Source organism: Eleutherodactylus coqui, chromosome 4 (genome assembly GCF_035609145.1).
Source record: "Eleutherodactylus coqui strain aEleCoq1 chromosome 4, aEleCoq1.hap1, whole genome shotgun sequence".
Lineage (NCBI taxonomy): Eukaryota > Metazoa > Chordata > Amphibia > Anura > Eleutherodactylidae > Eleutherodactylus > Eleutherodactylus coqui.
In genome coordinates, this window is record NC_089840.1 from 247,350,277 (window position 1) to 247,422,365 (window position 72,089).

Sequence of the window (72,089 nt, forward strand, 5' to 3'; positions counted from 1 at the left end):
GGCTCTAGCTGTCACTGTGGGGGTTTCTCCCCCCCCTCACCCCCACCCCCATTCGTATCAAAGGGGTTGATGGTAATGCCCTAGCGAAGTACCCTGTTTCACTGCCTTTAGCTTGGATACAAGATGTGATACGGGGGGGGGCATGGATGCTCTAGTGTTAAGTAGGGCCACCTTTGGCTTGGATACAAGATGTGATACCGCCTGGCATGGAATCTCTAGTGCCCTGTTGGTCCAGCTTTCATATAAGATGTGATACGGTTTGGCATGAAGGCTCCAGCTCACCGTTGTACCACCTCTGATAGATGAGCTGTCATCAGCTCCCTTCCGACAATGCTTTCAGTTTTCAGGCCCCGTAAGTTATTGCACCTCTGGGGTTCAGCTGCAGCACCACCGGCCGCACTGTGTTCTAATGCCAATTTGGAGCCATTACCCTAGGCCCGGGCCTATGGCTGGCTGCTTTGAGATGCCCATAATGAATCTCCTTGTGGGTGGTGCTACACTAACAATAAAGCTACAGTGTCAGCCAATCACAGTGCTTGCTCAGTGACATATGCAAATGAGCAGGTGGAATAAGCAGATAGGCAGGTGACAAAGCAACAGCTTTCTCAATGGAAATCTCCTAATTAGTAATGTCAGTTGGCTCTTTTGGTGTTTTCAGCAGGCGGAGATAATATTTTGGCAGGAATTTTCCGTTCTGTTGTGATAAGTAAAATGCGTGCGTCTCCCTAAGGACAAAGACTCTGCGGTTGGCGGCATATAAATAGTGCTCAGGTTTACAGTCATGATTGGGTGGTACTATGGGTCGACCGTCACAACGACAAGTGGATGTGGTGGAGTTTGTGAGGCCCGGTGAGCCAAGGCAGGTGAGGGTCAGCGTCACTCATTGCCACCTACATTTTTGGTGGCTAACGTCTCGGTGGGCAGTGCAGCATTCGGGTGACGGCTACAAATCGCGCCTTGGCAACATCTGCACAATGTAAGAGACCTGTAATGATTTTCTCTGGTCTTCTATATAGAAACTGTTAGGTTAAATGGATGTCCATGGCACTGTGGGTAGAGTGTATGTGTGGTGGGAAAATGCAGTGTCTAAATAAACTTTGTTGTGTCGTCATGATTTCACTTTTGTTGGTTTTCAATTATTCTCTAATTAGAGTAAAAGGATGTTAAATGAGTCCTTAATTTAATACAGAGCCCAGAAGGTTGTGTTTCGTACAAACCCTAGGCCCCTACGGTAAAAGTAAAGTCTACTGGTGCAAGCACCGAGTCGTGAGTGACATCACATCACTGCTGATACCCCCCCCCCCCCCCCGAATGAGAATGGGACTCCGTTTTTTTGCTCTACCTGTCACCGTGGGGGTTTCTACCCCCCACCCCATTCGTATCAAAGGAGTTGTTGGTAATGTCCTAGCATAGTACCCTGTTTCACTGCCTTTAGCTTGGATACAAGATGTGATACAGGGGGGCATGGATGCTCTAATGTTAAGTAGGGCCACCATTTGCTTGGATACAAGATGTGATACCGCCTGGCATGGAATCTCTAGTGCCCTGTTGGTCCAGCTTTCATATAAGATGTTATACGGTTGGGCGTGGAGGCTCCAGTTTACTGTTGTACCACCTCTAACAGCTGAGCTGTCATCAGCTCCCTTCCGACAATGCTTTCAGTTTTCAGGCCCCATAAGTTATTGCACCTCTGGGGTTCAGCTGCAGCACAACCAGCCGCACTGTGTTCTAATGCCAATTTGGAGCCATTACCCTAGGCCCTAGCCTATGGCTGCTTTGAGATGCCCATAATGAATCTCCTTGTGGGTGGTGCTACACTAACCATAAAGCTACAGTGTCAGCCAATCACAGCGCTTGCTCAGTGACATATGCAAATGAGCTGGTGGAATAAGCAGATAGGCAGGTTACAAAGCGACAGTTTTCTCAATGGAAATCTCCTAATGGGTAATGTCAGTTGGCTCTTTCAGGGTTTTCAGCAGGCAGAGATAATATTTTGGCAGGAATGTTCCGTTCTGTTATGATAAGTAAAATGCGTGCGTCTCCCTAAGGACAAAGACTCTGCGGTTGGCGGCATATAAATAGTGCTCAGGTTTACAGTCATGATTGGGTGGTACTATGGGTCGACCGTCACAACGGCAAGTGGGTGAGGTGGAGTTGTGAGGCCCAGTGAGCCAAGGCAGGTGAGGGTCAGCGTCACTCATTTCCACCTACATTTTTGGTGGCTAACGTCTCGGTGGGCAATGCAGCGTTCGGGTGACGGCTACAAATCGCGCCTTGGCAACATCTGCACAATGTAAGAGACCTGTAATGATTTTCTCTGGTCTTCTATATAGAAACTGTTAGGTTAAATGGATGTCCATGGAGGGGGTGGAGCTTGCCGATGGCGTGATAAGTCGAGAGTGAGAAGAGCTCCGACGGCAGCGGCTACTTACAGGCTCCGTCTCTCTCTCTGTCTCTCTCTCTGTCTCTCTCTGTCTCTCTCGCTCTCTCATCTTTCTATAAAAAAGCCAATAAACAGAAAGACTCCCGTTTGCTTCCATTCCTTCTGGTTTCCGTTTTTTTGGACAGTAAAATAGCGCAGTCTGCAGCAAATCATGGAGATGACCGGACTTAGATTGTGCCAGCAATATTTTGATCGAAAACCAGCCTGCTTTAGTAAATCCTTGCAGCCCTGTAAAGTAACAATTCTATTTTGCTCTTAGAACTCTACAGGCTACAAAATGTAACATTGTAGCAATAATCAGCTGCATTCACAACACAGAGCTGCTATGGAGCTGAGAACTGCAAGCCTGAGGATCGCAGAGCTCCTTCACCTGTATTGGGGCTCTCTCACACCAGCGCTTTCCGTGTACGTATCTGCTGCGCATGAGCCTGCAGCAAGTACACAAGGAATCACATTTGCTGTGTGCCGACAACCCCCATACACTACCTATGGGTTTTAATAGTTGCGGTTCCTTCGCCCAATTTTCTGCGCACAAAATTGCCTATATGAGGGCGCCCTTAATGTCAGATTGGTGATGCGTATTAGGCTAGGCTCAGACAGATGAGTGGAATTGCGCGGGCATTTAAAGGCATGTACTGTAGCTTTTTTTCCGTTCACACATTTAAATATGAATTGCGTATTATGCGAGAGGAAAATAATTGTAACATACTTTATTTTGCCACGGACGGCCTTCATTGAAGTCAGTGGAGGCCATCCAACCTCGAGCCCATACGCAATTGACTTTACGTATGGGCTGCAGATACTCAAGTCATCACTTACCGACAAAATAAAAACATTGTAGAAAACAAACTGTACTGTGCATGGCTGATGGGTAGCCACATCTATCTATCTATCTATCTATCTATCTATCTATCTATCTATCTATCTATCTATCTATCTATCTAATCGTCTGCTATGGTCTACAGCCACCCCGCTCTGACATGGAGGTATTAGCAGCTAAAAATGTAACCCTAACACAGAAACAACCCCTAACCCTAAGCCTCCATCCCAGCATTAAGTAAATCCCCACACTGCTAGGACCTTTGAGGAGGTTGCTGCACGCAGCCAATCAGCAGCATGTGGGCGTGCACTTGGTGTCAAGAACTGGGGTCCGTGCTCTGGAATTCCCTAGGAAAACTGCCCGCAGCCCCTGTCCCTACCTACTTGCCCCCCTGGGCTAACCCCCAGGGTGACAACTGGGTGATGGTCCCTATACTTCTCTAGGGATGTGGGGCAGTAGTCAGGTTACAACCAAACATTGAGACAAACAACACAAAGGCAGGTCAAGAAATCCGGATCTGCAACAGGAGGGTACACAGTACAAGGGGTCAGGCAAAGGCAAGGTCAGGGTACACGCAGGAGTAAATCAGAAAGTCAGTCAAAAAACAAGGAACGTGAGTGCTGTAGAAGAACAAACAAACACTGGCAAAGACAGGAGGTAACAGAGGAGTTTAAGGCCTCATGTCCACGGGGAAAACCAGGCCTGCCGCGGATTCTCCATGCAGAATCCCGCAGCGAGTGCCTCCTTTCCCGGGGACAAGAGGCTAAAAATAAGAATAAACTCACCTGTCCGGATGATGCAGATTTTCCCTCCGTTGCGGCCGGATCTTCTTTCTTCGGCCCGGCGGATGTGCTCGGCACGCCGGCAGCATGCCGCGCGCATGCAACGGGCACATCCGCTGGGCCGAGGAAAGAAGATCCGGCCGCATCGACCGGACAGGGAAGTTTTAATTCTGGTACAGGTGTTCCGTGGATCCGGACAGCTTCCATAGGCTTCAATAGAAGCCTGCGGGAGCCGTCCCCGCGGGAGACCCGCACTAAAATGGAGCATGTCGCGGTTTTTTGCCCGCACGCAGATGCGCACCTGAAGGGAAAAATGACATCCGCAGGTATTTAACTACCTGCAGGTGTCCAATGCATCCCTATGGGGCACGGATCCGCGTGCAGGAAAAAAGCTGCAGATTTTAAAGGCCTAAATGCTGCCAGAACTCCCGACCCAGCAGCTGGTTGGGGCAGAGAGTCCTGACAGCCACAGGAACCAATCACAAGGCGCTGGGAGAAACAGCCCCCCGGCCGCAGCATAACCAGCCGAGCCAAGCCGCCTAAGTGTCATGGCAATGGGATGTGGCGTGGGGCAGCACGTCCGCGCCCCTAGCAACCCAGCGGCGTCCAGGATACCTGCAACCAGGGGAGGTCACAAAGACCGGAGTCCCCCTGCCTCGCACCCCTGCAGCCCGGGTGCCAGGACTGGCAGTGAGGACACAGAGACCTCGAGAGCCGCTGGTCCTGACACTGGGCGGATACAGGCCATCACTAACTCTCCACCCATTCTGCTAGTGGTGACAAGATACAATAATACCGATAATTTTTTAGGCCACATGAAAGATGTAATCACCTGACAAACAAGCATTCACTTATTCATCGCATTATTGGCGGCACCTACACACAGCCTGATGATCAGGCAAACAAAGTCTAAATAGCTCCCAGGTTCCGAATGGGGCTGCCCTTGTCAGGGTGCTTGACCCACTTTAGGCAGGTTCCGTCATGCCAGTTTGGTTAGTGTTAGCACTCCCCTTCTCATTTGTGTTATCGCTATTAACCTGTTTTATATGTCTGCCTTCTTGTTAAAATATGTGTTTAAGGACAGAGGACATTCAGGACAGAGAACTGACCACTCCAAGGAAACCGCACCAAGTAAATATGTAAAGGGGATTCAAGAAGAATGCTGCAAAAGGAACGCTGATTTATTCATCTGTGTAAGGAACATCCAACAGCCGGAAGGACAGGAAAAGACAGAAGAACTCTTCAAATTTTTAATGCATCTTACAGATGTTTGATGGGGGGGTCGTTGGTGACACAACAAATGTCAAGTCGGTAGTCCAGTTGTGGCCACAAGCGTCGCGGCATATTCTCTGTTAGAGATTCCAGCGCAGCAGACATGCAATGTTTTAGGTCATCTATCACCAGCAAAGGAGCCGACATCGCGTGTCTGTAAGGTGTAAGAAAGCAGGTTTCATCACCAACACAGAAGGGGGTTCTTTACTGTAAGAGCAGTGAGACTGTGGAACTCTCTGCCTGCGGATGTGGTGATGGCAAAATCCATAGAGGAGTTTAAGAGAGGACTAGATGTCTTTCTAGAGCCGAAGGATATTACAGTATATAGACATTAGGTGACCAGCAGGTTGTTGATCCGGGTCTACAGACAGGTAGGAACTATGAGTGGTTGATCCAGGGATTATTCTGATTGCCATTATGGAGTCGGGAAGGAATTTTTCCCTCAAAGGGTCTAATTGGCTTCTGCCTCTTGGGGTTTTTGCCTTCCTCTGGATCAACAAGGAGAGAGAAACAGGCTGAACTAGATGGACATTGTCTTCATTCAGCCTAACATACTATGTTACTATGTATTAGCACATGCGCCCATGTGGTTTTGCCCTGTTTTCCCCAGTTTAAAAAAATGCATACCCTGCAATATACTTTTAAAGGGGTTGTACCACAATTAGGGCCTATTCACACAAACACATTTGCACTGTGAATTACACATTTGAAATTTGCACGTACAACACGCAGTGTATATAACCAGCTGATTTCAATGGGCTCACTCACATGTACATTCTTTCCATGCGATTTCAGTCGTGGAAGAGAATCCCACTTCATGACCTATTTTGGTGCTTATTACACATTAATCTTAATTGACCTTTGAAATTAAAGGGAGCATGCTTGCTTGCTTATCGCGCATATAATTACGCAGGGCATGCGCGCATGAAGAATACAGTAAAATACACACAGCCGTGCGCGAAAATGCTACATGCAACATTCAAATAGACAGAGTAAATACGCCCATGTGAGGCTGGTCTTACATGTGATCCCCTAGCAACAGGATAGGGGATAACTTGCTGATAAGTGAGTATCTCACTGCTGATACCCCCCCCCCCCCCCCCCAAGTATAAGACTGGGACTCCAGTTTCCTGCTCTAGCTGTCACTGTGGGGGTTTCCCCCCCCCCCCTCACCCCCACCCCCATTCGTATCAAAGGGGTTGATGGTAATGCCCTAGTGAAGTACCCTGTTTCACTGCCTTTAGCTTGGATACAAGATGTGATACGGGGGGCATGGATGCTCTAGTGTTAAGTAGGGCCACCTTTTGCTTGGATACAAGATGTGATACCGCCTGGCATGGAATCTCTAGTGCCCTGTTGGTCCAGCTTTCATATAAGATGTGATACGGTTGGGCATGAAGGCTCCAGCTCACCATTGTACCACCTCTGATAGATGAGCTGTCATCAGCTTCCTTCCGACAATGCTTTCAGTTTTCAGGCCCGTAAGTTATTGCACCTCTGGGGTTCAGCTGCAGCACCACCGGCCGCACTGTGTTCTAATGCCAATTTGGAGCCATTACCCTAGGCCCTAGCCTATGGCTGCTTTGAGATGCCCATAATGAATCTCCTTGTGGGTGGTGCTACACTAACCATAAAGCTACAGTGTCATCCAATCACAGCGCTTGCTCAGTGACATATGCAAATGAGCTGGTGGAATAAGCAGATAGGCAGGTGACAAAGCAACAGTTTTCTCAATGGAAATCTCCTAATGGGTAATGTCAGTTGACTCTTTTGGCGTTTTCAGCACGCGGAGATAATATTTTGGCAGGAATTTTCCGTTCTGTTGTGATTAGAGATGAGCGAACACCAAAATGTTCGGGTGTTCGTTATTCGGAACGAACTTCCCGCGATGTTCGAGGGTTCGTTTCGAACAACGAACCCCATTGAAGTCAATGGGCGACCAGAGCATTTTTGTATTTCGCCGATGCTCGCTAAGGTTTTCATGTGTGAAAATCTGGGCAATTCAAGAAAGTGATGGGAACGACACAGCAACGGATAGGGCAGGCGAGGGGCTACATGTTGGGCTGCATCTCAAGTTCACAGGTCCCACTATTAAGCCACAATACCGGCAAGAGTGCCCCCCCCCCCCTCCCAACAACTTTTACTTCTGAAAAGCCCTCATTAGCATGGCATACCTTTGCTAAGCACCACACTACCTCCAACAAAGCACAATCACTGCCTGCATGACACTCCACTGACACTTCTCCTGGGTTACATGCTGCTCAACCGCCCCCCCTCCCCCCCACAGCGCACACCAAAGTGTCCCTGGGCAGCCTTCAGCTGCCCTCATGCCACACCACGCTCATGTCTATTTAGAATTGCGTCTGCCATGACGAGGGATCGCAGGCACACACTGCAGAGGTTGGCACGGCTAGGCAGCGACCCTCTTTAAAAGTGGCGGAGCGATAGCCCACAATGCTGTACAGAAGCAATGAGAAATAGAATCCTGTGCCACCGCCATCAGGAGCTGCACACGTGGGCATAGCAATGGGGAACCTATGTGCCACACACTATTCATTCTGTCAAGGTGTCTGCATGCCCCAGTCAGACCGGGCTTTTTAATTCATAGACACAGGCAGGTACAACTCCCTATTGTGAAGTCCCTGTCGACCCACAGCATGGGTGGCTCCCTGGAACCCACCGGCGGTACACAGAAATATCCCATTGCATTGCCCAACACAGCTGAGGTAGTAATGTCGTGCTTAATGCAGGTGGGCTTCGGCCCACACTGCATGCCCCAGTCTGACTGGGGTTCTTTATAAGTGTACAGATGTAGTAAAAACTCCGTGTGCACCTACAGCATGGGTGGGTGCCAGGAAGCCACCGGCGGTACATAGAAATATCCCATTGCATTGCCCAACACAGCTGAGGTAGTAATGTTGTGCTTAACCCTTTCCAATCCAATTTGTATATGGTTTTCCTAGGGGGCTTACTCTTTTTCTGCCGTTATACAACGGCGCTATATGCTGGCTAAAGCCAGTACTGCATGAGCTGACACGTAGGATAGGCTCCGACAGCAGAGAGGCTGGCAATATACAGTAAGAGAACCCCGACGGACGTCTACCAACAACGGAGCTGTACAGCCTTAAACCCTAATGTCTTCACAGGTCACACGGTGGACTGGAAAGGGTTAATGCAGGTGGGTTTCGGCCCACACTGCATGCCCCAGTCAGACTGGGTTTCTTTATAAGTGGAAACAGATGCATTTATAATTCCCTGTGGACCCACAGCATGGGTGGGTGCCAGGAAGCCACCGGCGGTGCATAGAAATATCCCATTGCCTTGCCCAACACAGCTGAGGTAACGTCAGCTGTAATGCAGGTGGGCTAAAAATTAATTTGATTACACTGTAGGCGAGGGCCCACAAAAATTGCTGTATCAACAGTACTAATGTACATCCCAAAAATTGGCCATGGCCAGCCAAGAGGGCAGGTGAAACCCATTAATCGCTTTGGTTAATGTGGCTTAAGTGGTAACTAGGCCTGGAGGCAGCCCAGTGTAACGAAAAATTGGTTCAAGTTAAAGTTCCAACGCTTTTAAGCGCATTGAAACTTATAAAAATTGTTCAGAAAAATTATTTGAGTGAGCCTTGTGGCCCTAAGAAAAATTGCCCGTTCAGCGTGATTACGTGAGGTTTCAGGAGGAGGAGCAGGAGGAGGAGGAGGAATATTAGACACAGATTGATGAAGCAGAAATGTCCCCGTTTTGGATGGTGAGAGAGAACGTAGCTTCCATCCGCGGGTGCAGCCTACGTATTGCTTACGTATCGCTGCTGTCCGCTGGTGGAGAACAGAAGTCTGGCGAAATCCAGCCTTTGTTCATCTTGATGAGTGTTAGCCTGTCGGCACTGTCGGTTGACAAGTGGGTACGCTTATCTGTGATGATTCCCCCAGCCGCACTAAACACCCTCTCCGACAAGACGCTAGCCGCAGGACAAGCAAGCACCTCCAGGGCATACAGCGCTAGTTCAGGCAACGTGTCCAGCTTCGACACCCAGTAGTTGTAGGGGGCAGAGGCGTCACCAAGGATGGTCGTGCGATCCGCTACGTACTCCCTCACCATCCTTTTACAGTGCTCCCGCCGACTCAGCCGTGACTGGGGAGCGGTGACACAGTCTTGGTGGGGAGCCATAAAGCTGGCCAGGCCCTTAAAGACTGTTGCACTGCCTGGGATGTACATGCTGCTCGATCTACGCACATCCCCTGCTACCTTGCCCTCGGTACTGTGCCTTCTGCCACTAGCGCTGTCGGCTGGGAATTTTACCATCAGCTTGTCCGCAAGGGTCCTGTGGTATAGCAACACTCTCGAACCCCTTTCCTCTTCAGGAATCAGAGTGGGCAGGTTCTCCTTATACCGTGGATCGAGCAGTGTGTACACCCAGTAATCCGTCGTGGCCAGAATGCGTGCAACGCGAGGGTCACGAGAAAGGCATCCTAACATGAAGTCAGCCATTTGTGCCAGGGTACCTGTACGCAACACATGGCTGTCTTCACTAGGAAGATCACTTGCAGGATCCTCCTCCTCCTCCTCCTCCTCCTCAGGCCATACACGCTGAAAGGATGACAGGCAATCAGCCGGTGTACCGTCAGCAGCGGCCCAAGCTGTCTCTTCCCCCTCCTCCTCATCCTCCTCATGCTCCTCCTCCTCCTCCTGTATGCGCTGAGAAATAGACAGGAGGGTGCCCTGACTATCCAGCGGCATACTGTCTTCCCCCGCCCCCGTTTCCGAGCGCAAAGCAGCTGCCTTTATGGTTTGCAGGGAATTTCTCAAGATGCATAGCAGAGGAATGGTGACGCTAATGATTGTAGCATCGCCGCTCACCACCTGGGTAGACTCCTCAAAATTACCAAGGACATGGCAGATGTCTGCCAACCAGGCCCACTCTTCTGAAAGGAATTGAGGAGGCTGACTCCCACTGCGCCGCCCATGTTGGAGTTGGTATTCGACTATAGCTCTACGTTGTTCATAGAGCCTGGCCAACATGTGGAGCGTAGAGTTCCACCGTGTGGGCACGTCGCACAGCAGTCGGTGCACTGGCAGCTTAAAGTGATGTTGCAGGGTGCGCAGGGTGGCAGCGTCCGTGTGGGACTTGCGGAAATGTGCGCAGAGCCGGCGCGCCTTTACAAGCAGGTCTGACAAGCGTGGGTAGCTTTTCAGAAAGCGCTGAACCACCAAATTAAAGACGTGGGCCAGGCATGGCACGTGCGTGAGGCTGCCGAGCTGCAGAGCCGCCACCAGGTTACGGCCGTTGTCACACACGACCATGCCCGGTTGGAGGCTCAGCGGCGCAAGCCAGCGGTCGGTCTGTTGTGTCAGACCCTGCAGCAGTTCGTGGGCCGTGTGCCTCTTATCGCCTAAGCTGAGTAGTTTCAGCACGGCCTGCTGACGCTTGCCCACCGCTGTGCTGCCACACCGCGCGACACCGACTACTGGCGACATGCTGCTGCTAACACATCTTCATTGCGAGACAGAGGAGGAGGAGGAGGAGGAGGGTGCTTTAGTGGAGGAAGCATACACCGCCGCAGATACCAGCACCGAGCTGGGGCCCGCAATTCTGGGGGTGGGTAGGACGTGAGCGGTCCCAGGCTCTGACTCTGTCCCAGCCTCCACTAAATTCACCCAATGTGCCGTCAGGGAGATGTAGTGGCCCTGCCCGCCTGTGCTTGTCCACGTGTCCGTTGTTAAGTGGGCCTTGGCAGTAACCGCGTTGGTGAGGGCGCGTACAATGTTGCGGGAGACGTGGTCGTGCGGGGCTGGGACGGCACATCGGGAAAAGTAGTGGCGACTGGGAACTGAGTAGCGCGGGGCCGCCGCCGCCATCATACTTTTGAAGGACTCCGTTTCCACAACCCTATACGGCAGCATCTCAAGGCTGATAAATTTGGCTATGTGGACGGTTAACGCTTGAGCGTGCGGGTGCGTGGCGGCGTACTTGCGCTCAAACACTTGCGCTAGCGACGGCTGGACGGTGCGGTGCGAGACATTGCTGGATTGGGCCGAGGACAGCGGAGGTGAGGGTGTGGGTGCAGGCCAGGAGACGGTAGTGCCTGTGTCCTCAGAGCGGGGTTGGATCTCAGTGGCAGGTTGGGGCACAGGGGGAGAGTCAGCGGTGCAAACCGGAGGCGGTGAACGGCCTTCGTCCCACCTTGTGGGGTGCTTGGCCATCATATGTCTGCGCATGCTGGTGGTGGTGAGGCTGTTGCTAGTTGCTCCCCGGCTGATCTTGGCACGACAAAGGTTGCACACCACTGTTCGTCGGTCGTCAGGCGTCTCTGTGAAAAACTGCCAGACCTTAGAGCACCTTGGCCTCTGCAGGGTGGCATGGCACGAGGGGGCGCTTTGGGAAACAGTTGGTGGATTATTCGGTCTGGCCCTGCCTCTACCCCTGGCCACCGCACTGCCTCTTGCAACCTGCCCTGCTGCTGCCCTTGCCTCCCCCTCTGAAGACCTGTCCTGAGTAGGCGTTGCAAACCAGGTGGGGTCAGTCACCTCATCGTCCTGCTGCTCTTCCTCTGAATCCTCTGTGCGCTCCTCCCTCGGACTTACTGCCCTTACTACTACCTCACTGATAGACAACTGTGTCTCATCGTCATCATCCTCCTCACCCACTGAAAGGTCTTGAGACAGTTGCCGGAAGTCCCCAGCCTCATCCCCCGGACCCCGGGAACTTTCGAATGGTTGGGCATCAGTGACGATAAACTCCTCTGGTGGGAGAGGAACCGCTGCTGCCCAATCTAAGCAGGGGCCCGAGAACAGTTCCTGGGAGTGTTCCCGCTCCTGAGCAGGTGTTATTGTAGTGGAGTGAGGAGGCTGGGAGGAAGGAGGAGCAGCAGACAGAGGATTCGGATTGGCAGCAGTGGACGGCGCAGAACTGTGGGTGGACGATAGGTTGCTCGAAGCACTTTCTGCCATCCAGGACAGGACCTGCTCACACTGCTCATTTTCTAATAACCGTCTCCCGCGTGGACCCATTAATTGGGCGATGAATGTGGGGACACCAGAAACGTGCCTCTCTCCTAATCGCGCAGCAGTCGGCTGCAACACACCTGGATCAGGAGCTTGGCCTGTGCCCACACCCTCACTTGGCCCTCCGCGTCCTCGGCCGCGTCCACGTCCTCTAGGCCTACCCCTCAGCATGCTGTATTACCAGTGGTTTGATTTCCCAGGCAGGAAATAAATTGGCGCAAGCCTGCTGTTAAACGTAGCTGGCTGCGTATGATTTCTTTACGTTCTGCACCCACCACACATGTACCCAGAACGCTGAGGACTGTCAGAGGCAGGCCAAATAGAATGTTTCCCTTTTTTTTTTTAAAGAAAAGGCCCACTGACTATATTCAATCAATAATAAATATGTCTTCTGGCCCTGCAAATGTGTCACAGAGCTGCAGGGTTGCAGAGTTATTAACTACAGCAGAGCGGTGATTTTTCCCAGGCAGGAAAGAAATTGGCGCAAGCCTGCTGTTAAACGTAGCTGGCTGCGTATGATTTCTTTACGTTCTCCACCCACCACACACGTACCCAGAACGCTGAGGACTGTCAGAGGCAGGCCAAATAGAATGTTTCCCTTTTTTTTTTAAAGAAAAGGCCCACTGACTATATTCAATCAATAATATATGTCTTCTGGCCCTGCAAATGTGTCACAGAACTGCAGGGTTGCAGAGTTATTAACTACAGCAGAGCGGTGATTTTTCCCAGGCAGGAAAGAAATTGGCGCAAGCCTGCTGTTAAACGTAGCTGGCTGCGTATGATTTCTTTACGTTCTCCACCCACCACACACGTACCCAGAACGCTGAGGACTGTCAGAGGCAGGCCAAATAGAATGTTTCCCTTTTTTTTTTTTTTTAAGAAAAGGCCCACTGACTATATTCAATCAATAATAAATATGTCTTCTGGCCCTGCAAATGTGTCACAGAACTGCAGGGTTGCAGAGTTATTAACTACAGCAGAGCGGTGATTTTTCCCAAGCAGGAAAGAAATTGGCGCAAGCCTGCTGTTAAACGTAGCTTGCTGCGTATGATTTCTTTACGTTCTCCACCCACCACACACGTACCCAGAACGCTGAGGACTGTCAGAGGCAGGCCAAATAGAATGTTTCCCTTTTTTTTTTAAAGAAAAGGCCCACTGCGTATATTCAATCAATAATATATGTCTTCTGGCCCTGCCTACACAATTCTGTCCCTGTAGTATTACTGCAGGGTGCAATGCTCTGCACAGCCGATTAAAAAAAAAAAAAAAAATGCAACACTGCTAACAGCAGCCTGCACAGTTCTGCACACGGTTAAATGTGGCCCTAAGAAGGACCGTTGGGGTTCTTGAAGCCTACACTCACTCCTAACACTCTCCCTGCCTAACCACCACTTCTGTCCCTGTAGTATTACTGCAGGGCGCAATGCTCTGCACAGCCGATTTTGAAAAAAAAAAAAAAAGGGCAACACTGCTAACAGCAGCCTCCACACGGATAGATGTGGCCCTAAGAAGGACCGTTGGGGTTCTTGAAGCCTACACTCACTACTAACACTCTCCCTACAGCAGCTCCAACACAACAGGACTTTCCCTTAGCTAACTCACAAGGCATCTGAGGCGAGCCGCGGGAGGGGCCGACTTTTATACTCGGGTGACATCTGATCTCCCCAGCCACTCACAGCAGGGGGGTGGTATAGGGCTTGAACGTCACAGGGGGAAGTTGTAATGCCTTCCCTGTCTTTCAATTGGCCAGAAAAGCGCGCTAACGTCTCAGAGAGGAAACTGAAAGTAACCCGAACATCGCGTGGTACTCGTTAAGAGTAACGAGCATCCCGAACACGCTAATATTCGCCCGAGCATCAAGCTCGGACGAGTACGTTCGCTCATCTCTACTCTCCACCCATTCTGCTAGTGGTGACAAGATACAATAATACCGATAATTTTTTAGGCCACATGAAAGATGTAATCACCTGACAAACAAGCATTCACTTATTCATCGCATTATTGGCGGCACCTACACACAGCCTGATGATCAGGCAAACAATGTCTAAATAGCTCCCAGGTTCCGAATGGGGCTGCCCTTGTCAGGGTGCTTGACCCACTTTAGGCAGGTTCCGTCATGACAGTTTAGTTAGTGTTAGCACTCCCCTTCTCATTTGTGTTATCGCTATTAACCTGTTTTATATGTCTGCCTTCTTGTTAAAATATGTGTTTAAGGAGAGAGGACATTCAGGACAGAGAACTGACCACTCCGAGGAAACCGCACCAAGTAAATATGTAAAGGGGATTCAAGAAGAATGCTGCAAAAGGAACGCTGATTTATTCATCTGTGTAAGGAACATCCAACAGCCGGAAGGACAGGAAAAGACAGAAGAACTCCTCAAGTTTTTAATGCATCTTACAGATGTTTGATGGGGGGTCGTTGGTGACACAACAAATGTCAAGTCGGTAGTCCAGTTGTGGCCACAAGCGTCCCGGCATATCCTCTGTTAGAGATTCCACCGCAGCAGACATGCAATGTTTTAGGTCATCTATCACCAGCAAAGGAGCCGACATCGAGTGTCTGTAAGGTGTAAGAAAGCAGGTTTCATCACCAACACAGAAGGGGGTTCTTTACTGTAAGAGCAGTGAGACTGTGGAACTCTCTGCCTGCGGATGTGGTGATGGCAAAATCCATAGAGGAGTTTAAGAGAGGACTAGATGTCTTTCTAGAGCGCTACGATATTACAGGATATTGACATTAGGTGACCAGCAGGTTTTTGATCCGGGTCTACAGACAGGTAGGAACTATGAGAGGTTGATCCAGGGATTATTCTGATTGCCATTATGGAGTCGGGAAGGAATTTTTCCCTCAAAGGGTCTAATTGGCTTCTGCCTCTTGGGGTTTTTGCCTTCCTCTGGATCAACAAGGAGAGAGAAACAGGCTGAACTAGATGGACATTGTCTTCATTCAGCCTAATATACTATGTTACTATGTATTAGCACATGCGCCCATGTGGTTTTGCCCTGTGTTCCCCAGTTTAAAAAAATGCATACCCTGCAATATACTTTTAAAGGGGTTGTACCACAATTAGGGCCTATTCACACAAACACATTTGCACTGTGAATTACACATTTGAAATTTGCCCGTACAACACGCAGTGTATATAACCAGCTGATTTCAATGGGCTCACTCACATGTACATTCTTTGCATGCGATTTCAGTCGTGGAAGAGAATCCCACTTCATGACCTATTTTGGTGCTTATTACACATTTATCTTAATTGACCTTTGAAATTAAAGGGAGCATGCTTGCTTGCTTATCGCGCATATAATTACGCAGGGCATGCGCGCATGAAGAATACAGTAAAATACACACAGCCGTGCGCGAAAATGCTACATGCAACGTTCAAATAGACAGAGTAAATACGCCCATGTGAGGCTGGTCTTACATGTGATCCCCTAGCAACAGGATAGGGGATAACGTGCTGATAAGTGAGTATCTCACTGCTGATACCCCCCCAGAATAAGACTGGGACTCCGGTTTCCTGCTCTACCTGTCACTGTGGGGGTTTCTCCCCCCCCTCACCCCCACCCCCATTCAAATCAAAGGGGTTGATGGTAATGCCCTAGCGAAGTACCCTGTTTCACTGCCTTTTGCTTGGATACAAGATGTGATACCGCCTGGCATGGAATCTCTAATGCCCTGTTGGTCCAGCTTTCATATAAGATGTGATACGGTTTGGCATGGAGGCTCCAGTTCACTGTTGTACCGCCTCTAACAGATGAGCTGTCATTAGCTTCCTTCCGACAATGCTTTCAGTTTTCAGGCCCCATAAGTTATTGCACCTCTGGGGTTCAGCTGCAGCACAACCGGCCGCACTGTGTTCTAATGCCAATTTGGAGCCATTACCCTAGGCCCTAGCCTATGGCTGCTTTGAGATGCCCATAATGAATCTCCTTGTGGGTGGTGCTACACTAACCATAAAGCTACAGTGTCATCCAATCACAGCGCTTGCTCAGTGACATATGCAAATGAGCTGGTGGAATAAGCAGATAGGCAGGTGACAAAGCAACAGTTTTCTCAATGGGAATCTTCTAATGGGTAATGTCAGTTGGCTCTTTCAGGGTTTTCAGCACGCGGAGATAATATTTTGGGAGGAATTTTCCATTCTGCTGTGATAAGTAAAATGCGTGCGTCTCCCTAAGGACAAAGACTCTGCGGTTGGCGGCATAAAAATAGTGCTCAGGCTTACAGTCATGATTGGGTGGTACTATGGGTCGACCGTCACAACGACAAGTGGATGTGGTGGAGTTTGTGAGGCCCGGTGAGCCAAGGCAGGTGAGGGTCAGCGTCACTCATTGCCACCTACATTTTTGGTGGCTAACAGCTTGGTGGGCAGTGCAGCGTACGGGTGACGGCTACAAATCGCGCCTTGGCAACATCTGCACAATGTAAGAGACCTGTAATGATTTTCTCTGGTCTTCTATATAGAAACTGTTAGGTTAAATGGATGTCCATGGCACTGTGGGTAGAGTGTATGTGTGGTAGTGAAAATGCAGTGTCTAAATAAACTTTGTTGTGTCGTCATGATTTCACTTTTGTTGGTTTTCAACTATTCTCTAATTAGAGTAAAAGGATGTTAAATGAGTCCTTAATTTAATACAGAGCCCAGAAGGTTGCGTCTTGTACAAACCCTAGGCCCGTACAGTAAAAGTAAAGTCTACTGGTGCAAGCACCAAGTCGTGAGTGACATAACATCACTGCTGATACCCCCCCCCCCCCCCAGAATGAGAATGGGACTCAGTTTTTTTGCTCTACCTGTCACCGTGGGGGTTTCTTCCCCCCGCCCCCTCCCCCCATTCGTATCAAAGGACTTGTTGGTAATGTCCTAGAATAGTATCCTGTTTCACTGCCTTTAGCTTGGATACAAGATGTGATACTGGGGGCATGGATGCTCTAGTGTTAAGTAGGGCCACCATTTGCTTGGATACAAGATGTGATACGGGCTGGCATGGAATCTCTAGTGCCCTGTTGGTCCAGCTTTCATATAAGATGTTATACGGTTGGGCATGGAGGCTCCAGTTTACTGTTGTACCACCTCTAACAGCTAAGCTGTCATCAGCTCCCTTCCGACAATGCTTTCAGTTTTCAGGCCCGTAAGTTATTGCACCGCTGAGGTTCAGCTGCAGCACAACCAGCCGCACTGTGTTCTAATGCCAATTTGGAGCCATTACCCTAGGCCCGGGCCTATGGCTGCTTTGAGATGCCCATAATGAATCTCCTTGTGGGTGGTGCTACACTAACCATAAAGCTACAGTGTCAGCCAATCACAGCGCTTGCTCAGTGACATATGCAAATGAGCTGGTGGAATAAGCAGATAGGCAGGTGACAAAGCAAACAGTTTTTTCAATGGGAATCTCCTAATGGGTAATGTCGGTTGGCTCTTTCGGCGTTTTCAGCAGGCGGAGATAATATTTTGGCAGGAATTTTCCATTCTGCTGTGAAAAGTAAAATGCGTGCGTCTCCCTAAGGACAAAGACTCTGCGGTTGGCGGCATATAAATAGTGCTCAGGTTTACAGTCATGATTGGGTGGTACTATGGGTCGACCGTCACAACGACAAGTGGATGTGGTGGAGTTTGTGAGGCCCGGTGAGCCAAGGCAGGTGAGGGTCAGCGTCACTCATTGCCACCTACATTTTTGGTGGCTAACAGCTTGGTGGGCAGTGCAGCGTTCGGGTGACGGCTACAAATCGCGCCTTGGCAACATCTGCACAATGTAAGAGACCTGTAATGATTTTCTCTGGTCTTCTATATAGAAACTGTTAGGTTAAATGGATGTCCATGGAGGGGGTGGAGCTTGCCGAGCTCCGACGGCAGCGGCTACTTACAGTCTCTCTCTCTCTCTCTCTTTCTCTCTCTCTCTCTCTCTCTCTCTCTCTCTCTCTCATCTTTTCATCTATCTATAAAAAAAGCCAATAAACAGAAAGACTCCCGTTTGCTTCCATTCCTTCTGCTTTCTGTTTTTTTGGACAGTAAAATAGCGCAGTCTGCAGCAAATCATGGAGATGACCGGACTTAGATTGTGCCAGCAATATTTTGATCGAAAACCAGCCTGCTTTAGTAAATCCTTGCAGCCCTGTAAAGTAACAATTCTATTCTGCTCTTAGAACTCTACAGGCTACAAAATGTAACATTGTAGCAATAATCAGCTGCAGTCACAACACAGAGCTGCTATGGAGCTGAGAACTGCAAGCCTGAGAATCGCAGAGCTCCTTCACCTGTATTGGGGCTCTCACACCAGCGCTTTCCGTGTACGTATCTGCTGCGCAGGAGCCTGCAGCAAGTACACAAGGAATCACATTTGCTGTGTGCCGACAACCCCCATACACTACCTATGGGTTTTAATAGTTGTGGTTCCTTCGCCCAATTTTCTGCGCACAAAATTGCCTATATGAGGGCACCCTTAATGTCAGATTGGTGATGCGTATTAGGCTAGGCTCAGACAGATGGAGTGGAATTGCGCGGGCATTTAAAGGCATGTACTGTAGCTTTTTTTCGTTCACACATTTAAATATGAATTGCGTATTACGCGAGAGGAAAATAATTGTAACATGCTTTATTTTGCCACGGACGGCCTTCATTGAAGTCAGTGGAGGCCATCCAACCTCGAGCCCATACGCAATTGACTTTACGTATGGGCTGCAGGTACTCAAGTCATCCCTTACCGACGAAATAAAAACATTGTAGAGAACAAACTGTACTGTACATGGCTGATGGGTAGCCACATTTATCTATCTATCTATCTATCTATCTAATCGTCTGCTATGGTCTACAGCCACCCCGCTCTGACATGGAGGTATTAGCAGCTAAAAATGTAACCCTAACACAGAAACAACCCCTAACCCTAAGCCTCCATCCCAGCATTAAGTAAATCCCCACACTGCTAGGACCTTTGAGGACCTTGCTGCACGCAGCCAATCAGCAGCATGTGGGTGTGCACTTGGTGTCAAGAACTGGGGTCCGTGCTCTGGAATTCCCTAGGAAAACTGCCCGCAGCCCCTGTGCCTACCTACTTGCCCCCTTGGGCTAACCCCCAGGGTGACAACTGGGTGATGTTCCCTATACTTCTCTAGGGATGTAGGGCAGTAGTCAGGTTACAACCAAACACTGAGACAAACAACACAAAGGCTGGTCAAGAAATCCGGATCTGCAACAGGAGGGTACACAGTACAAGGGGTCAGGCAAAGGCAAGGTCAGGGTACACGCAGGAGTAAATCAGAAAGTCAGTCAAAAAACAAGGAACGTGAGTGCTGTAGAAGAACAAACAAACACTGGCAAAGACAGGAGGTAACAGAGGAGTTTAAGGCCTCATGTCCACGGGGAAAATCAGGCCTGCCGCGGATTCTCCATGCAGAATCCCGCAGCGAGTCCCTCCTTTCCCGGGGACAAGAGGCTAAAAATAAGAATAAACTCACCTGTCCGGATGATGCAGATTTTCCCTCCGTTGCAGCTGGATCTTCTTTCTTCGGCCCGGCGGATGTGCTCGGCACCCCAGCAGCGTGCCGCGCGCATGCACCGGGCACATCCGCCGGGCCGAAGAAAGAAGATCCGGCCGCATCGTCCGGACAGGGAAGTTTTAATTCTGGTACGGGTGTTCCGTGGATCCGGACGGCTTCCATAGGCTTCAATAGAAGCCTGCGGGAGCCGTCCCCACGGGAGACCCGCACTAAAATGGAGCATGCCGCGGTTTTTTGCCCGCACGCAGATGCGCACCTGAAGGGAAAAATGACATCCGCAGGTATTTAACTACCTGCGGGTGTCCAATGCATCCCTATGGGGCACGGATCCGCGTGTAGGAAAAAAGCTGCAGATTTTAAAGGCCTAAATGCTGCCAGAACTCCTGACCCAGCAGCTGGTTGGGGCAGAGAGTCCTGACAGCCACAGGAACCAATCACAAGGCGCTGGGAGAACCAGCCCCCCGGCCGCAGCATAACCAACCGAGCCAAGCCGCCCAAGTGTCATGGCAATGGGATGTGGCGTGGGGCAGCACGTCCGCGCCCCTAGCAACCCAGCGGCGTCCAGGATACCTGCAACCAGGGGAGGTCACAAAGACCGGAGTCCCCCTGCCTCGCACTCCTGCAGCCCGGGTGCCAGGACTGGTAGTGAGGACACAGACACCTCGAGAGCCGCCGCTCTTGACACTGGGCGGATACAGGCCATCACTAGCTCTCCACCCATTCTGCTAGTGGTGACAAGATACAATAATACCGATAATTTTTTAGGCCACATGAAAGATGTAATCACCTGACAAACAAGCATTCACTTATTCATCGCATTATTGGCGGCACCTACACACAGCCTGATGATCAGGCAAACAAAGTCTAAATAGCTCCCAGGTTCCGAATGGGGCTGCCCTTGTCAGGGTGCTTGACCCACTTTAGGCAGGTTCCGTCATGCCAGTTTGGTTAGTGTTAGCACTCCCCTTCTCATTTGTGTTATCGCTATTAACCTGTTTTATATGTCTGCCTTCTTGTTAAAATATGTGTTTAAGGACAGAGGACATTCAGGACAGAGAACTGACCACTCCAAGGAAACCGCACCAAGTAAATATGTAAAGGGGATTCAAGAAGAATGCTGCAAAAGGAACGCTGATTTATTCATCTGTGTAAGGAACATCCAACAGCCGGAAGGACAGGAAAAGACAGAAGAACTCTTCAAATTTTTAATGCATCTTACAGATGTTTGATGGGGGGCCGTTGGTGACACAACAAATGTCAAGTCGGTAGTCCAGTTGTGGCCACAAGCGTCGCGGCATATTCTCTGTTAGAGATTCCAGCGCAGCAGACATGCAATGTTTTAGGTCATCTATCACCAGCAAAGGAGCCGACATCGCGTGTCTGTAAGGTGTAAGAAAGCAGGTTTCATCACCAACACAGAAGGGGGTTCTTTACTGTAAGAGCAGTGAGACTGTGGAACTCTCTGCCTGCGGATGTGGTGATGGCAAAATCCATAGAGGAGTTTAAGAGAGGACTAGATGTCTTTCTAGAGCCGAAGGATATTACAGTATATAGACATTAGGTGACCAGCAGGTTGTTGATCCGGGTCTACAGACAGGTAGGAACTATGAGTGGTTGATCCAGGGATTATTCTGATTGCCATTATGGAGTCGGGAAGGAATTTTTCCCTCAAAGGGTCTAATTGGCTTCTGCCTCTTCGGGTTTTTGCCTTCCTCTGGATCAACAAGGAGAGAGAAACAGGCTGAACTAGATGGACATTGTCTTCATTCAGCCTAACATACTATGTTATTATGTATTAGCACATGCGCCCATGTGGTTTTGCCCTGTGTTCCCCAGTTTAAAAAAATGCATACCCTGCAATATACTTTTAAAGGGGTTGTACCACAATTAGGGCCTATTCACACAAACACATTTGCACTGTGAATTACACATTTGAAATTTGCACGTACAACACGCAGTGTATATAACCAGCTGATTTCAATGGGCTCACTCACATGTACATTCTTTGCATGCGATTTCAGTCGTGGAAGAGAATCCCACTTCATGACCTATTTTGGTGCTTATTACACATTTATCTTAATTGATCTTTGAAATTAAAGGGGGCATGCTTGCTTGCTTATCGCGCATATAATTACGCAGGGCATGCGCGCATGAAGAATACAGTAAGATACACACAGCCGTGCGCGAAAGTGCTACATGCAAAGTTCAAATAGACAGAGTAAATACGCCCATGTGAGGCTGGTCTTACATGTGATCCCCTAGCAACAGGATAGGGGATAACTTGCTGATAAGTATCTCACTGCTGATACCCCCCCCCCCCCCCCCCTCCCCACAGTATAAGACTGGGACTCCGGCTTCCTGCTCTACCTGTCACTGTGGGGGTTTCTCCCCCCCCCCCTCACCCCCACCACCATTCGTATCAAAGGGGTTGATGGTAATGCCCTAGCGAAGTACCCTGTTTCACTGCCTTTTGCTTGGATACAAGATGTGATACCGCCTGGCATGGAATCTCTAATGCCCTGTTGGTCCAGCTTTCATATAAGATGTGATACGGTTGGGCATGGAGGCTCCAGTTCACTGTTGTACCACCTCTAACAGCTGAGCTATCATCAGCTCCCTTCCAACAATGCTTTCAGTTTTCAGGCCCCTGGGGTCCAGCTGCAGCACAACCGGCCGCACTGTGTTCTAATGCCAATTTGGAGCCATTACCCTAGGCCCGGGCCTATGGCTGCTTTGAGATGCCCATAATGAATCTCCTTGTGGGTGGTGCTACACTAACCATAAAGCTACAGTGTCAGCCAATCACAGCGCTTGCTCAGTGACATATGCAAATGAGCTGGTGGAATAAGCAGATAGGCAGGTGAAAAAGCAACAGTTTTTTCAATGGAAATCCCCTAATGGGTAATGTCAGTTGGCTCTTTCGGCGTTTTCAGCACATGGAGATAATATTTTGGCAGGAATTTTCCGTTCTGTTGTGATAAGTAAAATGCGTGCGTCTCCCTAAGGACAAAGACTCTGCGGTTGGCGGCATATAAATAGTGCTCAGGTTTACAGTCATGATTGGGTGGTACTATGGGTCGACCGTCACAACGGCAAGTGGATGTGGTGGAGTTTGTGAGGCCCGGTGAGCCAAGGCAGGTGAGGGTCAGCGTCACTCATTGCCACCTACATTTTTGGTGGCTAACAGCTTGGTGGGCAGTGCAGCGTTCGGGTGACGGCTACAAATCACGCCTTGGCAACATCTGCACAATGTAAGAGACCTGTAATGATTTTCTCTGGTCTTCTATATAGAAACTGTTAGGTTAAATGGATGTCCATGGCACTGTGGGTAGAGTGTATGTGTGGTGGGAAAATGCAGTGTCTAAATAAACTTTGTTGTGTCGTCATGATTTCACTTTTGTTGGTTTATAATTATTCTCTAATTAGAGTAAAAGGATGTTAAATGAGTCCTTAATTTAATACAGAGCCCAGAAGGTTGCGTCTCGTACAAACCCTAGGCCCCTACGGTAAAAGTAAAGTCCACTGGTGCAAGCACTGAGTTCTGAGTGATGTAGTATGCCTTCACCAGTCATCTTTACCCCCCAGCAAGCTGGATACTCATTGTACCAACCTTGGAACAATGAGTCAACCCTGAGCTGGCTACCTAATGCATGCAGGGATGGAACCCGCAAGTTCCAGGTCATGAGCGAGAGCTTAGGACCGCATACTGCTGCCCTAACACTCTGCACAGCACGAGCCTCACAAGGTAACTAGGAACCCGCTTAGATCTATAAGCCTCGTCCAGTATCTCGCTTGGAAGCATGATGTGATGTAGACAGGCATGAAGGCACTAGTACCCTGTTGTACCGCCTCTAGCTTGGATACAAGATGTGATATGGTGTGGTTTCAATAGCAAAGGCAGCACTCACCCATTCATGAATTCATGAATGGGTGAGTGCTGCCTCTGATTGGCTGAGCACTGGGACCAATCAGAGGCAGCTCTCAGCTGTCATTCAATAGCTCAGAGCTGCCTCTGATTGGTCACAGTGCTCAGCCAATCAGAGGCAGCCCATTCAGCAGACGGGGATTTTAAATCCCCGCCTGCAGAATACTACTGCCCTGTTAGCTGCAGAGAGGTGAGTATACATTTTTATTTTTACACATTTTTAGGATGGTTTTCAGGAAATGGCTTATATTTTAAGCCCTTCCCGGAAAAATTACTACAGCGCTGGCGAGCAGCTCATTGCTTTCAATGGAGCCGGCTGTATTGCTGGCTCCATTGAATTCAATGGGAGATCTTCGACAGTGACAGCTGTGGCAGAGAATTTCGATCTTCAGTATATGTTCTCAATGGGGTCGGCGCTGCTGCTGCAGCCCCATTGGGTGCAAGGTGAAACCCCTTGATGCGACAGCATCCTGGGGTTCCACATACATAGAACACCGATTTGTCCCACAGCGCAGTTACCTGTGTTCTGCGATTCGTTGTGTCCTATAATTTTTGCCACATGCGTTTGTGCGCATGTAAATTTCACAAATGTGACCGCTCCCATTGCAAAGCATTTGGTCTATATAGATGCGGATCGCAAACGCAACTGTCAGACGCGCGTACAAACACCCGTGTGACCGAGCCCTGGGGGATTTTACCCGCTAGCATTTTTTTAATGGGACTTTCTAATGTTAAAATTGCATCGCACAAAAATCACAACAGCACAAACTTGCAATTTTTGTGCGATGCGATTTTAACATTAAAAAGTCCCATCTAAAAAAACCAAGCGATATCGCAGCGTTAAAAAAAACCGCTAGTGGGTTAAAGCCCTAAACCGAGCGCATAGTGACAGTGTTCACAGCTACAGTCAGATTACAGCCTGAATAGAACAGGCTGATACTTTGTATCTCTTTGATTTGTGTTTATGAACACTTCACAGCAGGTGAAGCAAGCCTGCAGCAGCGCAAGAGACCCACAAATTGTCTACTAGGATAGTATTATAAGACACCCCCGAAAATAAGGCACTGTGCCTCTTTTAGGGAAAAAATTAAGACAAGACAGTGTCCTTTTTGGGGAGTAACATGGTATAACTCATAAGTAAAAGTGAAGAAGAAATAACAATGGAGGCCAACATTAAGGTGAATGCAGAGCTGTACAAGACGTTAGATGCTCCATATACTGGAAGAGACGCTACTCTTGCATACAGATATAGCAAATGTTAACTTGACACTTGGTGCATTAAATGCAAAGTTGCAGCAAACTTTAACTTGGCTTTTCCAATTATTTTTTTCTGTGTTAAGTGACAATTTAAAGTTTTCTGAAACTGTGTGTTTAAGGCTGCTCTCACAATGGCCCCTACAAAGCGCTGCGATTGAAAGCGCGGCGTTTTGCCGTGAATTTACTTTAGTTTTCGAAGGCAGCGTTCCTGCTTCCGACAGCGGCTTCAGCACACCCCATCATTGATGATGTGCGCTAAACACAATTAATAGAACAGACAGCACTTGAAAATCACCGCGTTCGAGCGCATGCCTGCAAGGCTCCATTGGAATCAATGGGAGCGTTAAACTGCGAAAAAACCGTCCGTGTGAGAGCGGCCTAACACATCAGGTATCAAGTTAGTGTTTGCTACAGTTATATACTGTCATGTATATCAGTAGTGGGGTCTGTAGGATGTGTGCTCTAATGCTGATGATGGATCAAGGCTCGCTTCACATCACATTCAGAAAGCCCATTGGAAATGATACCATGTGCTGAATGTATGTGTACAACATATATGTAAGGGCTTAAACAGGTTGGAGGGAAAATCACGACTAGAAGAAAGCAGTTTTCATCACCAACACAGAAGGGGGTTCTTTACTGTAAGAGCAGTGAGACTGTGGAACTCTCTGCCTGAGGATGTGGTGATGGCAAAATCCATAGAGGAGTTTAACCCCTTAACGACCAATGACGTATAGGTACATCATGGAGCGGCGGGGTATGTATGAAGAGAGGTTGCGTGGCAACCCGCGTGCCCCCCCCCCCCGCGGTGAGATCGGGGGAGCCGTGCAGGTGTCATGGTAGCTGGGGGCCTAATAAAAGGCCCCAGGGCTGCCTTAACAGACTGCCTATCAAGCCATCCCCGTGGGGTGGCTTCATAGGCTGCCTGTCAAAAAGCAGTATGACGTAATGCTATAGCATTACGTCATATATAGCATTACGTCATACTGCAGGAGCGATCAAAGCATCGCATATTAAAGTCCCCCAGGGGGACTTCAAAGCAATGTAAAAAAAAGAATCAATAAAGTTTTTTTTTAATTGAAAATAAAAAAAGTGGCAAAAGTTTAAATCACCCCCCTTTTGCCATATCTATTATGAAAAAATCTAAATAATAAATTAAAAATATGTATTTGGTATCGCCGCGTCCGTAAAAGTCCGATCTATCAAAGTTGTGCATTATTTTTCCTGCACGGTGAACGTCGTCCGGAAAAAAAAATAAAGAACGCCAGAAATACACTTTTTTAGTTACCCTGTCTCCCAGAAAAAACGCAATAAAAAGCGATCAAAAAGTTATATGTACTCCAAATCAGTACTATCAGAAACTACAGAACATCCCGCAAAAAACGAGACCTTGCTGAACTATGTCGACGGAAAAATAAAAAAGTTATTGCGCGCACAAAATGACGGCAGAAAATAATTGAAAAAAATTAAATGTCTTTGAAAAAAAAAAAGAGGAGTATAGTAAGAAAAAACCTATACAAGTTTGGTATCATAGCAATGGTATCGACCCATGGAATAAAGTTACCATGTCATTTTTTTAGCTGTTTTGCGCCGTCGAAACAAGACGCACTAAAATATGGCGAAATGTTGTATTTTTTTTTTTCATTTTACTCCACTTAGAATTTTTTAAAAGTTTTTCAGTACATTATATGGTACTTTAAATAGCATCATTAAAAAATACAACTCGTCCCGCAAAAAATAAACCCTCATACAGCGACGTCGATGTATAAATAAAGGAGTTGCGATTTTTTTAAAGGGGGAGGAAAAAACGAAAATGGAATTTAAAAAAGGGCCGGGTCATTAACGGGTTAAGAGGAGACTAGATGTCCTTCTAGAGCGCTATGATATTACGGAATATAGACATTAGGTGACCAGCAGGTTGCTGATCCGGGTCTACAGACAGGTAGGAACTATGAGAGGTTAATCCAGGGATTATTCTGATTGCCATTATGCAGTCGGGAAGGAATTTTTCCCTCAAAGGGTCTAATTGGCTTCTGCCTCTTGGGGTTTTTGCCTTCCTCTGGATCAACAAGGAGGTAGAAACAGGCTGAACTAGATGGACGTTGTCTTCATTCAGCCTAACATACTGTTACTATGTATTAGCACATGCGCCCATGTGGTTTTGCCCTGTGTTCCCCAGTAAAAAAAAATGCATACCCTGCAGTATACTTTTAACCCCTTGAGTGGCATGCCCGGAAATTTTCCGGGACGAGCTCCACTGCTCATAGCGATATAGCCCGGAAGATTTCCGGGCTATGTATCACTATGGGAGCTGCAGAGCACAATGCCACAAGCTGTGACATTGTGCTCTGCCTGCACAGACCCACACAGAGCAGTGCAAGGGCTTTGAAAAACCAGCAGAAGATATTGCCGATATGCCAGCAATCTCCTGCTTTGTTTACAGGTTGCCATAGAGACCATCGGCTTGTCAGAAGCAAGCCGATGGTCTCTATGGCAGGGAGAGCTGGTTGTTAGCTGTCAGAGGACAGCTGGGTACTAGCTCTTACAGCAGAGATCAGAGAAAACCTCCGATCTCTGCTGTGTTAACCCTTTACATGCTGCAGTCTATGTGACTGCAGCATGTAAAGGGCTGTCACTGCAGCATGTAAAGGGCTGTCACCATCGGACCCCCGGAATGTGATCAGGGGTCCTGATGGGTCCCTGTGGAAGTCCCCTAAAGGGACAAAAAAAAATAAAAAATAAAAAAGTTAAAAAAATTATTAAAGAAATAATAAAAACACTTGTCTCCCTTTACTTTGTAAAAAATCAATAATACAATCACACATGTGGTATCCATGCGTCGTAATGACCCAGAGAAGGAAGTTAATGCATTATTTAACCCCTTAATGACATGGCCCCTTTTTCTTCCCCCATTTCTTTTTTTCCTCCCCCCTGTTTAAAAAATCACAACTTGTCCCGCAAAAAACAAGCCCTTATATGGCCATGTCAATGGAAAGATGAAAAAGTTATGGCTCTTGAGACGCAACTGCAAAATTAGTTGAAATTCAATGATTAGACAATTTTAAAAAACCTGCCCTGGTGGGCAAGACAGGATGGTAGGAAACCCGCTCAAGGGGTTAAAGGGGTTGTACAACAATTAGGGCCTATTCACACAAACACATTTGCACTGTGAATTACACATTTGAAATTTGCACGTACAACACGCAGTGTATGTAACCAGCTGATTTCAATGGGCTCACTCACATGTACATTCTTTGCATGCGATTTCAGTCATGGAAGAGAATCCCACTTCATGACCTATTTTGGTGCTTATTACACATTTATCTTAATTGATCTTTGAAATTAAAGGGAGCATGCTTGCTTGCTTATCGCGCATGTAATTACGCAGGGCATGCGCGCATGAAGAATACAGTAAAATACACACAGCCGTGCGCGAAAATGCTGCATGCAACGTTCAAATAGACAGAGTAAATACGCCCATGTGAGGCTGGTCTTACATGTGATCCCCTAGCAACAGGATAGGGGATAACTTGCTGATAAGTATCTCACTGCTGATACCCCCCCAGTATAAGACTGGGACTCCGGTTTCCTGCTCTAGCTGTCACTGTGGGGGTTTCTCCCCCCACCCTTCTCCCCACCCCCCTTTCGTATCAAAGGGGTTGATGGTAATGCCCTAGCATAGTACTCTGTTTCACTGACTTTAGCTTGGATACAAGATGTGATACAGGGGGGGCATGGATGCTCTACTGTTAAGTAGGGCCACCTTTTGCTTGGATACAAGATGTGATACCGCCTGGCATGGAATCTCTAGTGTCCTGTTGGTCCAGCTTTCATACAAGATGTGATACGGTTGGGCATGAAGGCTCCAGCTCACCGTTGTACCACCTCTAACAGCTGAGCTGTCATTAGCTCCCTTCTGACAATGCTTTCAGTTTTCAGGCCCCATAAGTTATTGCACCTCTGGGGTTCAGCTGCAGCACCACCGGCCGCACTGTGTTCTAATGCCAATTTGGAGCTATTACCCTAGGCCCGGGCCTATGGCTGCTTTGAGATGCCCATAATGAATCTCCTTGTGGGTGGTGCTACACTAACCATAAAGCTACAGTGTCAGCCAATCACAGCGCTTGCTCAGTGACATATGCAAATGAGCTGGTGGAATAAGCAGATAGGCAGGTGAAAAAGCAACAGTTTTTTCAATGGGAATCTCCTAATGGGTAATGTCAGTTGGCTCTTTTGGCGTTTTCAGCAGGCGGAGATAATATTTTGGCAGGAATTTTCTGTTCTGTTGTGATAAGTAAAATGCGTGCGTCTCCCTAAGGACAAAGACTCTGCGGTTGGCGGCATATAAATAGTGCTCAGGTTTACAGTCATGATTGGGTGGTACTATGGGTCGACCGTCACAACGACAAGTGGATGTGGTGGAGTTTGTGAGGCCCGGTGAGCCAAGGCAGGTGAGGGTCAGCGTCACTCATTGCCACCTACATTTTTGGTGGCTAACAGCTTGGTGGGCAGTGCAGCGTTCGGGTGACGGCTACAAATCGCGCCTTGGCAACATCTGCACAATGTAAGAGACCAGTAATGATTTTCTCTGGTCTTCTATATAGAAACTGTTAGGTTAAATGGATGTCCATGGCACTGTGGGTAGAGTGTATGTGTGGTGGGAAAATGCAGTGTCTAAATAAACTTTGTTGTGTCGTCATGATTTCACTTTTGTTGATTTATAATTATTCTCTAATTAGAGTAAAAGGATGTTAAATGAGTCCTTAAATTTAATACAGAGCCCAGAAGGTTGCGTCTCGTACAAACCCTAGGCCCCTACGGTAAAAGTAAAGTCCACTGGTGCAAGCACTGAGTTGTTGTGAGTGATGTAGTATGCCTTCACCAGTCATCTTTACCCCCCAACAAGCTAGGTACTCATTGTACCAACCTTGGAACGATGAGTCGACCCTGAGCCGGCTACCTATTGCATGCAGGGATGGAACCCGCAAGTTCCAGGTCATGAGCGAGAGCTTAGGACCGCATACTGCTGCCCTAACACTCTGCACAGCACGAGCCTCACAAGGTAACTAGGAACCCGCTTACATCTATAAGCCTCGTCCAGTGTCTAGCTTGGAAGCATGATGTGATGTAGACAGGCATGAAGGCACTAGTACCCTGTTGTACCGCCTCTAGCTTGGATACAAGATGTGATACGGTGTGGTTTCAATAGCAAAGGCAGCACTCACCCATTCATGAATTCATGAATGGGTGAGTGCTGCCTCTGATTGGCTGAGCACAGGACCAATCAGAGGCAGCTCTCAGCTGTCATTCAATAGCTCAGAGCTGCCTCTGATTGGTCACAGTGCTCATCCAATCAGAGGCAGCCCATTCAGCAGGCGGGGATTTTAAATCCCCGCCTGCAGAATACTACTGCCCTGGTAGCTGCAGAGAGGTGAGTATACATTTTTATTTTTACACATTTTTAGGATGGTTTTCAGGAAATGGCTTATATTTTAAGCCCTTCCCGGAAAAAGTACTACAGCGCTGGCGAGCAGCTCATTGCTTTCAATGGAGCCGGCTGTATTGCTGGCTCCATTGAATTCAATGGGAGATCTTCGACAGTGACAGCTGTGGCAGAGAATTTCGATCTTCAGTATATGTTCTCAATGGGGTCGGCGCTGCTGCCGCAGCCCCATTGGGTGCAAGGTGAAACCCCTTGATGCGACAGCATCCTGGGGTTCCACATACATAGAACACCGATTTGTCCCACAGCGCAGTTACCTGCGTTCTGCGATTCGTTGTGTCCTATAATTTTTGCCACATGCGTTTGTGCGCATGTAAATTTCACAAATGTGACCGCTCCCATTGCGAAGCATTTGGTCTATATAGATGCAGATCGCAAACGCAACTGTCAGACGCGCGTACAAACACCCGTGTGACCGAGCCCTGGGGGATTTTACCCGCTAGCATTTTTTTTAATGGGACTTTCTAATGTTAAAATTGCATTGCACAAAAATCGCAACAGCACAAACTTGCAATTTTTGTGCGATGCGATTTTAACATTAAAAAGTCCCATCTAAAAAAAACCAAGCGATATCGCAGCGTTAAAAAAAAAAAAAAACGCTAGTGGGTTAAAGCCCTAAACCGAGCGCATAGTGACAGTGTTCACAGCTGCAGTCAGACTACAGCCTGAATAGAACAGGCTGATACTTTGTATCTCTTTGATTTGTGTTTATAAACACTTCACAGCAGGTGAAGCAAGCCTGCAACAGCGCAAGGGACCCACAAATTGTCTACTAGGAGAGTATTATAAGACACCCCCGAAAATAAGGCACTGTGCCTCTTTTAGGGAAAAAATTATGACAAGACAGTGTCCTTTTTGGGGAGTAACATGGTATAACTCATAAGTAAAAGTGAAGAAGAAATAACAATGGAGGCCAACATTAAGGTGAATGCAGAGCTGTACAAGAAGTTAGATGCTCCATATACTGGAAGAGACGCTACTCTTGCATACAGATATAGCAAATGTTAACTTGACACTCGGTGCATTAAATGCAAAGTTGCAGCAAACTTTAACTTGGCTTTTCCAATTAATTTTTTCTGTGTTAAGTGACAATTTAAAGTTTTCTGAACCTGTGTGTTTAAGGCCGCTCTCACAATGGCCCCTACAAAGCGCTGCGATTGAAAGCGCGGCCTTTTGCCGTGAATTTACTTTAGTTTTCGAAGGCAGCGTTCCTGCTTCCGACAGCGGCTTTAGCACACCCCATCATTGATAATGTGCGCTAAACACAATTAATAGAACAGACAGCACTTGAAAATCACCGCGTTCGAGCGCATGCCTGCAAGGCTCCATTGGAATCAATGGGAGCGTTAAACTGCGAAAAAAACGTCCGTGTGAGAGCGGCCTAACACATCAGGTATCAAGTTAGTGTTTGCTACAGTTATGTACCGACAGTCATGTACATCAGTAGTGGGGTCTGTGGGATGTGTGTTCTAATGCTGATGATGGATCAAGGCTCGCTTCACATCACATTCAGAAAGCCCATTGGAAATGATACCATGTGCTGAATGTATGTGTACAACATATATGTAAGGACTTAAACAGGTTGGAGGGAAAATCACCACCGCACAACGGGCTGAAATGAAACCATTGATTTCAATAGTTTTGTTTTCACTATTGGAAACTAGTAGAGTTTGAATAGGCAAAAAACGGTTCATGCGCGAATACGCTCCATAGCAGGACTGCGTCGGTAACAAGAGGGCATCCTCTATGTCTAGAAATAAGTTGATTTCACCACTAACACAGAAGGGGGTTCTTTACTGTAAGAGCAGTGAGACTGTGGAACTCTCTGCCTGACGATGTGGTGATGGCAACATCAATAGGAGTTTAAGAGAGGACTAGATGTCTTTTTACAGCGCTATGTTATTACAGGATATATGGTTCAAAAGTATTTTATTAGCTGCGTCAGGGAGTACGATACAGATATGGCAATGAACATGTTACAGTCATAGTAACCATCTTATCTCTTAGCAAATTCTACAGCTGTCCGGCCCCCCGTGCAGGTTTTTATTTAAAACGAACAAAACGTAACATAGCAAATCGTAAATCACATTCCCCTGAAACTTGATCATCAATCGTCCCGTTATTTGGAGAATTTAGAAATGAACTTAGGGATATCTGGAATTTTTAGATGGTGAAAAAAGTCCAGAAGCGAAGAAAAAGGAAAGGAGACAAGAGTGGATGAAGGGGAAAGGTAAGGAGTAGGGTTAGGGAAGTCTGTCCAGTCCGAGCACACCCCGCAGCCCAGTTCCTCCGTTGGATAGGGCGAGTTGGCCTTGATGGTGGGAGTGTCCAGGCTGGCTAAGTAGCGGTAGTGCCGTCACGTAGCCAGGCCTCTAAACCGGGTGAGACCCGGAACTGCAACCATACCGCCCAGGTGTTATAGAATTTAGAGTAACGCATCTCGTCTTTAGCACACAGTTCCTCCATTTGTCTTAAGTTGTCCATAGCTTCCAAGCACATTACTCGCGTCGGGGGCGTCGTGGATTTCCACTTTCTAGGAATGATCTGCCTGACTGCTAATATGAAAAAACGCAGCAGGGAGCTTTTTGTACCAGACATTGACCCCGGGAACATAGAAAGCAACGCCAGCTCAGGGGTAAAGCTGGTCGAGCCTTTACAGGTAGCTAAATATAGAGCCTCTACCTCGCGCCACAATGGTTGAATGTGTGTGCAGGACCACCATATGTGGACAAAGGTCCCCGGTTCGCGGAGGCACCGCCAGCAGAGGTCCGAGTGTTGGGGGTATATTTTGGCTAGTCCCGCCGGAGTCCTGTACCATCGGGTCAGGATCTTGTAGTTAAGTTCCTGTAGTCTGCTGGAGATGTTTGATTTATGGGTCAGGACGTAGGCCTTCTCACAGTCTTGTATTGCTAAATCTGTTCCAAGTTCTTTTCTAGCTTCCTGTTCCCTCCTGATGTGTCCCTCTCTAATAGTAGTTTATATATTGAGGAAATGGTTATTGGGGGTAAGGGTTTGACAGACAAATCTTCTCAAAGGTTGTAGTTGTCCTCCCTAACTGTTGTAAGCTACCCAAGGACCTCATATAGTAACATAGTTGTAAATATTGGTACCATGCTCCGGCCGGGGGGTCCCTCCCATCTAGGATCTCCTGTAGGGTCTTTAGTCTCGTGCCTGTCATGATATCTCGTATTCTGGGGACCGCGTCTGTCATTCCCCCTATTAATGAGGAGCCCCCCGAGAACATTGGTGCACCTGGGTTACCCACCAGAGGGGTGAGCAGACCTGGAGATGTGATCAGTCTTGATTTGCCAGCATTATTACAGGATATAGACATTAGGTGACCAGCAGGTTGTTGATCCGGGTCTACAGACAGGTAGGAACTATGATAGGTTGATCCAGGGATTATTCTGATTGCCATTATGGAGTCGGGAAGGAATTTTTCCCTCAAAGCGTCTAATTGGCTCCTGCCTTTTGGGGTTTTTGCCTTCCTCTGGATCAACAAGGAAGAAGAAACAGGCTGAACTAGATAGACATAGTCTTCATTCAGCCTAACATACTATGTTACTATGTATTAGCACACGCGCCCATGTGGTTTTGCCCTGTGTTCCCCAGTTAAAAAATGCATACCCTGCAATATACTTTTAAAGGGGTTGTACAACAATTAGGGCCTATTCACACAAACACATTTGCACTGTGAATTACACATTTGAAATTTGCACGTACAACACGCATCGTATATGACCAGCTGATTTCAATGGGCTCACTCACATGTACATTCTTTGCATGCGATTTCAGTCGTGGAAGAGAATCCCACTTCATGACCTATTTTGGTGCTTATTACACATTTATCTTAATTGATCTTTGAAATTAAAGGGGGCATGCGTGCTTGCTTATCGCGCATATAATTACGCAGGGCATGCGCTCATGAAGAATACAGTAAAATACACACAGCCGTGCGCGAAAATGCTACATGCAACGTTCAAATAGACAGAGTAAATACGCCCATGTGAGGCTGGTCTTACATGTGATCCCCTAGCAACAGGATAGGGGATAACTTGCTGATAAGTGAGTATCTCACTGCTGATACCCCCCCCCCTCCCCCAAGTATAAGACTGGGACTCCAGTTTCCTGCTCTAGCTGTCACTGTGGGGGTTTCTCCCCCCCCCCCTCACCCCCACCCCCATTCGTATCAAAGGGGTTGATGGTAATGCCCTAGCGAAGTACCCTGTTTCACTGCCTTTAGCTTGGATACAAGATGTGATACGGGGGGGGGGGCATGGATGCTCTAGTGTTAAGTAGGGCCACCTTTTGCTTGGATGCAAGATGTGATACCGCCTGGCATGGAATCTCTAGTGCCCTGTTGGTCCAGCTTTCATATAAGATGTGATACGGTTGGGCATGGAGGCTCCAGCTCACCGTTGTACCATCTCTGATAGATGAGCTGTCATCAGCTTCCTTCCGACAATGCTTTCAGTTTTCAGGCCCGTAAGTTATTGCACCTCTGGGGTTCAGCTGCAGCACCACCGGCCGCACTGTGTTCTAATGCCAATTTGGAGCCATTACCCTAGGCCCTAGCCTATGGCTGCTTTGAGATGCCCATAATGAATCTCCTTGTGGGTGGTGCTACACTAACCATAAAGCTACAGTGTCAGCCAATTACAGCGCTTGCTCAGTGATATATGCAAATGGGCTGGTGGAATAAGCAGATAGGCAGGTGACAAAGCAAACAGTTTTTTCAATGGAAATCCCCTAATGGGTAATGTCAGTTGGCTCTTTCGGTGTTTTCAGCAGGCGGAGATAATATTTTGGCAGGAATTTTCCGTTCTGTTGTGATAAGTAAAATGCGTGCGTCTCCCTAAGGACAAAGACTCTGCGGTTGGCGGCATATAAATAGTGCTCAGGTTTACAGTCATGATTGGGTGGTACTATGGGTCGACCGTCACAACGACAAGTGGATGTGGTGGAGTTTGTGAGGCCCGGTGAGCCAAGGCAGGTGAGGGTCAGCGTCACTCATTGCCACCTACATTTTTGGTGGCTAACGTCTCGGTGGGCAGTGCAGCGTTCGGGTGACGGCTACAAATCGCGCCTTGGCAACATCTGCACAATGTAAGAGACCTGTAATGATTTTCTCTGGTCTTCTATATAGAAACTGTTAGGTTAAATGGATGTCCATGGAGGGGGTGGAGCTTGCCGAGCTCCGACGGCAGCGGCTACCTACAGACTCTCTCTCTCTCTCTCTCTCTCTCTCTCTTTCATCTTTTCATCTATCTATAAAAAAGCCAATAAACAGAAAGACTCCCGTTTGCTTCCATTCCTTCTGGTTTCCGGTTTTTTGGACAGTAAAATAGCGCAGTCTGCAGCAAATCATGGAGATGACCGGACTTAGATTGTGCCAGCAATATTTTGATCGAAAACCAGCCTGCTTTAGTAAATCCTTGCAGCCCTGTAAAGTAACAATTCTATTCTGCTCTTAGAACTCTACAGGCTACAAAATGTAACATTGTAGCAATAATCAGCTGCAGTCACAACACAGAGCTGCTATGGAGCTGAGAACTGCAAGCCTGAGGATCGCAGAGCTCCTTCACCTGTATTGGGGCTCTCACACCAGCACTTTCCGTGTACGTATCTGCTGCGCAGGAGCCTGCAGCAAGTACGCAAGGAATCACATTTGCTGTGTGCCGACAACCCCCATACACTACCTATGGGTTTTAATAGTTGCGGTTCCTTCGCCCAATTTTCTGCGCACAAAATGGCCTATATGAGGGCGCCCTTAATGTCAGATTGGTGATGCGTATTAGGCTAGGCTCAGACAGATGGAGTGGAATTGCGCGGGCATTTAAAGGCATGTACTGTAGCTTTTTTTCGTTCACACATTTAAATATGAATTGCGTATTACGCGAGAGGAAAATAATTGTAGCATGCTTTATTTTGCCACGGACGGCCTTCATTGAAGTCAGTGGAGGCCATCCAACCTCGAGCCCATACGCAATTGACTTTACGTATGGGCTGCAGGTACTCAAGTCATCACTTACCGACGAAATAAAAACATTGTAGAAAACAAACTGTACTGTGCATGGCTGATGGGTAGCCACATCTATCTATCTATCTATCTATCTATCTATCTATCTATCTATCTATCTATCTATCTATCTATCTATCTACCTAATCGTCTGTTATGGTCTACAGCCACCCCGCTCTGACATGGAGGTATTAGCAGCTAAAAATGTAACCCTAACACAGAAACAACCCCTAACCCTAAGCCTCCATCCCAGCATTAAGTAAATCCCCACACTGCTAGGACCTTAGAGGAGGTTGCTGCACGCAGCCAATCAGCAGCATGTGGGCGTGCACTTGGTGTCAAGAACTGGGGTCCGTGCTCTGGAATTCCCTAGGAAAACTGCCCGCAGCCCCTGTCCCTACCTACTTGCCCCCCTGGGCTAACCCCCAGGGAGACAACTGGGTGATGGTCCCTATACTTCTCTAGGGATGTGGGGCAGTAGTCAGGTTACAACCAAACACTGAGACAAACAACACAAAGGCTGGTCAAGAAATCCAGATCTGCAACAGGATGGTACACAGTACAAGGGGTCAGGCAAAGGCAAGGTCAGGGTACACGCAGGAGTAAATCAGAAAGGCCGCCTGCAGACGAGCGGGTCGGATCCGGCAGCGAGAAATCTCGCCGCGCGATCCGACCCCAGAGCCTGCAGGGACGAGCGCGTACTCACCCGCGCCTGGCGGCCCCGACTCTTTGATGTGGCGGCTGCCGCGCAGCCGGCGCATGCGTAGACCGGAGCCGGCGGCCAGGTGAGTGCGTGCCCCGCAGAAAATTAGAACATGCCGCGGTTTGTTTACCGCGCGAGATTTCGCGCGGCCAAACCGCGGCCGTCTGCATAGGAGTGCGTATTGTAATGCACTCCTATGCAGACTTTCAGCGGCGGAAATCCCGCGGCAAATCCCGCGGCGGGATTTCCGCTCGTCTGCAGGCGGCCAAAGTCAGTCAAAAAACAAGGAACGTGAGTGCTGTAGAAGAACAAACAAACACTGGCAAAGACAGGAGGTAACAGAGGAGTTTAAGGCCTCATGTCCACGGGGAAAACCAGGCCTGCCGCGGATTCTCCATGCAGAATCCCGCAGCGAGTCCCTCCTTTCCCGGGGACAAGAGGCTAAAAATAAGAATAAACTCACATGTCCGGATGATGCAGATTTTCCCTCCGTTGCGGCCGGATCTTCTTTCTTCGGCCCGGCGGATGTGCTCGGCACGCCGTCAGCGTGCCGCGCGCATGCAACGGGCACATCCGCCGGGCCGAAGAAAGAAGATCTGGCCGCATCGCCCGGACAGGGAAGTTTTAATTCTGGTACGGGTGTTCCGTGGATCCGGACGGCTTCCATAGGCTCCAATAGAAGCTTGCGGGAGCCGTCCCCGCGGGAGACCCGCACTAAAATGGAGCATGTTGCGGTTTTTTGCCCGCACGCAGATGCGCACCTGAAGGGAAAAATGACATCCGCAGGTATTTAACTACCTGCAGGTGTCCAATGCATCCCTATGGGGCACGGATCCGCGTGCAGGAAAAAAGCTGCAGATTTTAAAGGCCTAAATGCTGCCAGAACTCCCGACCCAGCAGCTGGTTGGGGCAGAAAGCCTGACAGCCACAGAAACCAATCACAAGGCGCTGGGAGAAACAGCCCCCCGGCCGCAGCATAACCAACCGAGCCAAGCCGCCCAAGTGTCATGGCAATGGGATGTGGCGTGGGGCAGCACGTCCGCGCCCCTAGCAACCCTGCGGCGTCCAGGATACCTGCAACCAGGGGAGGTCACAAAGACTGGAGTCCCCCTGCCTTGCACCCCTGCAGCCTGGGTGCCAGGACTGGCAGTGAGGACACAGAGACCTCGAGAGCCGCCGGTCCTGACACTGGGCGGATACAGGCCATCACTAGCTCTCCACCCATTCTGCTAGTGGTGACAAGATACAATAATACCGATAATTTTTTAGGCCACATGAAAGATGTACTCACCTGACAAACAAGCATTCACTTATTCATCGCATTATTGGCGGCACCTACACACAGCCTGATGATCAGGCAAACAAAGTCTAAATAGCTCCCAGGTTCCGAATGGGGCTGCCCTTGTCAGGGTGCTTGACCCACTTTAGGCAGGTTCCGTCATGCCAGTTTGGTTAGTGTTAGCACTCCCCTTCTCATTTGTGTTATCGCTATTAACCTGTTTTATATGTCTGCCTTCTTGTTAAAATATGTGTTTAAGGACAGAGGACATTCAGGACAGAGAACTGACCACTCCGAGGAAACCGCACCAAGTAAATATGTAAAGGGGATTCAAGAAGAATGCTGCAAAAGGAACGCTGATTTATTCATCTGTGTAAGGAACATCCAACAGCCGGAAGGACAGGAAAAGACAGAAGAACTCTTCAAGTTTTTAATGCATCTTACAGATGTTTGATGGGGGGTCGTTGGTGACACAACAAATGTCAAGCCGGTAGTCCAGTTGTGGCCACAAGCGTCCCGGCATATCCTCTGTTAGAGATTCCACCGCAGCAGACATGCAATGTTTTAGGTCATCTATCACCAGCAAAGGAGCCGACATCGAGTGTCTGTAAGGTGTAAGAAAGCAGGTTTCATCACCAACACAGAAGGGGGATCTTTACTGTAAGAGCAGTGAGACTGTGAAACTCTCTGCCTGCGGATGTGGTGATGGCAAAATCCATAGAGGAGTTTAAGAGAGGACTAGATGTCTTTCTAGAGCGGAAGGATATTACATGATATAGACATTAGGTGACCAGCAGATTGTTGATCCGGGTCTACAGACAGGTAGGAACTATGAGAGGTTGATCCAGGGATTACTCTGATTGCCATTATGGAGTCGGGAAGGAATTTTGCCCTCAAAGGGTCTAATTGGCTTCTGCCTCTTCGGGTTTTTGCCTTCCTCTGGATCAACAAGGAGAGAGAAACAGGCTGAACTAAATGGACATTGTCTTCATTCAGCCTAACATACTATGTTACTATGTATTAGCACATGCGCCCATGTGGTTTTGCCCTGTGTTCCCCAGTTTAAAAAAATGCATACCCTGCAATATACTTTTAAAGGGGTTGTACCACAATTAGGGCCTATTCACACAAACACATTTGCACTGTGAATTACACATTTGAAATTTGCACGTGCAACACGCAGTGTATATAACCAGCTGATTTCAATGGGCTCACTCACATGTACATTCTTTGCATGCGATTTCAGTCGTGGAAGAGAATCCCACTTCATGACCTATTTTGGTGCTTATTACACATTTATCTTAATTGATCTTTGAAATTAAAGGGGGCATGCTTGCTTGCTTATCGCGCATATAATTACGCAGGGCATGCGCTCATGAAGAATACAGTTAAATACACACAGCCGTGCGCGAAAATGCTACATGCAACATTCAAATAGACAGAGTAAATACGCCCATGTGAGGCTGGTCTTACATGTGATCCCCTAGCAACAGGATAGGGGATAACTTGCTGATAAGTATCTCACTGCTGATACCCCCCCCCCCCTCCCCCAAGTATAAGACTGGGACTCCAGTTTCCTGCTCTAGCTGTCACTGTGGGGGTTTCCCCCCCCCCCTCACCCCCACCCCCATTCGTATCAAAGGGGTTGATAGTAATGCCCTAGCGAAGTACCCTGTTTCACTGCCTTTAGCTTGGATACAAGATGTGATACGGGGGGGCATGGATGCTCTAGTGTTAAGTAGGGCCACCTTTTGCTTGGATGCAAGATGTGATACCGCCTGGCATGGAATCTCTAGTGCCCTGTTGGTCCAGCTTTCATATAAGATGTGATACGGTTTGGCATGAAGGCTTCAGCTCACCGTTGTACCACCTCTGATAGATGAGCTGTCATCAGCTTCCTTCCGACAATGCTTTCAGTTTTCAGGCCCCATAAGTTATTGCACCGCTGAGGTTCAGCTGCAGCACCACCGGCCGCACTGTGTTCTAATGCCAATTTGGAGCCATTACCCTAGGCCCGGGCCTATGGCTGCTTTGAGATGCCCATAATGAATCTCCTTGTGGGTGGTGCTACACTAACCATAAAGCTACAGTGTCAGCCAATCACAGCGCTTGCTCAGTGACATATGCAAATGAGCAGGTGGAATAAGCAGATAGGCAGGTGACAAAGCAACAGTTTTCTCAATGAAAATCTCCTAATTGGTAATGTCAGTTGGCTCTTTCGGTGTTTTCAGCAGGCGGAGATAATATTTTGGCAGGAATTTTCCGTTCTGTTGTGATAAGTAAAGTGCGTGCGTCTCCCTAAGGACAAAGACTCTGCGGTTGGCGGCATATAAATAGTGCTCAGGTTTACAGTCATGATTGGGTGGTACTATGGGTCGACCGTCACAACGGCAAGTGGATGTGGTGGAGTTTGTGAGGCCCGGTGAGCCAACCCAGGTGAGGGTCAGCGTCACTCATTGCCACCTACATTTTTGGTGGCTAACGTCTCGGTGGGCAGTGCAGCGTTCGGGTAACGGCTACAAATCGCGCCTTGGCAACATCTGCACAATGTAAGAGACCTGTAATGATTTTCTCTGGTCTTCTATATAGAAACTGTTAGGTTAAATGGACGTCCATGGCACTGTGGGTAGAGTGTATGTGTGGTAGGGAAAATGCAGTGTCTAAATAAACTTTGTTGAGTCGTCATGATTTCACTTTTGTTGGTTTTCAATTATTCTCTAATTAGAGTAAAAGGATGTTAAATGAGTCCTTAATTTAATACAGAGCCTAGAAGGTTGCGTCTCGTATAAGCCCTAGGCCCCTACGGTAAAAGTAAAGTCTACTGGTGCAAGCACCGAGTCGTGAGTGACATAACATCACTGCTGATACCCCCCCCCCTCCCCCCAGAATGAGAATGGGACTCAGTTTTTTTGCTCTACCTGTCACCGTGGGGGTTTCTTCCCCCCGCCCCATTCGTATCAAAGGAGTTGTTGGTAATGTCCTAGCATAGTACCCTGTTTCACTGCCTTTAGCTTGGATACAAGATGTGATACTGGGGGGCATGGATGCTCTAATGTTAAGTAGGGCCACCATTTGCTTGGATACAAGATGTGATACCGCCTGGCATGGAATCTCTAGTGCCCTGTTGGTCCAGCTTTCATATAAGATGTTATACGGTTCGGCATGGAGGCTCCAGTTTACTGTTGTACCACCTCTAACAGCTGAGCTGTCATCAGCTCCCTTTCAACAATGCTTTCAGTTTTCAGGCCCCATAAGTTATTGCACCGCTGAGGTTCAGCTGCAGCACCACCGGCCGCACTGTGTTCTAATGCCAATTTGCAGCCATTACCCTAGGCCCGGGCCTATGGCTGCTTTGAGATGCCCATAATGAATCTCCTTGTGGGTGGTGCTACACTAACCATAAAGCTACAGTGTCAGCCAATCACAGCGCTTGCTCAGTGACATATGCAAATGAGCAGGTGGAATAAGCAGATAGGCAGGTGACAAAGCAACAGTTTTCTCAATGGAAATCTCCTAATGGGTAATGTCAGTTGGCTCTTTCGGCGTTTTCAGCAGGCGGAGATAATATTTTGGCAGGAATTTTCCATTCTGCTGTGATAAGTAAAATGCGTGCGTCTCCCTAAGGACAAAGACTCTGCGGTTGGCGGCATATAAATAGTGCTCAGGTTTACAGTCATGATTGGGTGGTACTATGGGTCGACCATCACAACGACAAGTGGATGTGGTGGAGTTTGTGAGGCCCGGTGAGCCAACCCAGGTGAGGGTCAGCGTCACTCATTGCCACCTACATTTTTGGTGGCTAACGTCTCGGTGGGCAGTGCAGCGTTCGGGTGACGGCTACAAATCGCGCCTTGGCAACATCTGCACAATGTAAGAGACCTGTAATGATTTTCTCTGGTCTTCTATCTAGAAACTGTTAGGTTAAATGGATGTCCATGGAGGGGGTGGAGCTTGCCGAGCTCCGACGGCAGCGGCTACTTACAGGCTCTCTCTCTTTCTCTCTCTCCCTCTCTCTCTCTCTCTCTCTCTCTCTCTCTCTCTCTCTCATCTTTTCATCTATCTATAAAAAAGCCAATAAACAGAAAGACTCCCGTTTGCTTCCATTCCTTCTGGTTTCCGTTTTTTTGGACAGTAAAATAGCGCAGTCTGCAGCAAATCATGGAGATGACCGGACTTAGATTGTGCCAGCAATATTTTGATCGAAAACCAGCCTGCTTTAGTAAATCCTTGCAGCCCTGTAAAGTAACAATTCTATTCTGCTCTTAGAACTCTACAGGCTACAAAATGTAACATTGTAGCAATAATCAGCTGCAGTCACAGCACAGAGCTGCTATGGAGCTGAGAACTGCAAGCCTGAGGATCGCAGAGCTCCTTCACCTGTATTGGGGCTCTCACACCAGCACTTTCCGTGTACGTATCTGCTGCGCAGGAGCCTGCAGCAAGTACGCAAGGAATCACATTTGCTGTGTGCCGACAACCCCCATACACTACCTATGGGTTTTAATAGTTGCGGTTCCTTCGCCCCATTTTCTGCGCACAAAATGGCCTATATGAGGGCGCCCTTAATGTCAGATTGGTGATGCGTATTAGGCCAGGCTCAGACAGATGGAGTGGAATTGCGCGGGCATTTAAAGGCATGTACTGTAGCTTTTTTTCGTTCACACATTTAAATATGAATTGCGTATTACGCGAGAGGAAAATAATTGTAACATACTTTTTTTTTGCCACGGACGGCCTTCATTGAAGTCAGTGGAGGCCATCCAACCTCGAGCCCATACGCAATTGACTTTACGTATGGGCTGCAGGTACTCAAGTCATCCCTTACCGACGAAATAAAAACATTGTAGAAAACAAACTGTACTGTGCATGGCTGATGGGTAGCCACATCTATCTATCTATCTATCTATCTATCTATCTATCTATCTATCTATCTATCTATCTAATCGTCTGCTATGGTCTACAGCCACCCCACTCTGACATGGAGGTATTAGCAGCTAAAAATGTAACCCTAACACAGAAACAACCCCTAACCCTAAGCCTCCATCCCAGCATTAAGTAAATCCCCACACTGCTAGGACCTTTGAGGACCTTGCTGCACGCAGCCAATCAGCAGCATGTGGGCGTGCACTTGGTGTCAAAAACTGGGGTCCGTGCTCTGGAATTCCCTAGGAAAACTGCCCGCAGCCCCTGTGCCTACCTACTTGCCTCCCTGGGCTAACCCCCAGGGTGACAACTGGGTGATGGTCCCTATACTTCTCTAGGGATGTGGGGCAGTAGTCAGGTTACAACCAAACATTGAGACAAACAACACAAAGGCTGGTCAAGAAATCCGGATCTGCAAAAGGAGGGTACACAGTACAAGGGGTCAGGCAAAGGCAAGGTCAGGGTACACGCAGGAGTAAATCAGACAGTCAGTCAAAAAACAAGGAACGTGAGTGCTGTAGAAGAACAAACAAACACTGGCAAAGACAGGAGGTAACAGAGGAGTTTAAGGCCTCATGTCCACGGGGAAAACCAGGCCTGCCGCGGATTCTCCATGCAGAATCCCGCAGCGAGTCCCTCCTTTCCCGGGAACAAGAGGCTAAAAATAAGAATAAACTCACCTGTCCGGATGATGCAGATTGTCCCTCCGTTGCGGCCGGATCTTCTTTCTTCGGCCCGGCGGATGTGCTCGGCACGCCGGCAGCATGCCGCGCGCATGCACCGGGCACATCCGCTGGGCCGAAGAAAGAAGATCCGGCCGCATCCTCCGGACAGGGAAGTTTTAATTCTGGTACGGGTGTTCCGTGGATCCGGACGGCTTCCATAGGCTCCAATAGAAGCCTGCGGGAGCCGTCCCCGCGGGAGACCAGCACTAAAATGGAGCATGTCGCAGTTTTTTGCCCGTACGCAGATGCGCACCTGAAGGGAAAAATGACATCCGCAGGTATTTAACTACCTGCGGGTGTCCAATGCATCCCTATGGGGTACGGATCCGCGTGCAGGAAAAAAGCTGCAGATTTTAAAGGCCTAAATGCTGCCAGAACTCCCGACCCAGCAGCTAGTTGGGGCAGAGAGTCCTGACAGCCACAGGAACCAATCACAAGGCGCTGGGAGAACCAGCCCCCCGGCCGCAGCAAAACCCACCGAGCCAAGCCGCCCAAGTGTCATGGCAATGGGATGTGGCGTGGGGCAGCACGTCCGCGCCCCTAGCAACCCATCGGCGTCTAGGATACCTGCAACCAGGGGAGGTCACAAAGACCGGAGTCCCCCTGCCTCGCACCCCTGCAGCCCGGGTGCCAGGAGTGGCAGTGAGGACACAGAGACCTCGAGAGCCGCCGGTCCTGACACTGGGCGGATACAGGCCATCACTAGCTCTCCACCCATTCTGCTAGTGGTGACAAGATACAATAATACCGATAATTTTTTAGGCCACATGAAAGATGTAATCACCTGACAAACAAGCATTCACTTATTCATCGCATTATTGGCGGCACCTACACACAGCCTGATGATCAGGCAAACAACGTCTAAATAGCTCCCAGGTTCCGAATGGGGCTGCCCTTGTCAGGGTGCTTGACCCACTTTAGGCAGGTTCCGTCATGCCAGTTTGGTTAGTGTTAGCACTCCCCTTCTCATTTGTGTTATCGCTATTAACCTGTTTTATATGTCTGCCTTCTTGTTAAAATATGTGTTTAAGGACAGAGGACATTCAGGACAGAGAACTGACCACTCCGAGGAAACCGCACCAAGTAAATATGTAAAGGGGATTCAAGAAGAATGCTGCAAAAGGAACGCTGATTTATTCATCTGTGTAAGGAACATCCAACAGCCGGAAGGACAGGAAAAGACAGAAGAACTCTTCAAGTTTTTAATGCATCTTACAGATGTTTGATGGGGGGTCGTTGGTGACACAACAAATGTCAAGCCGGTAGTCCAGTTGTGGCCACAAGCGTCCCGGCATATCCTCTGTTAGAGATTCCACCGCAGCAGACATGCAATGTTTTAGGTCATCTATCACCAGCAAAGGAGCCGACATCGAGTGTCTGTAAGGTGTAAGAAAGCAGGTTTCATCACCAACACAGAAGGGGGATCTTTACTGTAAGAGCAGTGAGACTGTAGAACTCTCTGCCTGCGGATGTGGTGATGGCAAAATCCATAGAGGAGTTTAAGAGAGGACTAGATGTCTTTCTAGAGCACTACGATATTACAGGATATTGACATTAGGTGACCAGCAGATTGTTGATCCGGGTCTACAGACAGGTAGGAACTATGAGAGGTTGATCCAGGGATTATTCTGATTGCCATTATGGAGTCGGGAAGGAATTTTTCCCTCAAAGGGTCTAATTGGCTTCTGCCTCTTGGGGTTTTTGCCTTCCTCTGGATCAACAAGGAGAGAGAAACAGGCTGAACTAGATGGACATTGTCTTCATTCAGCCTAACATACTATGTTACTATGTACTGGCACATGCGCCCATGTGGTTTTGCCCTGTGTTCCCCAGTTTAAAAAAATGCATACCCTGCAATATACTTTTAAAGGGGTTGTACCACAATTAGGGCCTATTCACACAAACACATTTGCACTGTGAATTACACATTTGAAATTTGCACGTACAACACGCAGTGTATATAACCAGCTGATTTCAATGGGCTCACTCACATGTACATTCTTTCCATGCGATTTCAGTCGTGGAAGAGAATCCCACTTCATGACCTATTTTGGTGCTTATTACACATTTATCTTAATTGATCTTTGAAATTAAAGGGGGCATGCTTGCTTGCTTATCGCGCATATAATTACGCAGGGCATGCGCGCATGAAGAATACAGTAAGATACACACAGCCGTGCGCGAAAATGCTACATGCACCGTTCAAATAGACAGAGTAAATACGCCCATGTGAGGCTGGTCTTACATGTGATCCCCTAGCAACAGGATAGGGGATAACTTGCTGATAAGTGAGTATCTCACTGCTGATACCCCCCCCCCCCCCAAGTATAAGACTGGGACTCCAGTTTCCTGCTCTAGCTGTCACTGTGGGGGTTTCTCCCCCCCCTCACCCCCACCCCCATTCGTATCAAAGGGGTTGATGGTAATGCCCTAGCGAAGTACCCTGTTTCACTGCCTTTAGCTTGGATACAAGATGTGATACAGGGGGGTATGGATGCTCTACTGTTAAGTAGGGCCACCTTTTGCTTGGATACAAGATGTGATACCGCCTGGCATGGAATCTCTAGTGCCCTGTTGGTCCAGCTTTCATATAAGATGTGATACGGTTGGGCATGGAGGCTCCAGTTTACCGTTGTACCGCCTCTAACAGCTGAGCTGTCATCAGCTCCCTTCCGACAATGCTTTCAGTTTTCAGGCTCATAAGTTATTGCACCTCTGGGGTTCAGCTGCAGCACCACCGGCCGCACTGTGTTCTAATGCCAATTTGGAGCCATTACCCTAGGCCCGGGCCTATGGCTGCTTTGAGATGCCCATAATGAATCTCCTTGTGGGTGGTGCTACACTAACCATAAAGCTACAGTGTCAGCCAATCACAGCGCTTGCTCAGTGACATATGCAAATTAGCAGGTGGAATAAGCAGATAGGCAGGTGACAAAGCAACAGTTTTCTCAATGGAAATCTCCTAATGGGTAATGTCAGTTGACTCTTTTGGCGTTTTCAGCACGCGGAGATAATATTTTGGCAGGAATGTTCCGTTCTGTTATGAAAAGTAAAATGCGTGCGTCTCCCTAAGGACAAAGACTCTGCGGTTGGCGGCATATAAATAGTGCTCAGGTTTACAGTCATGATTGGGTGGTACTATGGGTCGACCGTCACAACGACAAGTGGATGTGGTGGAGTTTGTGAGGCCCGGTGAGCCAACCCAGGTGAGGGTCAGCGTCACTCATTGCCACCTACATTTTTGGTGGCTAACAGCCTGGTGGGCAGTGCAGCGTTCGGGTGACGGGTACAAATCGCGCCTTGGCAACATCTGCACAATGTAAGAGACCTGTAATGATTTTCTCTGGTCTTCTATATAGAAACTGTTAGGTTAAATGGACGTCCATGGCACTGTGGGTAGAGTGTATGTGCGGTAGGGAAAATGCAATGTCTAAATAAACGTTGTTGTGTCGTCATGATTTCACTTTTGTTGGTTTTCAACTATTCTCTAATTAGAGTAAAAAGATGTTAAATGAGTCCTTAATTTAATACAGAGCCCAGAAGGTTGCGTCTCGTACAAACCCTAGGCCCCTACGGTAAAAGTAAAGTCTACTGGTGCAAGCACCGAGTCGTGAGTGACATAACATCACTGCTGATACCCCCCCCTCCCTCCAGAATGAGAATGGGACTCAGTTTTTTTGCTCTACCTGTCACCGTGGGGGTTTCTACCCCCCGCCCCATTCGTATCAAAGAAGTTTTTGGTAATGTCCTAGCATAGTACCCTGTTTCACTGCATTTAGCTTGGATACAAGATGTGATACGGGGGGCATGGATGCTCTAATGTTAAGTAGGGCCACCATTTGCTTGGATACAAGATGTGAGATACAGGCTGGCATGGAATCTCTAGTGCCCTGTTGGTCCAGCTTTCATATAAGATGTGATACGGTTGGGCATGGAGGCTCTAGTTTACTGTTGTACCACCTCTAGCTCCCTTCCAATAATGCTTTCAGTTTTCAGGCGCCATAAGTTATTGCACCGCTGAGGTTCAGCTGCAGCACCACCGGCCGCACTGTGTTCTAATGCCAATTTGGAGCCATTACCCTAGGCCCGGGCCTATGGCTGCTTTGAGATGCCCATAATGAATCTCCTTGTGGGTGGTGCTACACTAACCATAAAGCTACAGTGTCAGCCAATCACAGCGCTTGCTCATTGACATATGCAAATGAGCAGGTGGAATAAGCAGATAGGCAGGTGACAAAGCAACAGTTTTCTCAATGGGAATCTCCTAATGGGTAATGTCAGTTGACTCTTTTGGCGTTTTCAGCACGCGGAGATAATATTTTGGCAGGAATGTTCCGTTCTGTTATGAAAAGTAAAATGCGTGCGTCTCCCTAAGGACAAAGACTCTGCGGTTGGCGGCATATAAATAGTGCTCAGGTTTACAGTCATGATTGGGTGGTACTATGGGTCGACCGTCACAACGACAAGTGGATGAGGTGGAGTTTGTGAGGCCCAGTGAGCCAACCCAGGTGAGGGTCAGCGTCACTCATTGCCACCTACATTTTTGGTGGCTAACGTCTCGGTGGGCAGTGCAGCGTTCGGGTGACGGCTACAAATCGCGCCTTGGCAACATCTGCACAATGTAAGAGACCTGTAATGATTTTCTCTGGTCTTCTATATACAAACTGTTAGGTTAAATGGATGTCCATGGAGGGGGTGGAGCTTGCCGAGCTCCGACGGCAGCGGCTACTTACAGGCTCCCTCTCTCTCTCTCTCTCTCTCTCTCTCTCTCTCTCTCTCTCTCTCTCTCTCTCTCTCTCTCTCTCTCTTTCTCTCTTTCTCTCTTTCTCTCTCACCTTTTCATCTATCTATAAAAAAAGCCAATAAACAGAAAGACTCCCGTTTGCTTCCATTCCTTCTGGTTTCCGTTTTTTTGGACAGTAAAATAGCGCAGTCTGCAGCAAATCATGGAGATGACCGGACTTAGATTGTGCCAGCAATATTTTGATTGAAAACCAGCCTGCTTTAGTAAATCCTTGCAGCCCCGTAAAGTAACAATTCTATTCTGCTCTTAGAACTCTACAGGCTACAAAATGTAACATTGTAACAATAATCAGCTGCAGTCACAACACAGAGCTGCTATGGAGCTGAGAACTGCAAGCCTGAGGATCGCAGACCTCCTTCACCTGTATTGGGGCTCTCACACCAGCGCTTTCCGTGTACGGATCTGCTGCGCAGGAGCCTGCAGCAAGTACGCAAGGAATCACATTTGCTGTGTGCCGACAACCCCCATACACTACCTATGGGTTTTAATAGTTGCGGTTCCGTCGCCCCATTTTCTGCGCACAAAATGGCCTATATGAGGGCGCCCTTAATGTCAGATTCGTGATGCGTATTAGGCTAGGCTCAGACAGATGGAGTGGAATTGCGCGGGCATTTAAAGGCATGTACTGTAGCTTTTTTTCGTTCACACATTTAAATATGAATTGCGTATTACGCGAGAGGAAAATAATTGTAACATGCTTTATTTTGCCACGGACGGCCTTCATTGAAGTCAGTGGAGGCCATCCAACCTCGAGCCCATACGCAATTGACTTTACGTATGGGCTGCAGGTACTCAAGTCATCACTTACCGACAAAATAAAAACATTGTAGAAAACAAACTGTACTGTGCATGGCTGATGGGTAGCCACATCTATCTATCTATCTATCTATCTATCTATCTATCTATCTATCTATCTATCTATCTATCTATCTATCTATCTATCTATCTATCTATCTATCTATCTAATCGTCTGCTATGGTCTACAGCCACCCCGCTCTGACATGGAGGTATTAGCAGCTAAAAATGTAACCCTAACACAGAAACAACCCCTAACCCTAAGCCTCCATCCCAGCATTAAGTAAATCCCCACACTGCTAGGACCTTAGAGGAGGTTGCTGCACGCAGCCAATCAGCAGCATGTGGGCGTGCACTTGGTGTCAAGAACTGGGGTCCGTGCTCTGGAATTCCCTAGGAAAACTGCCCGCAGCCCCTGTCCCTACCTACTTGCCCCCCTGGGCTAACCCCCAGGGTGACAACTGGGTGATGGTCCCTATACTTCTCTAGGGATGTGGGGCAGTAGTCAGGTTACAACCAAACACTAAGACAAACAACACAAAGGGTGGTCAAGAAATCCAGATCTGCAACAGGAGGGTACACAGTACAAGGGGTCAGGCAAAGGCAAGGTCAGGGTACACGCAGGAGTAAATCAGAAAGGCCGCCTGCAGACGAGCGGGTCGGATCCGGCAGCGAGAAATCTCGCCGCGCGATCCGACCCCAGAGCCTGCAGGGACGAGCGCGTACTCACCCGCGCCTGGCGGCCCCGGCTCTTTGATGTGCCGGCTGCCGCGCAGCCGGCGCATGCGTAGACCGGAGCCGGCGGCCAGGTGAGTGCGTGCCCCGCAGAAAATCAGAACATGCCGCGGTTTGTTTGCCGCGCGAGATTTCGCGCGGCCAAACCGCGGCCGTCTGCATAGGAGTGCGTATTGTAATGCACTCCTATGCAGACTTTCAGCGGCGGAAATCCCGCGGCAAATCCCGCGGCGAAATTCCGCTCGTCTGCAGGCGGCCAAAGTCAGTCAAAAAACAAGGAACGTGAGTGCTGTAGAAGAACAAACAAACACTGGCAAAGACAGGAGGTAACAGAGGAGTTTAAGGCCTCATGTCCACGGGGAAAACCAGGCCTGCCGCGGATTCTCCATGCAGAATCCCGCAGCGAGTCCCTCCTTTCCCGGGGACAAGAGGCTAAAAATAAGAATAAACTCACATGTCCGGATGATGCAGATTTTCCCTCCGTTGCGGCCGGATCTTCTTTCTTCGGCCCGGCGGATGTGCTCGGCACGCCGTCAGCGTGCCGCGCGCATGCAACGGGCACATCCGCCGGGCCGAAGAAAGAAGATCCGGCCGCATCGCCCGGACAGGGAAGTTTTAATTCTGGTACGGGTGTTCCGTGGATCCGGACGGCTTCCATAGGCTCCAATAGAAGCTTGCGGGAGCCGTCCCCGCGGGAGACCCGCACTAAAATGGAGCATGTTGCGGTTTTTTGCCCGCACGCAGATGCGCACCTGAAGGGAAAAATGACATCCGCAGGTATTTAACTACCTGCAGGTGTCCAATGCATCCCTATGGGGCACGGATCCGCGTGCAGGAAAAAAGCTGCAGATTTTAAAGGCCTAAATGCTGCCAGAACTCCCGACCCAGCAGCTGGTTGGGGCAGAAAGCCTGACAGCCACAGGAACCAATCACAAGGCGCTGGGAGAAACAGCCCCCCGGCCGCAGCATAACCAACCGAGCCAAGCCGCCCAAGTGTCATGGCAATGGGATGTGGCGTGGGGCAGCACGTCCGCGCCCCTAGCAACCCTGCGGCGTCCAGGATACCTGCAACCAGGGGAGGTCACAAAGACTGGAGTCCCCCTGCCTCGCACCCCTGCAGCCTGGGTGCCAGGACTGGCAGTGAGGACACAGAGACCTCGAGAGCCGCCGGTCCTGACACTGGGCGGATACAGGCCATCACTAGCTCTCCACCCATTCTGCTAGTGGTGACAAGATACAATAATACCGATAATTTTTTAGGCCACATGAAAGATGTACTCACCTGACAAACAAGCATTCACTTATTCATCGCATTATTGGCGGCACCTACACACAGCCTGATGATCAGGCAAACAAAGTCTAAATAGCTCCCAGGTTCTGAATGGGGCTGCCCTTGTCAGGGTGCTTGACCCACTTTAGGCAGGTTCCGTCATGCCAGCTTGGTTAGTGTTAGCACTCCCCTTCTCATTTGTGTTATCGCTATTAACCTGTTTTATATGTCTGCGTTCTTGTTAAAATATGTGTTAAAGGACAGAGGACATTCAGGACAGAGAACTGACCACTCCGAGGAAACCGCACCAAGTAAATATGTAAAGGGGATTCAAGAAGAATGCTGCAAAAGGAACGCTGATTTATTCATCTGTGTAAGGAACATCTAACAGCCGGAAGGACAGGAAAAGACAGAAGAACTCTTCAAGTTTTTAATGCATCTTACAGATGTTTGATGGGGGGCCGTTGGTGACACAACAAATGTCAAGTCGGTAGTCCAGTTGTGGCCACAAGCGTCCCGGCATATCCTCTGTTAGAGATTCCACCGCAGCAGACATGCAATGTTTTAGGTCATCTATCACCAGCAAAGGAGCCGACATCGAGTGTCTGTAAGGTGTAAGAAAGCAGGTTTCATCACCAACACAGAAGGGGGTTCTTTACTGTAAGAGCAGTGAGACTGTAGAACTCTCTGCCTGCGGATGTGGTGATGGCAAAATCCATAGAGGAGTTTAAGAGAGGACTAGATGTCTTTCTAGAGCGCTACGATATTACAGGATATTGACATTAGGTGACCAGCAGGTTTTTGATCCGGGTCTACAGACAGGTAGGAACTATGAGAGGTTGATCCAGGGATTATTCTGATTGCCATTATGGAGTCGGGAAGGAATTTTTCCCTCAAAGGGTCTAATTGGCTTCTGCCTCTTGGGGTTTTTGCCTTCCTCTGGATCAACAAGGAGAGAGAAACAGGCTGAACTAGATGGACATTGTCTTCATTCAGCCTAACATACTATGTTACTATGTATTAGCACATGCGCCCATGTGGTTTTGCCCTGTTTTCCCCAGTTTAAAAAAATGCATACCCTGCAATATACTTTTAAAGGGGTTGTACAACAATTAGGGCCTATTCACACAAACACATTTGCACTGTGAATTACACATTTGAAATTTGCACGTGCAACACGCAGTGTATATAACCAGCTGATTTCAATGGGCTCACTCACATGTACATTCTTTGCATGCGATTTCAGTCGTGGAAGAGAATCCCACTTCATGACCTATTTTGGTGCTTATTACACATTTATCTTAATTGATCTTTGAAATTAAAGGGAGCATGCTTGCTTGCTTATCGCACATATAATTACGCAGGGCATGCGCGCATGAAGAATACAGTAAAATACACACAGCCGTGCGCGAAAATGCTACATGCAACGTTCAAATAGACAGAGTAAATACGCCCATGTGAGGCTGGTCTTACATGTGATCCCCTAGCAAGAGAATAGGGGATAACTTGCTGATAAGTGAGTATCTCACTGCTGATACCCCCCCCCCCCCAGGTATAAGACTGGGACTCCAGTTTCCTGCTCTAGCTGTCACTGTGGGGGTTTCTCCCCCCCCCCCTTCACCCCCACCCCCATTCGTATCAAAGGGGTTGATGGTAATGCCCTAGCGAAATACCCTGTTTCACTGCCTTTTGCTTGGATACAAGATGTGATACCGCCTGGCATGGAATCTCTAGTGCCCTGTTGGTCCAGCTTTCATATAAGATGTAATGCGGTTGGGCATGAAGGCTCCAGCTCACCGTTGTACCACCTCTAACAGCTGAGCTGTCATCAGCTCCCTTCCAACAATGCTTTCAATTTTCAGGCCCCATAAGTTATTGCACCGCTGAGGTTCAGCTGCAGCACCACCGGCCGCACTGTGTTCTAATGCCAATTTGGAGCCATTACCCTAGGCCCGGGCCTATGGCTGCTTTGAGATGCCCATAATGAATCTCCTTGTGGGTGGTGCTACACTAACCATAAAGCTACAGTGTCAGCCAATCACAGCGCTTGCTCAGTGACATATGCAAATGAGCAGGTGGAATAAGCAGATAGGCAGGTGACAAAGCAAACAGTTTTCTCAATGGGAATCTCCTAATGGGTAATGTCAGTTGGCTCTTTCGGCGTTTTCAGCAGGCGGAGATAATATTTTGGCAGGAATTTTCCATTCTGCTGTGATAAGTAAAATGCGTGCGTCTCCCTAAGGACAAAGACTCTGCGGTTGGCGGCATATAAATAGTGCTCAGGTTTACAGTCATGATTGGGTGGTACTATGGGTCGACCGTCACAACGGCAAGAGGGTGAGGTGGAGTTGTGAGGCCCAGTGAGCCAACCCAGGTGAGGGTCAGCGTCACTCATTGCCACCTACATTTTTGGTGGCTAACGTCTCGGTGGGCAGTGCAGCGTTCGGGTAACGGCTACAAATCGCGCCTTGGCAACATCTGCACAATGTAAGAGACCTGTAATGATTTTCTCTGGTCTTCTATATAGAAACTGTTAGTTTAAATGGATGTCCATGGAGAGGGTGGAGCTTGCCGAGCTCCGATGGCAGCGGCTACTTACAGACTCTCTCTCTCTCTCTCTCTCTCTCTCTCATCTTTTCATCTATCTATAAAAAAAGCCAATAAACAGAAAGACTCCCGTTTGCTTCCATTCCTTCTGGTTTCTGTTTTTTTGGACAGTAAAATAGCGCAGTCTGCAGCAAATCATGGAGATGACCGGACTTAGATTGTGCCAGCAATATTTTGATCGAAAACCAGCCTGCTTTAGTAAATCCTTGCAGCCCTGTAAAGTAACAATTCTATTCTGCTCTTAGAACTCTACAGGCTACAAAATGTAACATTGTAGCAATAATCAGCTGCAGTCACAACACAGAGCTGCTATGGAGCTGAGAACTGCAAGCCTGAGGATCGCAGACCTCCTTCACCTGTATTGGGGCTCTCTCTCACCAACGCTTTCCGTGTACGTATCTGCTGCGCAGGAGCCTGCAGCAAGTACACAAGGAATCACATTTGCTGTGTGCCGACAACCCCCATACACTACCTATGGGTTTTAATAGTTGCGGTTCCTTCGCCCAATTTTCTGCGCACAAAATGGCCTATATGAGGGCGCCCTTAATGTCAGATTGGTGATGCGTATTAGGCTAGGCTCAGACAGATGGAGTGGAATTGCGCGGGCATTTAAAGGCATGTACTGTAGCTTTTTTTCGTTCACACATTTAAATATGAATTGCGTATTACGCGAGAGGAAAATAATTGTAACATGCTTTATTTTGCCACGGACGGCCTTCATTGAAGTCAGTGGAGGCCATCCAACCTCGAGCCCATACGCAATTGACTTTACGTATGGGCTGCAGGTACTCAAGTTATCACTTACCGACGAAAGAAAAACATTGTAGAAAACAAACTGTACTGTGCATGGCTGATGGGTAGCCACATCTATCTATCTATCTATCTATCTATCTATCTATCTATCTATCTATCTATCTATCTATCTAATCGTCTGCTATGGTCTACAGCCACCCCGCTCTGACATGGAGGTATTAGCAGCTAAAAATGTAACCCTAACACAGAAACAATCCCTAACCCTAAGCCTCCATCCCAGCATTAAGTAAATCCCCACACTGCTAGGACCTTTGAGGAGGTTGCTGCACGCAGCCAATCAGCAGCATGTGGGCGTGCACTTGGTGTCAAGAACTGGGGTCCGTGCTCTGGAATTCCCTAGGAAAACTGCCCGCAGCCCCTGTGCCTACCTACTAGCCCCCCTGGGCTAACCCCCAGGGTGACAACTGGGTGATGGTCCCTATACTTCTCTAGGGATGTGGGGCAGTAGTCAGGTTACAACCAAACACTGAGACAAACAACACAAAGGCTGGTCAAGAAATCCGGATCTGCAACAGGAGGGTACACAGTACAAGGGATCAGGCAAAGGCAAGGTCAGGGTACACGCAGGAGTAAATCAGAAAGTCAGTCAAAAAACAAGGAACGTGAGTGCTGTAGAGGAACAAACAAACACTGGCAAAGACAGGAGGTAACAGAGGAGTTTAAGGCCTCATGTCCACGGGGAAAACCAGGCCTGCCGCGGATTCTCCATGCCGTATCCTGCAGCGAGTCCCTCCTTTCCCGGGGACAAGAGGCTAAAAATAAGAATAAACTCACATGTCCGGATGATGCAGATTTTCCCTCCGTTGCGGCCGGATCTTCTTTCTTTGGCCCGGCGGATGTGCTCGGCACGCCAGCAGCGTGCCGCGCGCATGCACAGGGCACATCCGCTGGGCCGAAGAAAGAAGATCCGGCCGCATTGTCCGGACAGGGAAGTTTTAATTCTGGTACAGGTGTTCCGTGGATCCGGACGGCTTCCATAGGCTCCAATAGAAGCCTGCGAGAGCCGTCCCCATGGGAGACCCGCACTAAAATGGAGCATGTCGCGTTTTTTTGCCCGCACGCAGATGTGCACCTGAAGGGAAAAATGACATCCGCAGGTATTTAACTACCTGCGGGTGTCCAATGCATCCCTATGGGGCACGGATCCGCGTGCGGGAAAAAAGCTGCAGATTTTAAAGGCCTAAATGCTGCCAGAACTCCCGACCCAGCAGCTGGTTGGGGCAGAGAGTCCTGACAGCCACAGGAACCAATCACAAGGCGCTGGGAGAACCAGCCCCCCGGCCGCAGCATAACCAACCGAGCCAAGCCGCCCAAGTGTCATGGCAATGGGATGTGGCGTGGGGCAGCACGTCCGCGCCCCTAGCAACCCAGCGGCGTCCAGGATACCTGCAACCAGGGGAGTATGAGGGTTAAAATTCTAAGTGCAACACCAATCCGGCCCACCCCACTTGCCCCGTTGCCGGCCGTAAGAAGAGACACCACACACAGGAGTCTGGTCTAGCTCCTCACACGGGAGAAAAAACTGCGCACTTTATTACAGATTACATGAGATCTTATACCCTCTGCCCTCTCACCACTAGGGGGTGATGGGCTTATAACCATATATGGGCAGTCCGGATTTGCGGACTGAGACAGTGAAAATCATATAACAGTCATGTACATTTGAACATCTTGATATCTTGTTCCAGCGCTTCTGGGAAATCGGCCAAGTACATGCGTCCTTGCGTCTGGTTCGGTGTCTTCTCTGAACTTCTAGAACATCTTCTTGCAAAACCTTGGCATATCTGATTTAAGGCGACATTTAAGTTTTTTTCTCATTTGGAATTGAATAAAACTTGCATATAGGTATAAAAGCATAAAAAACACATATGGCAATATATATATACCCTCACAAACCCCCCTAAAAAACTTAATATGGAGATCAAGCATCAGACCTTGCACTCTTCCTCGGTCGTCTCTCCCTTGCGTCAGGGTTTCTCCACTGCCCGTAAGTCCCTACTCCTAAAAGGGAGGGATCCCTACCTCACCTCAGAAGGAGGCCATGGATTCCCTGGGCTTATTTCCGGGCATCCATACCCTCTATCTGTACAAGTTAACACCCCACAGGGTGTGCCCTCGCCGGAACCTAAGGTCTTCTGCACTTTCCCTAGGCAAATGGGAATTCCACTGACAGTCCATCTTATGAGACTGAGGCAGACACAGTACTAGTCCATCTCTCCATTCTTCTGGTAACATACGTGGTTGCCATTATCGGAACTGGCTCTTCATTTTTTTCCAACAAGGGAAATTTTGGTCATATTAAAGGGATAATACACAAACAGGAAATTACATACCCCACCTCTTTCTGCTAAAATCATATCCACGGCCACTCTATTTTGGAACGCCATGGATGCAGTGGGCCCTAACTGGTCAGCTAACCCTTGCAAAGCATCTCTGGTGTAGTTTACAAACCTCTGCTGATTGTAATAGATATAATTCATCTAATCTACATTATTATTAACAGTGACAATAGAAAATAAGGACTCAAAACCTGCTTTAAACTGATCTCTAGAATTAAATTAATCTCGCACCCCCCTTGGCACTCCTATTGTGTCTATGTGTACATGTGGGTCAAAGTTACCACCTGGAGCGTCAATGTCTCTCTTAGCACGATGCGGTGTTAGATTCTCACCCTCAGTGTACTCTACATATTGCACATTTAATTGTATTAATTTGTTCTGAAACCTGAAACAGGGGGCTAGTGTACAGTAGTCAAAGGTGTGTGTTAGAGGAATTGTACCACATTATAGCATGTAAAGGATATGCAGGATCATTAGTTTTTTCAGTGCGAAGTGTGGATCCAAGTGGATCCAAGTGGGCTTTCCTTCGAGCTTGACTGCAGTTGGGGTGGTGAACAACATCTGGTAGGGACATTCAAACCGGGTTTCTCTCTCAAACTTTTTTACATAGACCCTGTCACCTGGTTTCAGATTGTGACACTCATCTGTAGGACCTGGGAGAAAAGCAGAGACTACAGAATACATTATTGACAATTCCTTAGAGAGGCCCATGACAAAATTAACAAGAAAATCATTCCCCAAACTCAGCTACTGTGGCATGTATCCTCCAGAGAAAAAGAAAAACTAATAGAAGACACTCAATTCAAAATTTACCCATTTCCTTCATTGCCTTTTGTATCTACTTTCCCCCTACTCCGCGGACGGTAGGGTGTGTGAAAAGCCTGGAATATACCCAAAACAGACATGATGTGTTGCATTATTTCACCTGTGAAGTGTGTACCTTTGTTTGACTCAATCACTTCCGGTGCCCCATATCTGCGGATTACCTCATTCATGAGCTTCTGTGCGATCACCTGCTTATTTACTTTGGTAACAGAGTAGGTCTCCAACCTGAAAAGAAATCAACAACAACAAGCACATTTTCATGCTTCCCAACAAGTGGGAGCTGAGTGTAGCCAATTTGCAATCCCTGAAATGGGTAGAGTGGTCTAGGCAAGTGTGCTGTGGCAAATTTACTTCTGCCCTGTTGCTTTACGGCAAAGATCATGCAAAACTGGACAAATGATGCAGCAGCTACAGAAAACCAAGGAGCCACCCGTCCTTGTTCAAGCGTCGACATCATTACTGCTTTGAGAGGTGCGTCTTTCCGTGCGTCAGCTGGGCCATCATGGGGCACAGGGACTATGGTAAGCAAGTTCTGTTGACTGTTCACCATACGCCGTCCCTTTTTAGTCCATTTGTAGTTTTAGTCAAAGTTCAAAGTTATAATCAAAGTCCAAGATTTTTATCAAAGTCCAAGATTTTTATCAAAGTCCAAGTTTAGTCAAATTCTTCTTTTCTTCTGTCTTCCACGGCTTGAGGGCCGCTGCCTTTTGCTGTGTGGTCTGTGATGGCGTTGCCTCTTGCTTCTCTGGTGTAGGAATTGGTGTGAGCTTTCCACCTTGTCAGGTAGAAGTAGGGTCTCCATGAGACTGCACCGCTGCAACATTCTTAATTGGCTGTCCTGCTGTGGTAAAAAACTGTCTGGCCTTCCATTTTGGGCCTTAATCATGAGCTATGCCAGATGCATACCGGGAGTCAGTGTAAATGTTTGCCGTCTTACCTGTGGCCACTCCACACGCCTCCGTGAGTGCTTTTAATTCCGCTTCTTGTACTGCGACATGCGGAGACATTCTGCTTTTAGGACATCTTGTTGTGTAACCACTGCATATCCAGTGTGGAGTCGTCAATCACCCTGGGTACCATCTATAAAAAACAACTCAAAATATGCATTATTAACAAGGGCTTTCAGTAACTTTTTAAACTTAAATTTTCTTGTTGCATCACTGCTAGACAATCAGGCTGGTATTCTATTTCAAAAAGATTAGAACCTTGTTGCAAAAAATTTTAAAAATTTAAAAAATGGCTTGCAAAAAATTTAAAAATGGCTGATTTGCAATACCTGAAATGGCTGACTTGCAATACCTAAATCACCTATGCCTTCTCCTCCCCCCCTTTAAACCAGGGTACGCAATTGGAAGAATAGTAGCCGGGTTTAAGTTATTATAACATTGTAAAAAGATTTGATGGAAGCAGATAAGGCCTGTAAGATGTTAGCACCTATAACAAAAACATGAGTTACACCGGGGAAGAATAATCTACAAAACATCTACTAATATTTGAAATGTGATATCCCTTTAAGTGAATTCATTATTAGTCTGTTCCTGCCTGCAATTTCTTATCAAATCTCAGACAGGAGAAAAAAAACAAAACAGGAAAAAAAACTAGCTGCTCAAAATCCTCCCCCCTCCCTTGTGCAGGAGGGATGAAACATTACTACGTACTATTACATCATCTAGCTCCACCCCTTCGATATTGGCACATTGCGTCCGTCTTCTCAACTTAATTTCAGCTTAACCGTCCACACGTCCACATCTCAACCAAGCAAAGTCCCATGCATGGGGTGGACTTTTACCCCCAGTCATTATCCACATCACACATTCCACCACAGCTCGAACACGGGTCACCAACTCTCATCCATCCATGCTCCCAAGTTTGCTCCGTCACCCCCCTTTGAAGGTGTACCAGTCCATGCAGATGCACGGACAAAAAAAGTTTGACAAACATACATACATCAGCTGAAAAACACCGAGGTGAGTGCTATTATTTTATAAATTACATGATTCTATTGAGATGAGATTGTGAATGAGCGCTATTTATGACAAATTATGTGAAAAAAAGTTTGCTGATACATTCTATATTTCTTATCTACTGAAGCTATTATATGCTGTATTAAGCGCTGAAGTGTTTAGTTTCTGTGACCCTGAATTTGGAGTGAATTTGAAAGCCCCCACTTTTTCAAAACAAATCTCTTATCTCTCCGCGACTATGAAACACATACTGAATAATTTTGAGCTCAAACTATTGAAAAAACATTTTGAAATCATAATTAAAGGGGTGGTCTCGCGAAACCAAGTGGGGGTATACACTTCCGTATGGCCATATTAATGCACTTTGTAATGTACATTGTGCATTAAATATGAGCCATACAGAAGTTATTCCACTTACCTGCTCCGTTGCTAGCGTCCTCGTCTCCATGGTTCCGTCTAAATTCGCTGGCAGCTTGCTTTTTTAGACGCGCTTGCGCAGTCCGGTCTTCTCCATTCAGCACGAGCCGCTTCAGTGTGCTCCCCGCTACAGCTCTTCTGCGCATGCGCAGATGAGCTGTCACTGCTCGGGAGCGCGCTGAAGCGGCCATTCTGCACCATCCTCTGTTAGAGGAAGGTGCAGAAACTGGAGCTGCCCAGCGGAGAAGCCCAGCCCAGCCCAGCAGCCCCGAGAAGCCTCCCAGGTAAGTGATGGGTCGGGGGGCTGCGCCGGTGGGGGGCTGTCGCTGCGCCGGGGGGGGGGCTGTCGCTGCGCCGGGGGGGGCTGTCGCTGCGCCGGGGGGGGCTGTCGCTAGGCCGGGGGGGCTGCCGCTGCGCCGGGGGGGGCTGCCGCTAGGCCGGGGGAACTAGCGCTGGGCTCCGGAACCTAGCGCTGGGCTCCGGGGCCTTCACCTGGGCTGAGGGTCTAGCGCTGGGGAGCCGGGGGCTAGCGCCGGTTACCTGCTGTCTGGTCGGCGGCTGCGGGGCGTCTGGTCGGCGGCTGCGATGCGTCCGGTTGCCATGGAGACACAGCTGGCGGCGTCTCGGGAGCGCGCACGTCGGGCTGCAGCGAGCGACGGGGAAAGAGCCGGCGGCCATCTTGAGGAAACTTTTATAAGTTGCTGAAACGCTGGAACGGTAAGTACGAACCAGCTAGAAATGTCATTTACAGGGGGGCTTTGTAATGTATGTTTAATGGGGGGGACTGGGCAAAAAAAAAAATTAACTGCTTCCTCGAGACATCTCCTTTAACACATATGCTGGGACCTTGCAACATTCATTTTCAACCCCTGTATAAGTAAGAATATACATTAGAAATTACTATATTTCCCTGCCTACTAAGACAGTATAACTAATTAAATTCATTTCAATTCATTGCAAGCAAGCCAAGATATTAACCAAGGATGTTATTACATTTGCTCTCTCGCTGTTATCTTCCAGACCTTGGAAGGCTACACAGAGTCGCAGATATATGTCAACAACCTCTTCTCCCCTAAGAGCAAGCTGTTAACTATTTGCACATACAGTATATATATATATACACATATATATCCACCTAGTATGGATTATACATATTATCTATTATCTATCTTGTATTATACACATTTTCATCTCTCTTTTTGCCAACCAATCACATGCATTGTACTTCTCTCCCCTACCTAACTGCCAATATAACCTTCAATAGACACTCTCCTGACGCCCTCTTGATCACTTACTGTACTTTTCAATATTTCACTTACGGATACTTTCTTAAACAAATAATGTGTACATACGTAACTTACTCTGACTGTCTCTCTCTTTCTAGCAAACCTTGATCTTCCAAGGCACCTCTCGGTCCTAAAGACCTCCTCCCAGACACCATTTTGTAATCTGCCGTGCGGGTCGGTCTGACACATTTTCATACAAGTTTTCTTACATTCTACAAATTCATCCACACGGCGGCAGCCCTTGAGGGGCTCTATCTTCTTTAATAAGGTCTTACGCATATTACAACAAAAACAACAAAAAATAACACGCTCCATAGAATGCATCCCTCTTAATTTTCAAATTGTCAGCCCCTTATATACCGGCAGACAACCGAGGGTCCCTTCTCCTTATGGAACCAGTCCCATAAAAATGCATCTCTCTGAAATCAAATCGCTAGCCCCATATATAAGGCAAACCGACCGAGAGTCCCTTCTTTCTATGAGACATCTCACAAAATGCATCCCTCTCTGCTAAACCATTAACAACTAACTAAACTAACCTGAGGGTCCCTTCTCTTGTGAGATCAAATGAAAAGTAAGAGAAAAAAAAATTCTGCAGATACAACAAACAATCTCCACTATCGCTAAAACGCTACGGACTTCAAAGTACAAATAAACTACAGACTAATTTCTGGGTGAGCCATTGGTGCGCATATCACGGTCAGTGGTCCATGACGGCAAACCCGGAGCCCACACGAGTTACCGTGTAGAACTCTTAACCCAACCCGTCCGGTCACAAACCACAGATAGTCAGTCCTGCTGCAAGACTCTCAGCGTAAAACACAACATAAATATATGTTTGTCTTACCTGGAGTTCTAAGTGAGTTGATCAGGCTCGGTTTGCAGTAGGACGGTTTCTCTGTGACGTGGATCCGGGTGAATTGCGCTGTAAGCTCCGATTTTACCGCCGCACGTTCGGGCGCCATTTATGAGGGTTAAAATTCTAAGTGCAACACCAATCCGGCCCACCCCACTTGCCCCGTTGCCGGCCGTAAGAAGAGACACCACACACAGGAGTCTGGTCTAGCTCCTCACACGGGAGAAAAAACTGCGCACTTTATTACAGATTACATGAGATCTTATACCCTCTGCCCTCTCACCACTAGGGGGTGATGGGCTTATAACCATATATGGGCAGTCCGGATTTGCGGACTGAGACAGTGAAAATCATATAACAGTCATGTACATTTGAACATCTTGATATCTTGTTCCAGCGCTTCTGGGAAATCGGCCAAGTACATGCGTCCTTGCGTCTGGTTCGGTATCTTCTCTGAACTTCTAGAACATCTTCTTGCAAAACCTTGGCATATCTGATTTAAGGCGACATTTAAGTTTTTTCTCATTTGGAATTGAATAAAACTTGCATATAGGTATAAAAGCATAAAAAACACATATGGCAATATATATATACCCTCACAGGAGGTCACAAAGACCGGAGTCCCCTTGCCTCGCACCCCTGCAGCCCGGGTGCCAGGACTGGTAGTGAGGACACAGACACCTCGAGAGCCGCCGGTCCTGACACTGGGCGGATACAGGCCATCACTAGCTCTCCACCCATTCTGCTAGTGGTGACAAGATACAATAATACCGATAATTTTTTAGGCCACATGAAAGATGTAATCACCTGACAAACAAGCATTCACTTATTCATCGCATTATTGGCGGCACCTACACACAGCCTGATGATCAGGCAAACAAAGTCTAAATAGCTCCCAGGTTCCGAATGGGGCTGCTCTTGTCAGGGTGCTTGACCCACTTTAGGCAGGTTCCATCATGACAGCTTGGTTAGTGTTAGCACTCCCCTTCTCATTTGTGTTATCGCTATTAACCTGTTTTATATGTCTGCCTTCTTGTTAAAATATGTGTTTAAGGACAGAGGACATTCAGGACAGAGAACTGACCACTCCGAGGAAACCGCACCAAGTAAATATGTAAAGGGGATTCAAGAAGAATGCTGCAAAAGGAACGCTGATTTATTCATCTGTGTAAGGAACATCCAACAGCCGGAAGGACAGGAAAAGACAGAAGAACTCTTCAAGTTTTTAATGCATCTTACAGATGTTTGATGGGGGGTCGTTGGTGACACAACAAATGTCAGGTCGGTAGTCCAGTTGTGGCCACAAGCGTCCCGGCATATCCTCTGTTAGAGATTCCACCGCAGCAGACATGCAATGTTTTAGATCATCTATCACCAGCAAAGGAGCCGACATCGAGTGTCTGTAAGGTGTAAGAAAGCAGGTTTCATCACCAACACAGAAGGGGGTTCTTTACTGTAAGAGCAGTGAGACTGTGGAACTCTCTGCCTGCAGATGTGGTGATGGCAAAATCCATAGAGGAGTTTAAGAGAGGACTAGATGTCTTTCTAGAGCGGAAGGATATTACAGGATATAGACATTAGGTGACCAGCAGGTTGTTGATCCGGGTCTACAGACAGGTAGGAACTATGAGAGGTTGATCCAGGGATTATTTTGATTGCCATTATGGAGTCGGGAAGGAATTTTTCCCTCAAAGGGTCTAATTGGCTTCTGCCTCTTCAGGTTTTTGCCTTCCTCTGGATCAACAAGGAGAGAGAAACAGGCTGAACTAAATGGACATTGTCTTCATTCAGCCTAACATACTATGTTACTATGTATTAGCACATGCGCCCATGTGGTTTTGCCCTGTGTTCCCCAGTTTTAAAAAATGCATACCCTGCAATATACTTTTAAAGGGGTTGTACCACAATTAGGGCCTATTCACACAAACACATTTGCACTGTGTATTACACATTTGAAATTTGCCCGTACAACACGCAGTGTATATAACCAGCTGATTTCAATGGGCTCACTCACATGTACATTCTTTGCATGCGATTTCAGTCGTGGAAGAGAATCCCACTTCATGACGTATTTTGGTGCTTATTACACATTTATCTTAATTGATCTTTGAAATTAAAGGGAGCATGCTTGCTTGCTTATCGCGCATATAATTACGCAGGGCATGCGCGCATGAAGAATACAGTAAAATACACACAGCCGTGTGCGAAAATGCTACATGCAACGTTCAAATAGACAGAGTAAATACGCCCATGTGAGGCTGGTCTTACATGTGATCCCCTAGCAACAGGATAGGGGATAACTTGCTGATAAGTATCTCACTGCTGATACCCCCCCCCCCCTCCCAGAATAAGACTGGGACTCCGGTTTCCTGCTCTACCTGTCACTGTGGGGATTTCTTCCCCCGCTCCCCCACCCCCATTTGTATCAAAGGGGTTGATGGTAATGCCCTAGCGAAGTACCCTGTTTCATTGCCTTTAGCTTGGATACAAGATGTGATACCGGGGGCCATGGATGCTCTAGTGTTAAGTAGGGCCACCTTTTGCTTGGATACAAGATGTGATACCGCCTGGCATGCAATCTCTAGTGCCCTGTTGGTCCAGCTTTCATATAAGATGTGATAAGGTTGGGCATGGAGGCTCCAGTTTACTGTTGTACCACCTCTAACAGCTGAGCTGTCATCAGCTTCCTTTCGACAATGCTTTCAGTTTTCAGGCCCCATAAGTTATTGCACCGCTGAGGTTCAGCTGCAGCACCACCGGCCGCACTGTGTTCTAATGCCAATTTGGAGCCATTACCCTAGGCCCGGGCCTATGGCTGCTCTGAGATGCCCATAATGAATCTCCTTGTGGGTGGTGCTACACTAACCATAAAGCTACAGTGCCCCTGTAAAGCTAGATGCCCTACTGGGAGAAACGTAGAAAGGCACAGAGAAGCGAATAGCTACAAGTCCCGTAGCCTCAGCGCACAAGGGTCTTGGGAGCCGGGGATCATCGGTTCTGGTCCGAGGAAGGGTCGGCGCGCCATCTTGCCGTAACTGGTATGACTTGAACCTGTTAAAGAAAAGTTGTCATGGCTAGAGGGGGGGGGGGGGGGAGGGAACGGAAAGCTTCAGTAAGGAAAAGAACAGAGAGACATAGAGGCAAGAAACAGAGTCAAATGATCAGGCACATGTAAGAGAGGAGAGAAGGTGAGTCTTTCTGTTCTGGTCCTCCCTATTGAGGAAACAAGTGAGGTTCTGAGAGTCTCGGACAAAGCTGAGGGAGGGTCCTGGTCTCATGCGGCACACCATGGATAATGGCATTTGGGTAACGTCTTGGATGTTGGGGTCCTTTAGTGGGGGTCAATGCTTCGTCTTGGTTTCGGACCTTGCTGCGGAATGCGCGGTGGGTGGCTGATTGCGAAGTCCGCAGTGATAATCTGTCTCTGGGTATTCAGCCTAAGTCTCAAACACTTGTTCCAAAAGTTTTACACATATTCTTCCAGTCATGTAGCCCGTTGGTACAGTCTGTTCTCCTCATGCCAGAATATTCGTAAATGTCTAGATGACAGTTCGTGTATTATCGGCTTCAAGACAAAGTATGAAAATACCTGTGAATGTGCTAATTCTATGCCATTCCAACCATATATTTCCGAGATTTTTGTACTCTGAAATCATTTGACAGCATACAAGCATAGAATAATATTTCAACTTATTAACAGCTAAACCTGTAAATCAAGTAGTAAACTACTCCATACGTAAGTTTTAAGAATGTATCAATTATCATCTCTATTTATTTATCAATTTGTAATAGATACGTTTTTCTAATAATATTCATGTGTCTATTTATCAATGCGGCCCAAGTGCCCATCTACACCGTCACAGATCCGAAAAATGTACTTGAGGAAAAAAGTTCAAAAACGCAAGCATTCATGTTTACATTTTTTAATCGGCCGTGAGATACATATTTTAATACCCTTTCTATTTTTGATATGAAAAACTTACATTTTTACTGTCATTTTAATTAAATGTCAAAGTGCTGAAAAATATATGCAAACGTAAATTTCCGTATGTTTTCAATTATCAAAGCAAAAACAGTATTCCGTTTTATCCACTGTAGCAGGTTACGCTTTTCAATCATACGAAAAAGAACCGCACGGAAACATATACGTACCCTGTTAAACGTAGCCTCAAAGGGGGCTTCTTGCATCAGTTGGGAATATGAGAAATCTGGAGCAAAGATAACACGCTGGCCTGGTGACTCCTAATGCCAATTTAGAGACCATAAAACTTTGCTAACCCCATATCAGTGGACTTGCAGTGGGCGAGGAGCGGACCCACAGCTGAGGAGATGGCAGGGTAGAGATGTCACTTGTCATGGTGGCTTTACCATCTCCTTCCCTGTAAGGGATGAACGAGACCTGTCCAAGCCACTGCTTAGGGGGAGACCTCAGAAGAACAATGTGTAAGGACTGTGGATGTGGAACCACTGTGTCAATCTACCGGGTAGGTAAAGATCCGATCCAGCATGGCTGACAGCCACCCCCAGCGTGGGAAGTAAGATACCAGATGAACAGCCCCGTATATGGATGGAAACTAGGGAAGGTATCTTGCCCTGAACTGATAGCCAAGAAAGGGAGACCCCTGCCTAAAAGTGGAGCAGTCATCCCGATAAGGACGACCCCACGGTCTTCCTCTAGGCGCTGACTTACCCTGGCGGGCCAGAACACCTGAAGGACAAAGATAGAACAACACCAGGGAGTACAGAAACAAAGAAGGAATGAGCTGGCAAGGATAAATAGAGAAGCGGACAATGGAAATAACAGACCATAGAGTACATGAATAAAAACACAGAACACAAGCAGTATGTAAGGTAGCAAGGTAACTGCCGAAGCAGCAGCTGGACATGAAGTGATAGGAACAAACTCTCAACAACACTGCAGCAAGGTCTGAAAGGCCCAGGGCAGCTATATAGGACGGTGATTAAAAAAAGGGCATCAGCTGAACAGAAGGCCAGAAGCTATTAACCCTAGGAGTGCTGGAAGAGAGTGAATATAAGCTCATGGAACAGAAAAAAATGGGACGACACCCATATTTGCCAGACACAGAAGCAGAAGATTGTGCCTGAATAATGCACCTAACACAATGAACCGAGTTGCGCTTCGGAACTTACATTTCAATGTCACATGACGCCACCGTTCCTTCCTCTGTGGTGCAGCTGGATGATGGAATGATAGTCCACACACAGAGTATAGTTGAAAGCAAAGCCGGGAACGGTCAGCAATGTTGCTTTACTTGAAACACCAACATTAAACAGTCCAACATTACATAGGCCAGAGCAAAATACCGGTGCAGTCAAAGTTGGTGGCGTGACAGGGAGGTAAAACTCAGGATGAATCTCGGGCCCACAGTCCTAGTTATCTGTGTAGCTCCGCTCCTGGAAAACATACTTCTTACTCTGCCAGACTCTCAACCTGTCAACTCCCACACTTCCAGACGACTCTCAGTGCTGCTTGGCAATCTCCTTTCCTCTGCTTAGTGGGAAGAACTCCTGGGGGTAGTAGTCCCAGGGCAACTCTCTAGAAATCGCTCAACCTCTTCGATTATCCATGCACAGACCGATCAGTGTCTGTGGGGGTCCAAAAGCATCTCTCTCTCTCTCTCTCTCTCTCCTCTCTCTCTCTCACCTTCTTGCAAAAAACACATATATGAGGCATGGTCACATGACTTCAAACTCACAACATAAAATGATACGTTTCCAGACACAGACAGCACATTTGCAGATGTTAATCCTTTAATTGCTGCAAACATTAGTATATTTAGCTGATTCATTCACATTAAAGATGCTATAACAGACAAAGTACAAGACAATACAATCTACATATAGCATTCATTCTGGAGGGGTCCCAGTGACTTTGGGCCACTACAGCCCCCCATACTAAAAACAAGCCGACCCCGGTGCATCTTAAACACAGTGTGTAATCCAGAATGGACTAGTTTTCAGTGTTCTTCACAAATACATCTAGCGGAACATTTACACATGTCGTTGAGCATGCAAGGTGAAACCTGTAAACACAACTCTCCCTTCAGTTGCTACTCAGAGTTGACACATCCCAGTGTACTAGTACTACTTAAGATGTCACTTTCTATCCAAAGCTTTAGTTTATGACAGCATGTACTAAAATTTGTGAGTACTCATGAGAAAATTTCTTGTTTGGTGGGACAGAATCCAAGATGCACTAAAAATGCTATGGGACACTTACATAACTCTTCTACCCAAAGGCTAAAGAAGAATGCAACACACTGTAGCTAGACAAAAGAATAGAGAAAGTTGACTGTTAGGACTGCACACAGGATAAGTGGAATGGCCATCACTTTCCTGGAAAATGATCTCATGGAGGATCATAACCTTAGGTAAATACTCCCAACTGAGCTGACTAAAGATAAAGATGTAAATGTGGATGCCTCCCCTGAGACAGACAGAAGGGCATACTGACACTGGCACACAAAAGTGTACTACTAGGGGCTTGCCGACAAAGACCTCCCAACTCATTTACATGCAATTACTCAAAGGCAGACATTTATGAAAAATGCTGACAACTTTACTCTCCATACTTGTGTTACCCTCCTACACCCCGTTAAACAGTATAGCATTAGAATAACATTTTTAAATATTAACAGCTTTTATGAACTATGCAAGAGGGAAATAAACTGTAAAGTCCTTTTTGGGGCTTAACAAGAGGAAAATGCAACAAAAATTCTTTGCAATAAAGTCTAGGAAAAGAACAGAAAAATCTCCTAATATGGGAGTCTCTTTAACACCACGTGGACATATGATGGGTAGCAATAGACTCTTCCGAAGTGGAACTGAGACCAGTGGGTGTCGCCATGCTGCTCCACAAACTCACTCCTATGGAGGCACTCTGAGACGGTCTGTCAGGGTCTCTCAATTAACTGTAAGGTAATTACAGTCTCGATGACTGGAGTCCGGTTCTAGGTCTTGCGGCTTAAACAGCTCAAGTAACAGACTTATTAGATATTTACACCTTTACTCAACCTGTTCTGGTATTGTTTTAAGTGCAAATTAATCACATCATGTCTGTGCCTGTTTATATGTATGTGTGTATATATATATTATATATATATACCTCTTCGGATCTATTCCATTCATGCCTGAGGAATAACCCTCAGTGGGTTTGAAAGCTCGCTATAAGATCACGTATTATTGTTAGCCATTAAAAGGTATCTTTCACAACTCCTAGGAGCCACAAATTGCTAGTATTAGTGCTGTAATGTTATAATGTAAGAACCTCTTCAGGGAAGCATACCAAATCTCCTGACCTAGTCCCCTGCCCCTCCCCCCCATGGTGGCCAACCCCGTTTGCCTTCTAATAATTGATCTGCACATGAAATTTTCTATTGCCTGTGTTCCCCACCCCTTGCACCTCCTGTACCACCCCCAAGCCATTTGTGTCTAACCCAATGTACCTCATATTGTAATTGCTGTATTGTTTTGCATTTATCCATGCCTGAAAGCGCTGCGGAATAAGTTGGCGCTATACAAATAAAGATTATTATTATTACATTCTGTAGGATATATATTTTTGACTCACCCCTCATATTCATAAAAGGAGGTATTGAAATATATAAAATAAGCCCTTTCTCTCAAGGGAGTATGTATAGATGTAAAAGGTTTGTTTCAGATAGAAAGTTGTCCTCCCTCCACCGGGTAGGGGACAACTTTCTGATCAATGGGAGTCCAACTGCTGGAACACCCATCAATCATGAGAATGGGGATCCTGAAGTTTCCAATATGAATGAAGTGGAGGGTTACGCATGCACACTGGGGCTTTATTCATTTCAATAGGAACGCCAGAGATTGCCAAGTGCTTGAATTGGATAATCTCTGGGGCTTCCACAGAAATGAATGGGGCAGGAGCCAGTCCATTCATGCATTGCCCTTCAAGGCTCCTTTTTTTCCAGGATCAGTGGTGATCCCAGTAGTTGGAGACCCATTGATCAGAAAGTTAGCTCCTATCCTAACTTTCTATCTTTGCAAATCGCTTTTAAGCGCTGCTGTTATTTTTACAAACACTGGCATACAATTTAGTAGGTGCCATAGAGAGGAAGTGAGGGCAAATAACTCTAACATGGGCTATCATGCCCCATCCTTCCCTCTAACTGAAGTGCTCCACCAATACACAGTACAAGATCAATTGATCACAATCCAGCTGATGTGTGTTTACTCTGTAAAAAAGCCTTATGCACTTGAACAAGTTATAATTCTGTACTGTCAGAACAGTGGATGTAGACCCACCATGCCACAAACTGATTTGGCTTGGGACTACTCCCCGGAGCAGCAGCTGGAGTCCCCTGATTTTTACCCTGTAATCCCCACAGTTGAGATTTGGTCTGCACTCAAGGGACCCCCCCACCTTACCCCAATGCCATTACCCCAGAAGTAGTCTCAGTGTGGCAACTGATGCAAACTGATCAGGGTAATTGTAGCATGGTAACAGAGCAGCAGGCAGAGGCATGGTCGAGATACAAAGCCAAGGTCTAGATGAGGTAAGCTCATTGTCAGGGCAGGCGGCAGATTGGTATAGCAAGTCAAAAATCCTCATTGGTCTGCTCCTGCATCATTCATCTAATCAGGCAGCAGTTCATCTATGAACAATTTCCTGTTTACTGTGATTGGTGGCGGGTGCATGGGAATGATCCCCACCTGCTCCACCTCCATTCACTGAGCGATCATCTCTGCCACTGCTGTTAGGCGCTTAGGGGTTCCCAACATGGAGGATTCCACAGGGTAGAGTGGCGGTCCCTCTGCGATGGCAGGCAATAGAGGTCATGCTGTGGAGTGGATGTTGGAACCCAGAATACCAGCGGTTACCAGCAGTGGGGAGGCTATTCTCCATCCGGGACAGGGTTGAAGGGATAAGTGCAGTGCCTCTGCTTTGTTTACCCAGAATCCTGAATTCTCCCATTACAGTTAGTCAGCATCAGAAAACATCTTTGAATACCCGGCAAAACAAATTTCTCAGGCACCCTCCAAGAGGTATGTCCAAAGTGGTCAGGAATTGAAAGTGGGTGGTGGCACAGGCTTTCGTGTGGCAATCAGGGATACCCCAAAGGCTTTCTGTGCTGCGGAATAAGATTCTGATTGAGTCTAAGGCTGAACTGGAGGCCCTGAAAGAGAAGCCAACCAGATACTATTATTTTCCTTAGTAAGAAACTTAGAGCTAC